The sequence below is a fragment of the Nicotiana tabacum genome, chromosome 3, assembly GCF_000715075.1.
Source record: "Nicotiana tabacum cultivar K326 chromosome 3, ASM71507v2, whole genome shotgun sequence".
Taxonomy (NCBI): domain Eukaryota; kingdom Viridiplantae; phylum Streptophyta; class Magnoliopsida; order Solanales; family Solanaceae; genus Nicotiana; species Nicotiana tabacum.
Genome location: NC_134082.1, coordinates 165,545,631 through 165,617,551, shown reverse-complemented (window position 1 = coordinate 165,617,551; position 71,921 = coordinate 165,545,631). Strand labels below are relative to the sequence as shown.

Genomic DNA, 71,921 nt, shown 5'->3' with positions numbered 1-71,921 from the left:
TTTGTAACAGGATTTTTGAGGGAATATTTCATTGAATTTTCTCTATTTATACTTTTAGGGCTAATTGGGGGCTATGTCCCTTATAAATAGAAAGAGAGATCAGGTGATAAACATGTAGTATTCTCTGATAAGAACACTATATGAAAAGCAAATATTCTCTCTAGATAGAATACAAATATTACCTTTCTAAAGAGATTTGATCTTCTATTATTCTACACCTTTTCTACCAGATCCGAGAAGGGTCCTAACATTCTGACCATTATCTATCATTCATCATTCTCACAGGGAGGAATCATCCACCTTGTTCAATATTGGGTTAAACATTCCCTTTATTTACTTCACTGTCATTTATTGTCATTTATTGCTTTTTATTTACTCCTCATTAATGGTCGAAAAACATTAAATTCTCCTTGCATTTGATCTTCTGATAGCGTTGCTCTACGTTATTCTCATTAATCATTATAGGTCATAGGTTATTATTATTAACTAAGATTAACCCCTCATCATAAAAATTTAATCAGTTTAATCAAAATTTATATTTTTGGTCAAACAATAGTAATGGGTCCACGTGCAATGCACGTGTCAAAAAACTAGTTCTTAATATAAGGACATTCAAAAATGGCAAACGACATTTCTCTAACTCAATCCTATTACATATTCCAAATCACCCATTAAGGCATTGTTTACCTCGAAAATACGAGTAACAATTAAGTTTGATTTGTGGCTTTAAAGATATGTGATTTAGTTCAATACCGATTAATAATTAAGAAATATAAAATAGAAATGAAAGAAACAAGTGAATCAAACCAATGTTACTCAGTAGTAGTGACCTCGAGCTTAATGACCTCGAGATGGATTAAGAGCAATAAAGTAAGAACAATAAATGTAAAGGACAATTCTGATGAACAGTAGGCAAAAAGTAGAGAGTATATTCTTTTTTCAATAATTAGATCATGTTACAAAATGATTGGGGTCCTCTTTATATAATAGGGGAACCCTAAATAAGGTATATTTCTATTTATAGTAAGGAATATTCTTGATACAGCTGTCTAACTGCCTGGTACGGAATCGTACAATTCTATTCCGAGATTTGTGCCATGATCTTGGCGACATGTTAGAAATCTAGCTCATTCTGTTACAAATCCATAATGGTACAATTTCGGGGTCGAGCATACTTAACTTCGGTATACCTTGCACTCCTATCTTGGGGCATTGCATTCCATCCTCGGGCTCGGTCTAATCTGTCTAGCTCAAACCCGATCTTACCTGAATTCGGGCTTTGGACAACCTCTCGAGCCTATATATCGAAGGCATACAATCTCGACCGTACATAGATAGTCACCCGCGTTTCTTAGAGTTAGATGATAAGAAACGATTTGAACCTCGATCCCCCGGAGTCTATAATGATGATGTCATCCCCGTGATGCAGGCATTCGAAGTGACTGAAACATCCCGTCGGTCTACTTCCCCAAAACATTAAATGCATGCTAGTACTGGTCAACCACTAGTGCCACCGAACCGTCGTCGCCCTTCTATAAATACAAGGCTACTCCTTTGAATAAAGAATTTACTTTTTCATCATGTTTACTCTAATTCTTTCTCTTCTTCATATCTTTCTCTGATCATCTGATTCCACCGCCCCTTTAATCGCCGGAAAACGTCAAGTTCCCATAAAACACCATTCTCCGCTACCGTCTGTACTTCTTTAGCTTAAAATTATGGCTAAAACTTCCAAAACGGTTCCCAAAAAAGAAAAAGCATCATCTTCTTCCACCTCCCGTCTGGCCAAATGGTGGTGCCGCCGACTCTTCAAGAAATCACTCCCGGCCCTTGCGTGATTAAAAAGGAATTCAATATCGAGAATCCCCATGATATCCCAGGCCGATGTGAGCATGCATCTTGATATCTTAGTTTGATATTGGAGAAGTACCTCAAAGCTATGAAGAGGGACTGTGGCTGGGGGAAGGAGGTCGTGGTTTAGATCCTGGGCCCCGAGGAGAGCATCACTGCCCAGGTGGAGGGATTATTAAGTGTTTACACTTATTCCTTCACACTGGGTCCCCTCGACCCGGTAGTGATCGACTTCTGTAAAACATACAAGGTCACCCTCGGTCAGATCCATCCCTCCTTTTGGCGTATCATGATCATGCTGTGCTACTTTTTCGGAAAGGCTAAGGGGTTGGAATTCACCCTCAACCATCTTATTCGGTTGTATCAGCCCCAGCTATTCCGAGGGCCCATCAAGATGCAACGTCGGACAAAGAAAGCCTTCTTTATTAGCAACGATGAAGACAAAGATCAAGGATGGATGAGTCGCTTAACCAGAATAAGGACTTTGGATGTCATCCCCGGGACAAAATGTCGTTCCCGGAGAGATGGAATTTTAATCATAAGTGGAGTCCTTCTTCCTAATATCTATATATACTCAGCTTCCGCGTCTCATAATATTTTTATCTTTTCTATAGCTGTTGCTTGGACACCTCACGATGTCCCCGACCTCAAGGGCTAGGTCCAAAAGTTTCCTGCGACTTCCTCGTATGATGAGCACAAATGGCGTGATTTATTGAGGGGCAAATGGGAGGCCAAGCATCATGGTAAGTGATTTTTCCAGGTTTAGGATATTTTTTATTTATTGGTGGCGTCAACTCATTCATATTTACTTGTGCAGGCATCGGAGACGTCTCTAAAATGAGGCCGACCCTGCCTGGGGAGAAGACTGCATCCTCGATCCTGAAATCGGGGAAGGACATCAAAATAAAAAGGGCTTCAAAGCCCGAATATTCACAGGATGAGGGGACACTTACTTGAAAGCCGAGGCGGAAACTTGTACATGCGGATTTGGATTCCGCCACTCACTGCCTAGAAGATGAAGAGAACGAGGGTGAAGAAAAGACATTGGTACCCCGAACTAGGAAACCAGTCGAGGCCACCAAGCCCTCTGAACCTGAGACTTCATCTTATGGTGGAGAAGCTTCAGAAAAGGACTTGGGCAAAGCCCTTGAGTCCCTTGAGATTGAGATCATTCCCTCTCCTTCAATAAGTTCACCTGAGGGGATAAATGCTGAGAAGGCTGCAGTTAATCAGAGCTCCCCAAGTGAGGAGATCGGGGCCGTGACAATAGCTCACTCTCCATCTCTATCAGCTTACTTCGACGAGACCATAAAGAACGCTCGGGCTTTGCGAACACCTGGACCAAGCAATGTCTTCGAGGAAGACCCTTTTCGGGGCTGTTTCACTAGAGTCGACGATGCTGTTGACCTTAATGATGCTTCCACCCTCTTCAAAGAGGCTCAACGTCTCCTCCTTTGGGTAAATGTTAGCTTTCATTGTTGTAACATTTTCTTTCCTTCATTTCCTTTGACTGACATATCTTTATTTAATGTATAGGCCATCACTAAGTTTAGAGTTGAGCGAGCCAATGTGAGGCCTAGCTTAGGAGGGTTTCCGGTAAAGAGAAAGCCTTGAGGATCCTATTTGGCCAAAAGGAGGAAGAGCTTAAGGACCTTTGGGCTGAATTAGCCAAAGCTCGAAAAAATGAGACCGAGCTAGATGAGCAGGTAACTATAATTTTAACAGAGTATGGCCTTCTTGGCCATACTTCGGAGGCTAATACTTCGATGTCTCAGCTGCAGTAGAAGTTGTATATGATTGGGCAGCTTCGGGGCGAGGTTAATCAAGTTAGGGCTGACTGCCATAGATGGAAAAAGAACATGGATCAGCTCGCTGCCGATAAGGAAGCTGTTACAGCCCAACTGACCTCGGCTGAAACTCAACTCCGAGGCCTTAAAGTGAAGGGTTTGGCCCAGGCCAAGAAAATTGAGGAGTTAGAGGTAGAGCTTGCTAGAGCTCGGGCTGAAGCTTCACAGGCTAAGGCTGAAGTTGAGAAGACGAAGGTCATGGCTAATAAGACCATCGCCGTGTACTTAAGAGATTCTGAGGATGTTCAAGCGGAGCTGAGGGAGGCCTCCGACCGGGAAAACGGAGTAATGATTTGGCCAAATTCCAAGCCCTGAGGGAGACTCTCGAAGAAATCCATGCCCGAGGATTCGACCTTGCTGAAGAGATAGCCGAAGCAAAGGCACGGGAAATCGATACCAGGTTTCTTGTCTCTTCTGATGACGATGATGCTGTGAGTGGCTCTAGGGATGGGGAAGGTGAAGAAGGTGCCTCCGAGGAAGAGGGGGTTCCCGAAGATAAAGCTGCCTAAGTGCAGTTCCTGAGGACGTCGCTTCCGGGGATGTATCCCCGAAATAGATTAGGTTCTCTTTTCTTTTATGCAAGGGCCCTTCGTGGGCATTGCAAATGTACTTTGTAAATTATCTTTTGTGAATATAAATAACCCCTTTGCTTTATCTTCAGTTTGTGTTGAATTTCTTTCCGTCTTTATTTGTGGAAAATTTTGTTGTATAACTCTAATGATCAGTCCGAATACTGGACTCAGAACATAGTAAAGCCTTAGGTTTTTTATTGATTAACATAATACCTCCTATAGCTAAGCTTAAATCAATTCGGTGCGAGCTCGGAATAATGTGACTCTTAAGTCCGCGGTCTCGAATTATATATATTTTGGCCCTTAAGCTCTTTTAAATTGGCCCTTAGGCTCTTATATATCGGCCCTTAATCTCTTTAGGTTGGCCCTTAGGCTCTTATATATAGGCCCTTAGGCTCTTTAAGTTGGGCCAATTCGGCCTCCAAAGTGGCTATAATTTTTCCCTCTTTTCGGCTAAAAGACTTAGTAAAATTTTTTGTATGCCTTAGCATGTGTTTTTTGTACCCGTTGGGTTTTTCGAGGGTTCGACGTATCAGAACTTATTAGTAACTTGTTTGTGTAATGATAATTGAATACCTCTTGAGGCTTTTTCGAAGGCTGATATTATCGAAGCCTTTAAATCATTCGAGGGTTGATTTTATCGAAGCCCTTTATTTTTTGCTTTTCCAAGGGTAGCCTAGTTTAACTGATTTTTTCAAAGTGTTTGAAGGCCTTTAATTTATGGCGGAAGTCGGACATCTCTGAGCCGCATTATTTTGACCGTAGCCTTTTTATATGACCGTAGTCTTTAATATGGCCGTAGCCTTCGAGTATGTCACTTGGACTTGTTTCCCGATAACTTTTCGAACTTGTCCGAAAAGTTAGTACCCGAGTATATTGGCCTTGGCCTTTGTTTCGAGGGGATGCCTCTTTGAGGTCTTATGAGTCTGAGTTTTTGATGACTCGGATGTGCTGACTGTCGATGACAGTCCCCGAGTATTCGTGTGTATATTTGCGTTTTGGCTCTTGAGCCGTTTCCCGTAGGATTATAAGTGTAGAGCTTCGTATAATAGTAGACATCTTTTTAAAACACAAAGTGGTTTTGATATAAACAAAATGCTTCTTCAAATAATTGTGACATGTGTATATGTTTTGCCGTCGAGGCTCGACCATTCTATATGGACACAGTTCATCTGACCATTTGGACCATTACAAAGTTCTCCTATCGAGGTCCTCTTTGGCATGAAGTAAAGTATTTTCCTAAAAATATAACCTCCGAGGGTTATTCCCCCCAGTATTCTAGGTTGATTGAAAAGAAGCCTTGGATACTGTTGAGTTCTCCTTAGGTAGAACATAGTTGTTGCCTCATTAAAAACCTTGCCGATAAAACCCGTTTGCGACAAAATCCGATCTAAGGAAAAAAGAGTGCAACGCATGATTTAAAACCTAAGGCCTTCGTGTAAAAATGTGCCTTCGATAGCTTCAATCGAACACCTGCAATGAGTTAGTTTCAAATTCAAGAAAGATACATTCATACCTTAGTAATAGTATCGTTTGAGTAACGATATGTTCCAATTGTTTGGCAGTTGTTCGCTTTCCATTGTGCTTAGTTTGTGTGATCCCTTACCGACAACTCCGAAGACTCGGTATGGTACTTCCCAATTCGGTCCTAGTTTCCTTTCATTCAGGTCTCGAGTATTGAGGGTGACCTTTCGTAGAACTAAGTCCCTGATTCCAAAATATCAAAGGTTGGTTATTCTATTGTAGTATCTTTCGATCCTTTGCTTCTGCGCGGCCATCCGAACAAGCGCTGTTTCTTGCTTTTCATCTAATAATTTGAGGCTAAAATTCATGGCCTCGTGATTTGTCTCCTCCGATGCATGTCGAAACCTGGCACTGGGTTCTCCGACCTCAACGGGGATGAGGGTCTCGGAGCCATATACTAAAGAAAAGGGGGTGGCGCCTGTGCTAGACTTTGATGTTGTCCGATATGCCCATAGGACCTCGGGTAAAACTTCTCTCCATTTTCCCTTTGCATCATCTAACCTTTTCTTTAGGTTTCGAATGATCGTTTTGTTTGTTGACTTAGCCTGTCCATTACAATTAGGTGGTATGGTGTTGATAATATCCTCTTTATTTTATGTGCCTTGAGGAGCTCTGTCACCTTACTGCCGATGAATTATTTTCCATTGTCACATACAATCTCGGCAGGTATCTTGAACCGGCATATGATGTGGTCCCAGATAAAGTCAATAACTTCTTTTTCTCTAACCTTCTCGAAGGCTTGTGCTTCCACCCACTTAGAAAAATAATTAGTCATAAACAAAATAAATTTAGTTTTACCTGGGGCCGTTGGTAGAGGGCTGACTATATCCATTCCCCATTTCATGAAAGGCCACGGAGATAGGACCGAGTGGAGTTGTTCTCTTGGTTGATGGATCATCGGTGCAAATCATTGGCACTTATCACATTTTTTGACAAATTCCTTAGTATATTTTTCCATGCTATCCCAGTAATACCCTACTCTAATAATTTTGCGAACCAAAGACTCGGCACCGGAATGATTTCCACAAGTACCTTTGTGGACCTCTCATAGAATATAATCGGTGTCTTCCGGCCCTAAACATACAACCAATGGCCCATCAAACGTTCTTCGGTACAACGTTCCATCTTCATCTAATGTAAACCTAGCAGCCTTGGTTCGCAGGGGTCTCGATTCTTTGTGGTCCGATGGGATTTTGCCATTCTTCAAATAATCGATGTACTTATTCCTCCATTCCGAAGTCAAACTTGTTGAATTTATCTCGGCATGACCCTCTTTAACCACAAACCTCGATAACTAGACGATAGTCCCCTGGACAATATCATCTTCTTCAACCGAGGATCCCAAATTGGCAAGTGCATCGGCCTCACTGTTTTGCTCTCGAGGCACATGGTCCAGGGTCCATTCCTTGAAGCGATGCAACGTTACCTGTAGTTTGTCTAAGTATCGATGCATCCTATCCTCACAAACTTCAAAACTTTTGTTTACTTGGTTTACCACCAACAGTGAATCACACTTGGATTCAATGACTTCTGCTCTCAATCTCTTGGCTAGTTCGAGACCTGCAATCATGGCCTCATACTAGGCCTCATTATTAGACAACCTAGAAGTTTTGATAGATTATCTAATAATACTACCCGTAGGTGGTTTTAAGACAATGCCAAGCTCAGACCCCTTCACATTTGAAGCATCGTTCGTGAAAAAAGTTCATACCCCCGATGATGTTCCCGAACTCAGTAGGAGTTCTTTTTCCACTTCGGGTACAAGGGTCGGTGTAAAATCGGCCACGAAGTTAGCTAGAATTTGAGACTTGATGGCCATTCGGGGTTGATATTCGATATCGTACCCGCTAAGTTCAACGACCCATTTGGCCAGCCGGACCAATAGCTCGGGCTTATGCGAAACATTTCAAAGGGGGAATGTGGTTAATACACATATGGGATGACATTGAAAATATGTCTTTAGTTTTCTAGATGCGTTTTGTCAATGCAAGTTCTAATTTTTCTAAGTGAGGGTATCTGGTTTCAGTATCTCCTAGAGTTTGGCTTACATAATAAACAGGAAATTGCGTACCTTGCTCTTTTTGAACTAGTACCCCACTTACCGCTATCTTGGATGCTGCCAGATACAGGTAAAGTTTTTCATCTACCTATGGGGTGTGAAGCAAATGCGGGCTCAATAAGTATCGCTTTAATTCTTCTAAGGCTTGCTGGCATTCCGGGGTCCATGCGAAATCCTTTTTCTTTTTGAGCAAGGAAAAGAACCTGTGACTTCGATCTGATGACCTCGAAATGAATCGACCCAAAGCAGTTATTCACCCTGTTAGCCTTTGCACGACCTTCACACTATCCATGATCGTGATATCCTCGATGGCCTTGATCTTATCGGGGTTAATTTCGATGCCTCAATTTGATACCATGAAGCCGAGGAACTTACCCGAGCCGACTCCGAAGGCTCATTTTTCTGGGTTAAGCTTCATGTTGTATTTCTTCAAAATTTTGAATTTTTCCTGCAAATGAGCTAAATGGTCCTTTGCACGCAGGGACTTAACTAACATATCATCAATGTAAACTTTCATTGTTTTACCTATTTTTTCTTCAAACATTTTGTTAACTAGGTGTTGGTATGTAGCTCCTGCATTTTTTAGCCCAAAGGGCATTACTTTGTAACAATAAGTTCCAAATTTAGTGATAAACGAAGTCTTTTCCTGGTCCTCTGGGTTCATCTGAATCTGATTGTACCCGGAGTAGGCATCGAGAAAAGTTAGAATCTCGTGGCCGGCAGTGGCATCGATCATACGATCGATGTTGGGCAGTGGGAAAGAGTCTTTTGGGCACGCTTTGTTCAAATCTTTGTAATCTACGCACATTCTAAGTTTATTTCCCTTATTAGTAACTACAACTATGTTGGCTAACCATTCGGGGTACTTTACCTCCCGAATATACCCTATTTTAAGCAGTTAGGTTACCTCGTCCTTTATGAATGCGTGCTTCACCTTGATCTGGGGCCTCCTTTTTTGCTTTATCGGTTTGAACCTAGGGTCGAGGCTTAGCCGGTTTGTCGTTATTTCCGGTGGAATCCCTGTTATATCTAAATGGGACCAAGCAAAGCAATCCATATTATCAATAAGAAATTGAATGAGTTTTTCCTAAGTTCGGGGGTTAATCCCGTTCCCAGGTATACCTTTCTCTCGGGCATGTATTCGATCAGTATGACTTGCTCCAGTTCCTCGATCGTTAACTTAGTTGCATCGGAATCCTCGGGAATGATGAAGGTTTGAGGAGTGAAAAAATCCTTTTCTTCGTCTTTGATTACCTGCTGCTCCAATTCTATCGAGGCTGGAGGCGGTGATTGCTATTTGGCTGCTTGCTTAGCTTTGGCATTCGACTTTCCCGAGGTCAACGACTCTGGTATCGGTGTTACTTCATCGACTGCAAAATATCTCATTTGTGGTGTGTTACTCTCCGTAGACCGTTTTTACTCCATCCTCTATTGGGAACTTCATCATCTGATGAAGAGTTAAAGGCACTGCCTTCATGTTGTGTATCCATGGTATTCCGATAAGTGCATTATACCTCATGTCACTTTCGATGACATGAAACTTTGTATCTTGTATGGTCCCGGCTACGTTTACTGGTAGGATAATCTCACCCTTTTTTGTTTCGCTTGCCATGTTGAAGCCATTTAGGACCCGGGATGCAGGTACAATCTGATCTCGCAGGCCGAGTTATTCTACGACCCTCGATCTGATTATGTTTGCTGAGCTACCTGGATCCACTAAAACACGTTTAACTTGAATTTTATTTAAAAGGATAGAAATTACCAGGACATCGCTGTGTGGCTGAGGTACGCCTTCTGCTTCTTCATCATAGAACAATAAGGCATCCTCGGGCACATAGCTCTGAGTCCGTTTTTCCCTAATGATTGACACCTTGGTACATTTGAACACAAGTCTTTGTAGGATATCGACTCCGCCAACGATCATATGGATTACATGTTGTGGCTCTTCCTGCTCATTTTTTCTTGTATCTTTCTCTCTCTGAAGTGGTTCTTAGCTCAATCACTAAGAAATTCTCGAATATGACCTTCGTCGAACAATCGAGTTACTTCCTCCCTTAGCTGCCTGCAATCTTCGGTTCTATGACCATGTGTTCCATGATACTTGCACATCAAGTTCGGATTCCTTTGAGAAGGATCGGTTTGTATGGGCCTCGGCCACTTGGTGTCTTTGATTCTCCCAATAGCCGACACAATCCCAGATGCATCTATGCTGAAGTTATACTCTGATAGTCGAGGTGCCTCTGCAGGGTTGGTATGTTTATCGAACCCGTTCTTACTCATGAGTACTCGAGAACTTTGACCTCGACTGTTTCTCCGATCATTCCGAGGAGCGTTACGGCTCGGGCCGTGTTCCTCCGATCGACATATGGCTGATACCATTCTTTGTTGAATCTTGATTCCCAGTCTGTATCCCTCAGGGGCTTGGCTGCCAACCTGCTAGGATGAACTAAACCCGAGGGGCTCCCAACTGGTCGTCCTCAACCCTGACTTTTTATTGGTAATAATTGTGCACATCTGACCATGTCACAGCTGGATATTCGATCAAGTTCTACTTTAATTGTCAAGATGCAATCGAACTCCATTCGTTCAATCCCTGCATAAAGGCCTGTACTGCCCAGTCATCAGAGACCGGCGGTAATTCCATTCTTTCCATCTAAAACCTAGACACGATCTCCCTTAACATCTCGTCGTTCCTTTGTTTTATCTTGAAAACGTCTGATTTCCTCATAGCCACCTTTATGGCCCCGGCGTGTACTTTCACGAAGGCGTCTACTAACATAGCAAATGAATCAATAGAGTTAGGATGTAAGTTATGGTACCAAATCATGGCTCCTTTTGACAATGTTTCTCCAAACTTTTTCAACAAAACTGATTCGATTTCATCGTCATTCAAGTCATTTCCTTTGATCCCGCAAGTATATGAAGTAATATGCTCGTTGGGGTCGGTTGTCCCGTTATATTTGGGTATATCGGGCATGCAAAATTTTTTGGGAATGGGCATCGGAGCTGTGCTCTGAGGGAATGGATTTTGTATGAACTTTTTGGCATCTAAAACTTTCAAAACTGGAGGTTCCCCGGTATTTGGTCTACACGGGAGTTATAAGTCTCCATCTTTTTATCATTGTCCTCAATCTTCTTTTCCCCGGACTCGATCCTCTTAGTGAGCTCTTCGAGCATCCTCATGATAGTAGGGTCAGTCCCCGAGTCATTTTTGTTTGACCTCTCTAGCGCTGGTTCAGCACGTTGAGCGTTTCATGTTCAACTACACTCAGAGTCTTATTCTGACTTTGAAGTTGGGCGATGTCGATTTACTGAGCTTGCATCATCTCGAATATCACCTAGAGGATGATTCCCCCATCTCCCATTCCTTGCGCTCCTTGGCTACTAGATCGGGCTTCCCTGCATACATTCCCCCCGGGGTATGTGCCTAAGTCCGTGTTTAGAGCAATGTGTGAACTAACATCAACTGGTTCCATATTTGGCACTTCCCCTAGGTTTATCGGTGGTACACCGACCCCTGCATTGTTGTTTTCTCCAAGACCTTCGTTGTCATGAATAGGTGCATTTTGTGAGTTGGACATGTTTCAGCGTGAGAATAAAAAAAAATTGACAAGAAAAAGTGTAAAAACAACGTGTGTAATGAGAATCAGTAAGGAAATAATCACTATTATCTTTAGCCCCACTGTGAGCGCCAAACTGTTTACCTCGAAAATACGAGTAACAATTAAATTTGATTTGTGATTTTAAAGATATGTGATTTAGTTCAATACCAATTAATAATCAAGAAATATTGAAGTAGAAATGAAAGAAACAAGTGAATCAAACCAATGTTACTCAGCAGTAGTGACTTCGAACTTAGTGACCTCAAGATGGATTAAGAGCAATAAAGTAAGAACAATAAATGCAAAGGACAATTCTAATGAATAGTAGGCAAAAAGTAGAGAGTATATTTTTTTTCAATGATTAGATCATATTACAAAATGATTGGGGTTCCCTTTATATAACAGAGGAACCCTAAATAAGGTATATTTCTATTTACAGTAAGGAATATTCTTGATACAGCTGTCTAACCGCCTGGTACAGAATCGTACAATTCTATTCCGGGATTTGTGCCATGATCTTGGGGACGTGGCAGGAACCTAGCTCATTCTGTTACAATTTCATAACGGTACAATTTCGGGGTCGAGTATACTCAACTGCGGTATACCTTGCACTCCTATCTTGGGGCACCGTCCTCGGGCTTAGATCTAATCTGTCGAGCTCGAACCCGATCTTACCTGAACTCAAGCTTTGGACAATCTCTCGAGCCTATAGGTCGAAGGCATACGATCTCGACCGTATACAGGTATAAACTCTTGTAATTCTACATATGTGTGTGTCTATAACAAGGGGGATAAAGAGATATATTCCAAGAGCATAATGCTAGTTTCTTTTAGGTCATTCAGCGCAAAATAGAATCAGATTCTTTTGTAAGCAGATGTTTAGGAATTAGAATAGACCAACGACGTCCACTATTCAAAGCATAGGTTCCTTGTTGCTAGACTATTTTTTAGCAAGGGTAGCTGTACTTTTTAAAGCACAAAATAACACTTGCCTCTTTTAGCGCAAACTATAAAAATTACGAACACTCCCTCTATCCTTTTCAATTTGTCGTTTAAGTTTTATGTCCCCTATCTAGAAAAACATTTAACGACATCAATTACTAAAGTTGTATTGATAGACCAAGTTAAAAAATTGACAGTTCTGATCCGAAGGAGAAGTCTCCCTCCCTCCACCACACCACCCTTACATTAGGAAATTATCTCTCATTTCTTTCACAGTAGATTTGTACCTTCCATTACTTAAAAGATGATGAGTGCAAAAGTATATATATATCCAATTCCCTCTGTTATGTGTGCATATAGTGTGAAGGAGAGTCTTGACCTAATTAGTAAAGTTTTTATCATGTGACTAGGAGGTTACGAGTTCGAGCCGTAGATACTGTTTCTTGTAAAATTGTAGGATAAGTCTGTGTACAATAGCCTCGCGCATAGCAGAAGCTTAGTGCACCAGGCTGAATTTACTGTGGAAGAACCCTTCCCCAAACAAATTCACTGGAATCCGATGCCATTCACAAATATAAAAAGCAAAAGTGACCGCCCAAACCACCTCAAGTCTCATTTTTCTATGCCTTGGGAGGAGTGTTTCTTCTCTTTTATGAAGGCTGGTCTCTCAAGTGTCGCCTCTCATATTATATGTACACCTAATTAAGAGATCTTACAAGAAAAAGAAGTGCACAAATGAACACATATTGGTCCTTCAGAAAAATGTCCATGGAAAGAAACCATTCTTTTCAGCACCATCCCAAGGCATTCCATGTATTGGGACCTCGCCATATTTCTTCTCCTGGTTGGAGAGAACTCATCAGCTCCAGTTGGTTAGTTACCATTTTTCCTTGATTTCTTCGTTCCGCTCTGAATTCCTTGTACTACTAATAATGATGTCTTTATTAAACTAACGTGCAGGAAAGATGAAAGCTACAAAAGAATAGTGATGGCCTGCTTTGTACAAGCAGTATACTTGCTTGAACTTGACAGGCAAGAAAATAGGAACATAGAAACTGCTCTTGCATCACAGTGGTGGACACCTTTTAAGTACAAACTAGTTGAAGTCCTTGTAGATGAAAGAGATGGCTCCATATTTGCTGCAGTTTTGGAGTGGGATCAAGCGGCAGCGTTGGCTGATTTTATACCTATAAGACCAACCGGTGCACCAAAGTCTGTATTAGCCATCAGAGGAACACTTTTGAGAAACCCCACAATAAGGAGAGATATCGAGGATGATCTACGTTACCTAACATGGGAAAGTCTCAAAGGATCCTTGAGGTTTGACAGGGTTTTAACCGGTATAAAATCAATCATCAATATTCAAGGAAGCAAGAATGTGGCCATCACAGGGCACTCGTTAGGAGCTGGCTTTGCTCTCGAGGTATAGAAGGCGTTAGCTGCAGATGGAACTTATATAGAGGCACATCTTTTCAATCCACCATCTGTTTCATTGGCCATGAGTTTGAGAATCTTGGGTGGGAAAGCTGGATTTGTATGGAAAAGGTTCAAATCAATGCTTCTTTCTAATTCACAGAATCTAGAAGCTACAGAATCAAGAATAACTTCAGAACTTAAGCAAATGCTGCCTATGCCTTATTTATATGTTAATACAAGTGACTACATCTGCTACTACTATAATTACCCGGATGGAGGACAGAACAATATGTTCAATGGTAACAAGGAGAAAGAAGCAAAACATGGAAACAGGCAAACTGGAGTAAAGGTTTTTGTGGTGTCAAAAGGAAAGCAGAGGTTTCTTGAGGCACATAGGCTGCAGCAATGGTGGTCTGATGACTTGGAACTCCAAATGGCTCTGAATAATAGCATGCTGATAAGTAGACAGCTCAACTCCTTGTTCGCCATTAATTCAAGCTCCTAAACAAACTCAAGGCTAGAGTCTTTAAATGGAATTCTCAGCCCTTGACAGTTTTTCTTCAAATTATCTTCCAAAAGTGGATAGAGGACAACAAATGTATTTCTACCATTAGGTTCATAGTGATATGGCTTGTGTACTTGCATTTGGACTGGTAAAGACTGAAATGTTAAATTACAAGACTGTAAGGCTTGAGATTCTGCGTTGACTTATGAATGAATTGATTAACCACCTATACATTTTGACTTGCTAAACCATATCTGAAAACTTTAGAAAATTTAACAGCATAGCAATTTCTTCTTGTTTATCATCACCCAAAAAACAGCAGGTGTCTTTTTTTGATTAAGTACATGATGGGGCCAAGCATATTTGCACCAAATGACATTAAAAATAGATGTTTTGCACATTCAACTACTAAGCAAGTATTTGTAAAAAGAAAAAATGGAGAAATGCAGTGTCAAGTCAAAACCAGGTTAAAACATGCACAGATGACAGAACAATCAATCTGATTCAGCAATCTGTTTGGCCTGTCAAGATAAGAGCACTACTCGTTGCGGCTTAGTTTAACATAATGTGGGTGTTTCTGTATTAAAGTTTAGGAAATTCATCTTTCACTTCAGCAGAACAAGCTATCAGCTACTTGAGGCTTTCTCTACCATTGGATATTTTTTCTAGGAAATAATTTTTACTTATTCCAGAACCTAAAGAAAATAGAGAATATAATAAAGTAAATTCACTCAATTGATCCTCTTTTCCTCTTAAACGTGTTCGAAGAGATGTACTAGTACAAGATTTCCCTCTGTCTTCTTGATCATATTGCCCTTATTTCTCAATCTAATTGGTGTACGATAAACTCAACTAATCAAAGCCTAGATAAAAGCACCAATAATTACTTAATTTGCAACAATACTTAAATCCTTGCATCTCTTGTGTGTTTTAAAAAAATAAATAAATCATGAAACCCTTTTTGTAACAATTTTCAAAAGAAAGAAGAGTAGAGATATCTTATAACTCCAAAAACATTGAGAAAATAGCAGAAACAAATAACATTGCTCTACTTCCAAATCAAATTGGTCTGTCTACTATACTAGAAAAAATCACTCAATTCCTTCATTTCGAATACTACAATGTAAACCAACATAGTAGTTACTTTTAGTTTATATGCAGAAGGGTAGGGATTAAATAAGCGAAAGGGTTAATCACTATTCTTGTCATGGCCCAAGCTTAGCCTCTCGAAGCGAACCCATTTAAGATAAATTTTAGAAAGGAAAACCATATTCAAATAATAATGGAGTATTTAATTAAAGAAGCTTTGTGTTGTTCTTAAAATTACTTTTAGAAAGGAAAAATAGATATCCAAACTAATAGCTTGTTTGGTCAAGCTTTTTTTTTTTTGCAAAAAATATATATATTTTTTTTGCCAAAAGCACTTTTGACAAAAATTTGAGGTGTTTGGCCAAGCTTTTGGAAGGAAAAAAGTGTTTTTGAGGATAAGCAGAAACAGTTTTGGAGAAGCAAAAAAAAGTAACTTCTTTTCAAAAATACTTTTTTGAGATGCACTTTTGAGAAAAATATACTTAGAAACATTTTTTTAAAACTTGACCAAACACTAATTGCTGCTCAGAAGTATTTTTCAAACTAATTAGCCAAACATAAATTATTTTTTGTCAAAAGTACTTTTAAAAAAAAAATAATTCTCAGAAGATTAAACGGGTTATAAGGCGTATAATTTTAAAAAAAAATTCAGAGTTGGTATTGGACGACTTGCCGTGTCCTTAATTCCGGACACAGAAGACAATTTGGTCGTACAAAAATGCAGAGTACTCTATTTTTCCTCAAATCGAGACAAAGATTGCAGATATTGCATTAATTTAGGTACTTTCGACTATTACATTCTTAAACAAACATTAACTGGAATATCCCAATATAATCCAGACAAGTGTTCTTGATTTTTTTTAAGCCCTCAAAACCCTACTAGGCTGTTGGTCGTACGTCCATTTCACAAAAGCATTCATCGTTTTCAACCTCCGGCCACTTCCCAGCTGAGATGCCGCCAGCTAAAGGCAAAGGAAATGGGAAGAAGAAAGGGAAAGGGAAAGGGAATTCTAAGAAAACAAAGAGCAGAGCTCCAGACCCAACATGCAACTGCATTTTCCCAAGAGAAATCATCTCTAATATCCTTTCTCGTCTCCCTGTAAATTCCCTTTTACGGTTCAGGTGCGTTTGCAAGCCATGGCGGAACCTCATTTCTAAACCAAACTTCATCGCCGCCCATTCCAGCCACTCCTCTGCTTTACAGCGCAGCGGTTCATCCATTCTTCTACACACCCGCCATTACGAGACCTCTGATCATGTAGTCTCATTATACAACCCACTTGAAGAATCAGTTGTGGAACTGGACAGCCCGCATCCTTGCTTCTTTCCTCATACGGTCGTTTTGGGTCCTATCAATGGCATTGTCTGCCTTTTTCAGAAAGCTTCGGGTGATGTTATTACCCTTTGGAACCCAGCTATGAGGCAGTCCAAGATGGTGCCCCTTTTGGGGAACAAGCCCGATAAGAGAATGAACTGTTGGGTATCCATTGGATTGGCCTTTGATCCCCAAGAGAATGATATCTTGATATTGAGAATCTTTTGTGTCGCGCCATCATCTACAGTCCCCAACCATGTGGAAATGTATTCAACCAAGAGTTTCAGATGGAAGAAACTGAAATGTGACCTGGTTTGTAATATTATTTCCTATACTTGCCTCGCGATAGTTAAAGGGGTTCCTTATTGGTTGGCTCTTATAACTGATGAATTTGGGTTGCGTACGGTGTTGGTGCGCTTTGATGTGGGTAAAAAAGTATTAGAGAAGTTACCTATGCCAGGAATCGGAGAGGTGGTGCATCAACGTTTTGTGGCCATAGATGATTCTATTGGTTTGTTAACTCGGGAGGAAAGAGACGAATGTTATATTAGTGTTTGGGTAATGGATGAAGAAGATGGTTGGAGTAAGAAATGCAAGGTTGGACCGATATTCGGGTTTGACAGAATTGTGGGCTGTTTGAGGAATGGTGACATTGTTGTTGAGAATGAAAATGGACTGTTGTTATTTGATCCAGTGACTAGTTCAGTTAAAGCCAAACTGAGTGTTGATAATGCTGAGAAGGGTTCATATGAGATTTCCAACTATTTGGAGAGCCTACTTCTGATCGGAGGGATGCTACCAGTTAAGAAGCAAGCTAAAGATAAATTGGCACGCCAAAACCTCATAAGGTTCGGTGATTGCGTTATAACTACTATATCTTGCTCTGTGTTGATTGTCCACATGTTGTCATTGCTTCAGACGTTTTCTTATCTTATGTGCACATGTATGTGTTATACAGGCACTTGGTGAACTAAGCACATTGACTCTGATGCATTAATTTACTATGAGAACTTACTCTATTGATTACTTTAGTTAATTCTGTATTTCTATTTCTATGCAATTGGTTGAGATGCTTGTGCGTTGCTGCTGTTTCTAGCTTCTTTCCATAGCATTAGTTCATCATATGTACCTGTGGGTTGTAACAAACTGCTCTGTTGACTAGTTGAGATACACACAAGCTTGACCGGATATCACCTTTATTAAGAAAACATTGGTCCAAAGAGTTCTATTGATCTTGTGGAAGATTCTTGGTTTTAAAAATAAAAGGATAAACATATATTGAGAATTGTATTCCCTGGTCTTAAGTTGAACCTGGAAGCCAACAGTAGGTCTTTTTGTCACAGAAAATTAGTGATACCATATTGATTTCCAGAAACTGTAGAGCTATGATACCTTTTAAAAATTTTAGCGAGGGAAACTTAGAAAATCTCTAATCTTTTAGTCTTCTTGTTTTTGGAAGTGTTCACCATTATTTGATCCTTGACAGAGTGAGTAGTAAGACGAGACAATTGTTTTTCCAGTTATTCAATAGCAAGATACTTGCAGTTATTCATTTGACAACATCAAGACTATATGGAATAGCTACTCTCCTTGAATGCCCCTTTTTTCCCTCCCTCTTTACCGATGAAAGTATTAGAAGTTTCATTGTAATTATACAACTCTTGGTTTCCTCCTTGGTTAATTTCTGTAGCAATATTTGATCAATGAATTGAATTGTCATGATTTTAGCATCTGTTGACATATATATACTGTATAGTGTGGAGTATATTAAGTGATGCCAGGGACTGTACGAAAGGTGCTTCTAGGATGAAAATGATTAAGAGAAGGAGAGCATGGAAGTAGCTCCTTTAGTACGATGGGCCAATATGGAAAGAGAGATAGAGATGTTTGATGGAGTGCAAATTTTTTTTGTACAGATTAGTGGAACATTTTTGTTCTTCCTATATTCTTGGAGTACTTCTAGTATTCTAGTTAGCGTTGATGACTGGATGCTGCTATTCGTAAAGAAACATGCTTTCTTGTAGGAGTTTTAGTAACTATTTTTGTTCTTCAGATATTCTTGGAGTATTTCTAATATTCCAGTTAGTGTTGATGCTATCAGTGAAGAAATATGCTTTCTTTTAGGATTTCTACCTTTTTCATACATCTTCTATGTTGGATTTTCCCCCTAAATCAATAAAATTTAACTCATTAAGGATATTATAAGAAACTTACAAACATTTTTTCTATGCAGGGATTGCCTTGACTTTGTAGAGACAAGCCTCTCGTGAACTTGGCTATCTGGTTTGCACGAAGATGCCTTGTTTTCCCCCTTTTTGCTAACCTGAGAGATGGCACGAAAAAACTTTTGACGTCTTTTTAGTTGGGAGATAGCATGTATGCAGTTTCTGGTCTGTTTTACAACCCCTTGATGTTTACAGTAGAAGGGTCTAATTCTGATAATCTAACTAGTTGATCAGATTGTTAACCAATTTCTGTCGCTCATTGCACTTATCAACTGTTACTTTTTTAATCTATGGTGTATTCATGTTTGTGGTGTAATACTTTTGGAGTTTTCTTTCCCTTCATAACATCTCTCTTTATGTTCCCTTTTGATTTTTTCACTCAATTTCTGTCCTTCCCTTAGGCAGTTCTTTTTGGTTAGAAGTTTTAATGGCTCTCAATAATAGCATGCTGATAGGTAGGCAGCTCAGCTCACATCTTTCTGCAAAAGGTTCAGTGTGCATTTCTATTGAACAGATTATGTTAATGAAATATATATATATACTACAAACTCTTGCGTTTACCTGGAAGTTGGCACCAATCCCATACAAGATTTATTTGATCTACCCTTGCTACCTGAACCTACAAGTAGGATAAATCACAATTCAAGCTCAAATATTCGGGGTTAAAATAGTATATTCTAATCATCGGTCACAAATTACTGCAATTACTGTCCTAATTGGTCTAATCTCTCATTATTCAATCTAAACACATAGTACTTTATTTCTCTTTTCCAAGCTCAATTCGAGATTATACAGGCAATTCTAATTGGAAGTCACCCAATTAAAATCAATGAAGCACAAGATTGAATAAGTAATTAAAAATCCAATCACAAATAAGCAAAGAGCTTAATTAACCTCTCTAAGCTATGGGATGTGATAGGCACTGCAAGAGCTTAATTAACCTCTCTAAGCTAACCCATTCAACACTCAATATCACTATCACTCTACCTAATCATGTAAACTAAAATTCCAGTATGCACTCTAATTTCATATAAGCGTACATTCCACAAAACTTTGAATGGCCAATCACTTATGAAAAGACTTTTGGAAAGGAAAACCTTATTCAAAGGGTGCTTATTTATTTAACGGAAAAGGTCCAAAAATATCCTTAAACTATTCGAAATAGCTTAAAAATATCCTCCGTTTATTTTTTGTGCCAAAAATATCCTTGCCGTCTATGTTTTGGCCCCAAAAAGCCCCTAAACTATTAGTTTTGCCATTGAAACTGACATGGCAGTCCAACTGGATTAGAATTGCTTACATGGTCGTCCACCTAAGTAATCCATATGTGAAAATTATTTTTTCGGAATTTTTTTTCAGAAATTTTTAATAAAATACAAAATCAACATTTATTTTGGAAAAAGTAAAAAATTTCGAAAAAAAATATTTATTTCGGAATTTTTTAATTAAAATACAAAATCAACACTTATTCCGAAAAAAGTAAAAAATTACGAAAAAATTATTCTTGATTGGGGTTTATGATTTGATTAAAAAACTCCATTATTCTCTTTTGTGAATTTATGATTATAGATATCTAGAATTCATATAACCGACCCCAACTTGTTTAGGATTAAGAAATTGACGTCTTTGTTGTTGTACAAATAAAGTTTTAATTTTTTTTTCTTGTAAACGTTGTGTGTTATATTTTTTTTTTGGAGCTAAAGAATGGAGTTGAAATTATATAGGGATAATGTTCCAAGACATAACTACTCTATTACTGGATTCAAAAGCATTCAAAGACATAACTCTGAAATTCATAAAAGAGAACAATGGAGTTTTTTTAATCAAATCATAAACCCCAATCAAGAATAATTTTTTCGTAATTTTTTTACTTTTTTGGAATATGTGTTGATTTTGTATTTTAATTAAAAAAATTCCGAAATAAATATTTTTTCCGAGATTTTTGACTTTTTTCAAAATAAATGTTGATTTTATATTTTATTAAAAAGTTCTGGAAAAATAAAAAAAATTGAAAAAATAATTTTCACATATGGATTGCTTAGGTGGACGACCATGTAAGCAATTCTAACCGAGTTGGACTGTCATGTCAGTTTTATGTCAAAATTAACGGTTGAGGGACATTTTTGGGCCAAAACATAAACGACAGGGACATTTTTGGTACAAAAAACAAACGGAGAATATTTTTGAGCTATTTCGAATAGTTCAAGGATATTTTTGGACCTTTTCCGTTTATTTAAAGAAGCTTTGTGTTGTTTTTAAAATTACTTAAGAGCCCATTTAGACATAAGAAATTTTTCATTTTTTTTTGAATTTTTTTTCATTTGGTCATAAAAATTTTAATTTTTACTTGAAGATACACTTTAGGATTTTTCGAAAAACTACAAAAAAACTATTTTTCAAAATTTTCACTCAGATCACTCACAAAACTTCAAAAAATAACCCAAAATTATATTCATATCCAAACACAACTCTACTTTTCAAATACTTTTTTCATTTCTTTTTTTTGAAATTTTATAATTCTTATGTCCAAACACCCACTTAGAAAGAAAAAGAAGATATCCGGACTACGTCTTACAAAAAAATCCAAAATTGGTTTTAAAACCTTTTTTCCGAGCTGATGCCGAAATGGATGCCGCGTCCCAAATTCTGGGCACAAAAGTCAAATTGGTGGAAGAGAATGTACTATTTGTCCTCAAATCGAGACAAGGTACAGAAGCAGTTTTGGAGAAGCAGAAAAAAATAATTTCTCTCCAAAAGCATTTTTGAAAAAAATATACTTAGAAATAATTTTTAAAAGTTTTGCCAAACACTAACTGCTGCTCAGAAGTGTTTTTCAAACTAATTAGTCACACACAAACTGTTTCTCACCAAAAAACACTTTTGAAAGAAAGTCCTTTGCAAAATAAGCTGATTTTTGCGGCTAGACCAAACCGGGTATAAGTGTATATGATCCGAAAATGTTATTTTGACTTTAAACCCTCAAAACCCACCGAATTTGGCTCTTCTTTGTCGATTTCACTAAACTTCATCGTCTTCAACCTCCGGCGACTTCCAAGCAAAGAGATGGCGCCAGCTAAAGGCAAAGGAAATGTGAAGAAGAAAGGAAAAGGGAGCTCCAAAATTACAAAGAGCAGAGCTCCAGAATCAACATCCGACTCGTATTTCCCAAGAGAAATCATCTCTAACATCCTTTCCCGTCTCCCTGTTAATATCCTTTTACGATTCAGGTGCGTCTGCAAGCAATGGCGAAATCTCATTTGGAAACCCAACTTTATCGCCGCCCATTTCAGCCACTACTCTGCTCTGCAGCGCAGCGGTTCATCCATTCTTATAGGCACCCGCCATTACGAGTCCTCTCATCATGTACTCTCACTATATACTCCCCCGCCTGAGCCTGAATCATCATCATCAATTGTCGAACTAGACAGCCCTTTTCCTTGCTTCTTTCCCCATATGTACATTGTGGGTCCTTGCAATGGCATTGTGTGCCTTTTTCAGCCACCTTGGGGTGACTTGATTACCCTTTGGAATCCAGCTATGAGGCAGTCTAGGATGGTGAAGCTTTCTGAAAGCGAACCTATTATGGGAGTGCACTGTTGGGCATCCATTGGATTGGCTTTTGATCCCCAAGAAAATGATTTTTTGGTCTTGAGAATCTTTACTGCCGTGCCAACATCTACAGTCCCGAACCATGTGGAAATGTGGTCAACCAAGAGTTTTGGATGGAAGAAACTGAAAAGTGAGGTGGTTTTCCATATTCCTGGGCATACTAGTAACGTGAACGTTAAAGGGGTGCCTTATTGGTTTGCTACTGTCACTGATGAATTTGGGTGGCGGCCGGTGTTGGTGCGCTTTGATGTGGGTAAAAAAGTATTTGAGAAGTTACCAATGCTAGGAACCGGAGAAAGAAATAAGAAGCATCAACAACTTGTGGTCTTGGGCGATTCTCTTGGTAAGTTTACCTTTGATGAAAGAGACGAATCCCATTTTGATGTTTGGGTAATGGATGATGAAGATGGCTGGACTAAAAAATACAATGTTGGACCGATACACGGGTTAGAGAGAACTATGGGCTGTTTGAGGAATGGTGACATTGTAGCTAAGAACAAAGAAGAAGAAGTGTTCTTGTTTGATCCCGTGACTTGTTCAGTTAAGGCAAACTTGAGCATTGATAGTTCTAAGAATGGTGCATATATGATTTTCGACTATTCAGAGAGCCTAATGCTGATCGGAGGGATGCTACCAGTTAAGAAGCAAAATGCTCGAGATAAATTGGCACGAAAAAAACTCACAAGGTTTGGATATCAAGTTATCATTATACTATAGTTTATGTTACTATATTCTTGCTTTGTACTGATTGTCAACTTCCACTGTTAGATGTTGTCATTTCTTCAGAGGTTTTCTTATCTTATGTGCACATGCATGTATGTGGTGTACAGGCACTTGGTGAACTAAGCACATTTACTTTGAGGTGTTGATATACTATGTGAACTAACTCTATTGTTTACTTTAGTTAATTCTGCGCAATTGGTTGAGATGCTTGTGCGTTGCTGCTATTTATAGCTTCTTTCCATAGCATAGGTCCAAAGTCCCACCACATGTAATTGTGGGTTTTAATAATCGAGATGCGTACAAGTTTGGATGAATGCACAAGTTAAGAAAACATTGGTCCAAATTGTTCTATTTATCTTGCGGAAGAGTCTTGATGTTTAATAAAAGGATAAACATATATTGAGAAGTGCATTCCCTGGTCTTGGCGCCTTTTGCTTTTGAGCTGGGATCTATAATGACAAACTGAAGTATTAAAGAAGAATAAATGGAACCTTGAATTCAACAATAGATCTTTTGTCAAGTAGTGATAGCATATCAATCTGCAGCAACTGTCTTTTACATTTTTAGTGAGGGAAACGTAGAAAATCTCTAATCTTTGATACCTGAACCGTGTCTGCTTATCTTCTTGTTTTTGGAAGCAGTTCTGGTTACTTTTCGGAGTGAGTGGAAAGGGGACACAATTCTTTTCCCCTTTATTTAATAGCAAGATACTCGCTGATATCCATTTGAAGACATCATGAATATTTGGAAGAGCTACTCTCCTTGAATGCCCCCTTTTTTACCTCCCTCTTTTCTGATGAAAGTATTAGAATTTTTGTTGCCTTTGCACAAGTGCTCGTTTCCTCCTCGGTTAATTTGTCTAACAATTTTTTATCAATGAATTGAGTTGTCATGATTTTGGCATCTGTTGACATATATTACATACCGTTTAGTGTGGAGCATGTGTGAGTTGGACTGCAAGAAAGGTCCTTCTAGTGTAAGAAAGGTGCTTCTACTAAGAAATTCAGAAGAGAGATACAAAGTGTTTGATGGAGTAGAATTTTTTTTTTTGTTCGGATGGGTTGGACATTTTCTTCCCTTCAGATATCCTTGGCGTACTTATATCTAGTTAGTGTTTATGACTGGGTGCTATTCGTAAAGAAACATGCTTTCTCATAGGACTTCTAAAGAACATTTTTGTCCTTCGGATATTGTTGGAGTACTTCTTATATTCTAGTTACAATTGATGTTATTTCTAAAGAAACTTGCTTTCTTATAGGATTTCTAGTGAACATTTTAGTTCTTCGGATATTCTTAGTCTACTTCTAATTTTCCGGTTACTATTGTTGCGGAAGCCAAATGTATATAGTGTGAATAAGTCACAACTACTATACCAAAAATTATGACAGCCACCAAATAATAAATAAGAAAATAAAACAACAATAAAGGAAACACCAGAATTTACGAGGTTCGGCTAATTTTGCCTACTCCTCGGACACAACCAATATTTTATTCCACTCCAAAAATACAAGTGAAATAATACTAAAGAGAGAAGATACAAATGCCTTAAACAGATGAGAAGGCAAATGAGAGGTGTGTTTAAATCCTAAACATTAGGCCTTCTTTTATAGGGGAAAATCCCCCCAAAATTCAAGAGCCCACCGATGTGGGACAAATTTGCCAAACTTCAACAAATCTCCACCTTGGCAAAATTCCACATCTTCAATTTTCTCTCAATAACAAATTTTGATTGTGTCTTCATCTTTAATCTTCAGTTTTCAACAATGTTGATCAAATCCAAACAATGTTGAAACTTGACCGCAGTCACCACCTTTGTCAGCATATCAGCAGGATTCTCTGTAGTATGAATTTTCTTCATCGTGACTCCACCTTCTTCTATGATTTCTCGTACGAAATGATACCGAACATCAATATGTTTCGTCCTTGCATGATACACTTGGTTCTTCGCTAATTGAATAGCACTTTGACTATCACAAAAAATTGTGATACCTTTTTGTTCAACACCAAGCTCCTTTAGCAATCCTTGAAGCCAAATTGCCTCTTTCACAGCCTCTGTAATAGCCATGTACTCTGCCTCTGTTGTAGACAAAGCAACTGTTGGCTGCAAAGTAGACTTCCAACTAACTGGTGCCTTTGCAAAAGTAAACACATAATTAGTAGTTGATCTTCGTTTGTCCAGATCACCCGCAAAATCTGAGTCACAATATCCAACTACAGACTGATTGTCTTCCTGCTCAAAAACTAACCCGACATCTACAGTATTATGAATATACCGTAGAATCCACTTCACAGCTTGCCAATGCTCCTTCCTGGATTGTGCATATATCTGCTAATAACTCCAACAGCTTGTGAAATGTCAGGCCTTGTGCAAACCATTGCATACATCAAGCTACCAACAACATTTGCGTATGGTACCTTTGACATATACTCTCGTTCAGCTTCATCCATTGGCGACATAGTAATACTTAGCTTAAAATGGGGAGCAAGTGGAGTACTAACTGGCTTAGTCTTGTCATCTATGCCAAAACGTTGTAGTACTCTCTTCAAATATTCTTTCTGAGATAAACAGAGTTTCTTTGAACGTCTATCTCTAATTATCTCCATGCCAAGAATTTTCTTTGCCTCACCCAGATCTTTCATCTTGAACTCCTTCTTCAGTTGAATCTTCAACTTATCAATTTCTTCCGAATTCTTGGAAGCTATCAACATATCATCAACATATAGGAGAAAATATACAAAGGAACCATCTTTAAGCTTGTGCAAATACACACAATGATCGTATTTGCTTCTCTTGTACCCTTGCCGCAACATAAACTCGTCAAATCGCTTGTACCATTGTCTAGAAGATTGTTTCAATCCGTACAACGATTTTTCAAGTTTGCACACCATATTTTCTTTTCCAGCAACTTTGAATCCTTCTGGCTGAGTCATGTAGATTTCCTCCTCCAAGTTTCCATGTAAAAACGCAGTTTTTACATCCATCTGAACTAGTTCCAAATCCAATTGTGCTACCAAAGCCAACATAATTCTAATGGAGGAATGTTTTACAACTGGAGAAAACACTTCATTGTAATCAATTCCCTCCTTTTGAGCATATCCTTTGGCCACCAATCTTGCTTTGTAGCGAACATCTACTTGGTTAGGAAATCCTTCTTTCTTTGCAAATACCCATTTGCACCCAATTGCTTTCTTTCCCTTCGGGAGATTAGCCAATCTCCATGTATGATTCTGATGAAGGGACTGTATTTCATCATTCATGGCAATCCTCCACTTATCTTCTTCTGAACTTTGGACAGCATCTTTATAAGTGGTAGGAACATCATCAGCTACAATTGAGGTTGCACAAGCAACTGTCTCTATAAGACGAACAAGTTTCGTTATTGTTCTTTTTGGCCTGCTGGTTGCTATTGATTCAAGTTGTTGTTGAGGTTCCTGAGTTGGAATCTCCTCTACTGGCTCTCCTTCCAGAGGGTAATCTTCATTTGTTTCCTCCTCTGCTTCTTGTGTAGGAAAAATAAATTTTCCCTCAAACTCCACCTACTTAGAAACACCTTTATTTTGTTTGGTATCTTCTGTTACCTTATTTACCATAGCAGATTCATCAAAGGTAACATCCCTGCTAAATATTACTTTCTTTGTCATAGGACACCATAAGCGATATCCTTTGACTCCAGAAGTAATTCCCATAAAAATAGCCTTCTTTGCCCTTGGATCCAATTTTGACTCCGTCACATGATAATATGCAGTTGAGCCAAACACGTGCAAAGAGTTATAATCTACAACAGGTTTTCCATACCATTTTTCAAATGGTGTCTTTGTCATCAATAGCAGCAGATGGTAGACGATTAATGAGGTGGCATGCATATGTAATTGCCTCAGCCCAAAATTCTTTGCCCAAGCCAGCATTGGACAACATACACCGTACCTTCTCCAGCAAGGTCCGGTTCATACGTTCTGCCACTCCATTTTGTTATGGTGTATGTCTAACAGTGAAGTGTCGGACGATGCCATCATTTTCACAGACCTTATTGAAATGATCATTTTTGTATTCACCTCCATTGTCTGTGCGAATACACTTGATCCTCTTGCCTGTTTGATTCTCCACCATCGTCTTTCATTTGAGAAAAATTCCCAACACTTCATCTTTGCTCTTCATTGTATACACCCATACTCTTCGGGAAAAATCATCAACAAAGGTTACAAAATAGTGCTTCCCACCCAATGAAGGTGTTTTGGAAGGACCCCAAACATCTGAGTGTACATAATCCAAAATGCCTTTAGTATTATGGATCGCTGTACCATTTAACCCTTGTCTGTTTCCCTTTAACACAATGCTCACAAAACTCCAAGTTGCAAGCCTTTACTCCTTTTAACAATCCTTGATCTGATAGAGTTTTCAAGGATTTTCCTCCAGCATGTCCCAAGCGCATGTGCCATAGCTTGGTTGCTTCTGCTTCTTTGTCATCACTGGATGTCACTGTCGCTGTCCCAATAACTGTACTGCCACGATAGCGGTACATATTATTATTCTTCCGATTAGCCTTCATTACCACTAGTGCACCAGAGCATACTCTCATCACTCCATTTTCTGCAATGATTTTGAACCCTTTTGATTCTAGGGCTCCCACAAAGATGAGATTCTTCTTCAAATCCGGTACATATCGAACATCTGTTAATGTTCTGATCATTCCATCATGGTTCCTTAATCGTATTGAACCAATGCCATATGAGGTAAGAGGGCTGTTATCCGCTGTGTGGATGACTCCATATTCTCCTTCTTGAAATTCCACAAACCAGTCCTTGTTGAGACACATATGATGGCTACAAGCCGAGTCCATCAACCATATGTCTGATGATGTTAATGACTCTGTTGTAACTAATGAGAAGTCTGAATCATCACAATCAGCTACATTTGAATCCATAATGGCCTTTCGATTGTTATGTTTGGCCTTATTCTTCAACTTCGGACAGTCTTTCTTCCAGTGCCCCTTTTCTCGACAAAAGGCACATTCATCTTTGCTGGGTCTGGATCTTGACTTGGATCTTCCCTTCTTTGTCCTCATTTGACTTTGAGGACGACCCCTCACAAATAGTGCTTCTCCTTCTCCGCCCTTCTGTTTTTCTCGCTTTCTTTGTTCATAACTGTACAAAGCCGAGCAAACTTCTCTGAGAGAAATTTCGTCATTTCCATGGAGTAGAGTAGTTTCAAGGTGCTCGTACTCATCAGGAAGTGACGCCAACAACATTAAGGCCAAGTCACCATCATCATAAGTTGTATCCATATTTTGCAAATCTGTGACCAACTTATTGAAACTGGTGATATGTTCATTCATCGTGGTACCAGGAACATAAGTGAAGTGAAACAGTCTCTTCTTCATGTACAATTTATTTTGACTATTTTTCTTCAAAAATTTATCCTCCAGTGCTTTCCATAATTTACTTGCAGAAGTTTCCTTTGTGTATGGATATTTCTGCTCTCTAGCAAGGTAGGATCGAATGGTACCGCAAGCAACACGGTTGATAATTCTCCAATCTTCTTCTCCAATAACATCTGGTTTCTTTTCTTCAATGGCCAGATCTAGCCCTTGTTGAAAAAGGACATCTAGAACCTCGCCTTGCCACATCCCAAAATGTCCGGACCCGTCAAATATTTCTACCGCAAATTTCGCATTTGACACAATTCTTGTCATAAGCGAAGATGCCAATGATGACGTATTGTTGACACTTGATGTAGATTCTTCTTGTTTATTGTCTCCCATCTTTGACACAAATATTATTTAATAGCTGACGACACAAATCAAGATTATTTCCTTTCTGGTGTGGAAGATCAGACTAAGCTGCAACCACAGAGCATACTCAGACAGAACCTTGACTCAGTTACCAAGATAAATCTTTTCTGATGTGGAAGATCAGACTATGCTGCAACCACAGAGCATACTTAGACGGTACCTTGGCTCTGATACCAATTGTTGCGAAAGCCAAATGTATATAGTGTGAATAAGTCACAACTACTATACCAAAAATTATGACAGTCACCAAATAATAAATAAGACAATAAACAACAATAAAGGAAACACCAGAATTTACGAGGTTCGGCTAATTTTGCCTACTCCTCGGACACAACCAATATTTTATTCCACTCCAAAAATACAAGTGAAATAATACTAAAGAGAGAAGATACAAATGCCTTAAACAGATGAGAAGGCAAATGAGAGGTGTGTTTAAATCCTAAACATTAGGCCTTCTTTTATAGGGGGAAAATCCCCCCAAAATTCAAGAGCCCACCGATGTGGGACAAATTTGCCAAACTTCAACAAGTATTTATGCTATTACTAAAGAAACATGCTTTCTTGTAGGATTTTCTACCTTTTGCATACATCTTGTATGTTGGATTTTCTCACTACTTCAATAAAATTTAACTCGTATAAAGATATTTTGAGAAACTTGTGAACTTTTTTTTTTGGATGATGTAGGGCTTGCGTTGACTTCATGCTGTGACAACCCTCAGCATCTGAACTTGGCTATCCATCTTGCACAGAAGAGACCCTGTTTGCCCATTTTTTGCTCACCTCAGAGATGGCATGAAAAACCTTTCGACGTCTTTTTAGTTGGGAGATGGCATGTATCCAATTTCCGGTCTGTTTACAACCCTGTGATGTTTGTATTAGAAGGGTCTAATTCTGATAATCTAACTTAACTAATTTCTGTCGCTCGTTGCACTTATCAAGTGTTACTTTATTCATCTATGGTGTATTCATGTTTGTGGTGTAATACTTTTTGAGCTCCTTTCCCAACATAACATCTCTCATTGTGTTCCCTTTAAGTTGTTCTCTTTGGTTCGTAGTTATTTGCATGCATGTGAACTGGTCTGACTATGATCAAAGATTTTTGCTGCTTGTAATTTAATCGTGTCAGGCAATGTTAGCTTGCGCTTATCCTAGCATTTCTTAAGTTAATTCTACCAGTATTTCTAAACCTGGTTGAGAAGAATGGAAAAAGGGAACAGGAAATGTCTGATGAGAATGGAGCCTATCATTCAATTTTGTGATTGTGCCGCTGAGTCGCTGACGCATGATTTGAACACTGGAAACCAAATTTTGAAATGTTGCACTGAATTAAGACAATTAGACAAATTTACGTTTTAGTAATTATAAATATTGAGGCAAGTTCTACTAATATTTCCAATCTCACGGTATATAATCAATCTAAGCACATTCTTAAATTCCTTTTTCCCAAGTTCAATTCAAGGAAATATATATATATATATATATATATATATATATATATATATATATATATATATATATATATATATATATATATATATATATATATATATATATATATATATATATATATATATATATATATATATATATATATATATATGAGGGTCATTGACCCGGTGACGTGGCAGGCCTTGATGAATAGGGATTGTTTTTGTCTTTTTTCACAATTTTTTGGAGTTTTCTCTAATTTATTCTCATTTACCTAAGACAAAAACCACGGTTAATTTATTAGTAAAATCCAAATGTTTCCTCTTCTTTTCACTGCCAGTCGTAACCCTACAATTTTTAACAAGGCCTTTCTTCTAAGGATAATTCAAAATGTTGATCCCTCTTCTCTCTCTATTATGAAGAAAAAAAGGTTGTTTCTATTTTGTTTCATATATTTCTTTCTTCTAAGTTCGAACGATCCTTTTCTTTTGACTCCAATCTTTGGAAATCCATCTACCCCACTGTCAGAATTGCAGCACCCGTCATCTGAATCGGAATTCAAAAGTTCCCATTTAAGTTGGTAAATTAAGAAGAAGAAGAAGAAGAAGAAAAGCCTGATAGCTTTTTTGTTTTTTTAAAATCTATCAAATACAAAAAGTTAATTTCTTCTAAAATTTCTGACCCGAAATGTCTCTTTCAAACCTGATATTCTTTTACTTTCTTCTCTCTTGATATTGGATTGTGTTTCCGGTATATGTCCTCTCCAAAGGTTCAAAATTTGGGTAACTTGGCTTCACTTTCTTGCTGATTCGACCACAAAGTGAAAGAGACTCGTCCTATTCCAGGAAAAGATCAACCACTATTATCATTTGTTGGTAATGTCTTCCTTCTCCCTTTCTCTTCTAAGTTACTTTTTATATCAAGATCTACTTCTACTTAATTACTGTGCCTACTATCTGAATCTTTTCACTGAGACACTAACATAAACTTACAAATTTGGTAAGTTTCTAGACCAATATTAGCTATCTTAATGATAAATATTTTATTGTTAAAATATATTCACACCCGACGTTTGTACCATCTCAGTAAATTTATAATATGTTTCTTTACATAATCGTTAGCACTTAATTATATCCAATCAATACGGTTTTTTAGATGGAAAATAGACAAAACACATTAATTTGCTGATTCTTTTGCCCATTTCTTTTATTTTCCTTAGTGGTAAATGAGAAATGATATTGATTTGTGTCAAAGTTTTACAACGAAAGCAACAAGGTAGACTGGTGCCCTGCTCTTTTCATTGAGTTTGCCCTTCATTTGGTTAATTCCATAAAAGTTGATATAGTTTTTTTGGTTTGGATTATATTAGTATCATGTAGCTAATCATACGTATTAGTCAATTAGGAAACCCAAAATAAGTGTTTTAACTTTTTTCGTGGCTGAATTTTGACAATTATGATTGAAAAGCTTGAAACTTTACTCGCCAAATTTGATAACTTTTTCTAACAGTTTATATGTTGGTTGTATATACAAATTTATATGCTCTTCAAACGAAAATACGTTATGTGCTTATTTTTCAACTTTTGAAGTCTTTCCCATCTCTGTTTCCCATCTCTCTCATATATATATATAGATAGAGAGAGAGGTGACGTGACACCTCTTCTAAGCCAGGATCTCTATTTATTTTATTCTCAAATATTTGCCTTTGTTCTATTTTTAGGATGTATTAATTTATTATTTAAAAGAAGAAAAACTAATTTGATATGACTTCTCTAAATAGTTTTGTCCAATCTAAATAAGTAATATACGTACATTCTTCCTCCCCTTAAACTCATTCATAACATAATTACTTCCATATTTATTCGTTTTTATTTCCCATTATTTTGGTTAGTTTTTAATGTGTTCTTTTGTAGTTCAAGTCTATTGCTTGACTTTTGAGGTTTTGGTTGTAATATATAGGAATTTTAGAAGTTTCAATTTTTCATCACTTCCCAACATGATCAAAGGGGCATGAGAGTCTGGTAAAGGGCACTTGGTAATAGCTTTTTGTTTTCTCTATTGGTTGGTATATATTTTTTGCTTCTTCTTACATTTCTTTGTTAGCATTAAAATATTTATACCTGTCAATCATTACATATTTGTGAATGGATCTTTCCTAAGATATCTTTACAGAGTTTCTTGCTTTTTTAGGTATTCTAATTACGAGTTTATGTTTTGAAAAAGAACAATATTCTAGCTTCCATCTTTGGTATGATTCTGCGTTTTCCGAACTTTCTTTGGTCTGGTGTCACTCTAATATTTGTTTTTTCTCTTTGATTATTTATTCTTTGTATTTATAGTTCAAGTTGTGTTACTTTATAGGAATGTGGTTTATACGTATTAGAATTTGACACGATCATTATTATGCTATTCAGATTGGTACAACTTTTTCATACTTGATTGGTGTTTATTTCATGTGTCTCTGTATTAATATTTTTTTTTTACTTTTTATATCAGGTTTTGGCAGAGTAAAGAGTCCAAGCATGTGGACTCCGGTGAAAACTTTGAGCATTGCATTTTTTCGTTCTATCTGATTTCACAGTGTTTATTTTGAGAGTGGAATTAGCTTTTGGCACAGTATGAGTTCAACCATATAGATTCAGGTGAAACTTTTATATCTTCTTCTTCCTTCCCATTTGAATTTCCAATATTTTCTTGACAGTGTTATTTGCAAGAGACAGACTGAAAAAAGAAAAACTTAGATAATCAAATTACTATATATAATTGTTGAATAGATTGAAAGCACCACCAGTTAAGAATTATAGTCCTCTTTCCCTTTCTTTCTTAAGGCAAAAATTCAAGTAGTGACTAATTATAGAGAAGTTGGATAAATAAAGAAAAAATTGAAAGAAAGAGACGAAGTGGCGGGGAGGGGAGAGGGGTGGGTGAGAAAGGACCCAAATCGGGTTTAAAAGATAATTGATCAGATACTTAGAATGGGAGAAGGAATTGGTTTCTTATGATCTGCAGAAGCAGTATAGAAGCCTTTGTAGACACGTAGCAAAATATATTTTTCAGTCTATTTCTCAAGTTATGTCACCATCATCAAATAACCAACCATTTTATTTATTTATTTATCTCTTTTGGATTTCCTCTGGACATGATTTTGTTCTAATCTATGTTTGTTTCCTCACTTTGTTAAAGGTGTTTCGAGTTTGTTTTGGCAGTAGTAGTGACATTGTTAATATGTCTACATTTAGTCATCTATTTAATGGCATGGAAGCTTTCTCTCTAATCATACATCTCATAGGTTTTATGTTAGTTTACTTGGCATAGTTTTAGACCTCTGTCGAACTTGTGCTCTGTTCATAGCGAGTGAGAAAAATTATTAGTAGCTCCATTTTATATATAAGACTTATATTAGTTCCATGTTAAAAATGAGTTGAACCTAAAAGTTGAGGATTTCAAAGGAAAAAACCCCGAGTATGATATCTTTTAGCTTCATGATTCCTTTGCTTGCTTTAATTTTTTATCCAATTTGTACAGTCTTGATAAGTTTATTCAAGTACAAAAGGTACACCTTTAATATTCTGATAAGGTTTTTCCTAAATTGGATATGCTGATTGAGAACTCCTTCCTGCTAATTTTTCTCTATCTTATTAATTTGGAGTTGAATGTTCTGCACTCAATATTGATGTATAGAAGATCTCTTGGTTTTCTACTTGATATTTCGAGATGGATATAAAGCATATCTATATTGCAATCTTGCATGTATGATGCTACTGCAACTTACTAATGATACAACTATTATTTTTATGCAGGGTTACATCTGAACATTCAAATAATAACCCTCCAAAGCAACAATAATAGTTGCTAATGTGACAACAACAACAACAACAACCCAATATAATCTTACAAGTGGGGTCTGGGGAGAGTAATATGTACGCAGACCTTTCCCCTCCCCTGAGGGGCAGAGAGGCTATTTTCAGGAGACCCTCGGCTCAAGAAAGCGACAAGAGACGATATATTAGTACTATAAATAGACTCATAATAAAATAACATAAAATAACATAACATAACATAAAATAAAAATAACAGCAATATAAGAAATATAGGAAGTACGAAAAAGATGGAAGATATAATAATATCCAGCAGATAAAGCCCTGCATCAGTAGCTGACCAGTAGCATCCTAAGACTAACTCCTAACTGGCTAGTCTCACTCTAGTGCGCTGTAGAAATACTCACAACTTCCCCTAGCCTACAACCTTAATGTTCGACCTTCACAATTATCGTGAAAATGGTAATAACAATTAAATTTGTTGATACGACTCTAAAAATACGTGATCTATTTTTATGCTAGTTGTTAAGCAGACCACAGCCAGTCGTTCACACCTCCTCATCGGTGTCTCAGTGCTCCTCCTCTGAATGTGCCCGAACCATCTGAGTCTTGCTTCCCGCATCTTGTCCTCCATGGGGGTCACGCCCACCTTCTCTCGAATATCTTCATTCCTAATCTTATCCATCCTTATATGCCCGCACAACAGTTACTAAGGTGAGACATGACCAAATGAGGAATAGTCCTGTAGACTATAAAGAATTTATAAAAAGTTTGACAAGAAAACGATAAAGTCTTGTATAACTTTTGTTAAAGAAAATTCATATATATTGCAATTGAAACAAACTCGAATTATATTGAAGTGAGGAAGATGTTGTGAAAAGCTTATAATCATCCCACGATCCAAACAAAGGGGTACCATCTTTTTTTTTTTTAAAAATCAATTTAGTATATCATTCTTTAATTAACACTCTCAAAAAGAATATGTAATTTTTATGATTTCTATTTGTGATAAACGTTCAACTCATTGAGCAAGAGGAAAAAATTTGTCGCTCTTATATTCGTTGCAAGTGCATTACCTCCTTTTGTCACTTTTATTAGAGAGATGTTTGAGAGATTATACAACAAGCACTAAGATTTCATTTGTGCTATACTTGATTGTTCAGTGTATACTTCCTCAAATGATCATGGTATGATAGTGACTTAATTAATTCTCTCAGTCAAAATTTTAGTTGTCTTTCAAGTGGTTGCTTCCATTTCAAGTGTATGTTTCAATTAGTTTAACTATAGATATCTTTTACCAAGTCTATCATATAGAAGATGATTAAGCCTCGATTTTTTATTTATCATTTTACTTAAAACTTATATGTTCTATCTCCACTTTATTATCAAAATGATATATTTCATAAATTTAAATGTCTGTTACAATCGCGCGAAGCGCAAGTAAATTAACTAGTTAAATATATAATTGAATGATCGTGATATTTAGACGGAGTTAAGTATATTGATGCAATAAAGTTAAAATTTAGTAACAACCAGTGAAATTATCCCCTATAAAACAATATTTCAATATAATCTAAAATTTCATATAAATATACAAGTTTGCAAAAGTTTAATGGCTAAATACTCGTGAGAAAAGTTTTAAAAAGGAAAGAACTAATTAAATACTTATCCAACTATCCTGTCTTATGAAAATGATGAAGTCCTAAAACGATCTAATAACCGTTCAAAGCAAAACAAAAAAACTTGCAATTTTCATCCGAGATGATGCCATACAGGCAGGTGATTGCCGTGTCAACAATTTTGGGCCCAAAACACAAATAGGTGGAAGAGAATGTACTACTTGTCCGCAAATTTAAGGCAAATATTGCAGGTGTAACATTAATGTAACGACTTCCTTATCATAATCTTTTCTTTGGCTATCGTATAGATACATACCTATTTATATTTTTTTTCACCTCTAGCATCCACAAATTATTTTCACAATATAATTATCTGGTCTAATTTTTATTTTTAAATCTATTAAACAAGTTTTCAACATGCGAAAAAGCAACAACGAGCGAATAATTATGTAGTAATCTATATTATATTAAAAGCATGCAATCCTTAACTTAAAAGTTAAATTACTAAAATGTCCTTCTAAATTATTCAAATACCTTACTTTATAAACAATAAAAAAACTGATGCATAAAAGGTGGTGTCGATTCGAATTACTTTAAGTCTAACTAATCTCTAAAAGGTGTGTTGAACGGTTGGCATCCTTTAGAAGTTGAAGCATCTTTTCTTTTAAGTCTGCTTGGTCCAATTGAGTCATAATGAATTAATGATTGGGAAGGTCTATAGAGTAACGCTGATTTGGACACGATAGGCAAACCATTCAAATAGCTTACAAACTGATGAATATACTTACTAATTTTATTTTTCCAAGAGGTAAGTCTTTCATTTCCTTTTAGTTTCTTAGTTCTCTTTTATGCATAATTTTGGTCATTCTCCTATTTTTTTCATCACTAGCTGAATGACAGTTTTGGTTTTTAAAACTTCTGTTAGAATTTATAGCAAATTTGTCTGTATCTTGCTTTTAATCTTGCATGACTATACGTGTTAACAATTTCTTCTATGTTCGTATTTTTTTTCCACATTTTTGATTAAATTACTATTATTTCTAAGGGCATTTATAGTGGTTGGCTAATCATTCAAAGTTTAAAATCCAATATATATCGGCCATTCGTTCTATGAGATTACTATTCTAATTGTTGTTCAGCCAATTCATGAAGTCATTCGTTCTATGAGATTACTATTCTAATTGTTGTTCAGCCAATTCATAAAATTTTCAAGTCACCATCAAGAATTTGATTTAACTTTATTTGTTTCTTTATTACTCTGATTTCATTCTAGAGTTAATTTCTTGTAATAATCAAATGCTACAACATTTGTTTTCAATTTGTGAAGTTTATAACTAAACCAAGCCTTATAATTATGAACTGAATTTGTCTAAATGCTACTCTAGGATTTCTATGTAGTTTGAATATTATAATATTGCTATATTTCTAGAGATAACAAATTCGTTAGCAGAAGGACGTTCTTGTGCTTTTTTTTCTCTAGAAGACATTTCTCCGCAAGGTTGCATACTATTTCTATGGGTTGCACCTATTGATATCCATTTTTTAGTGTATGCGGGAGAATTTCATACTTTTCACATCTCTACCATATTTATTATATTATGCAAAGAAGATCCTTAGGCAAGTCTGTTTTATTATTTCATGTAACCCCATGTATCCTTTGTATATTTAGTACTCTACTGATTTATAAGAGAGACAAGGTTCCTATTGATGTAGAGCTCTCCCCGTCAAATGGCTAAAATACTGCACCTGTCCAACAACTTTGCCAGAGTGCACTCACAGACTACGCATTCTATAAAGAGCAAATAAAGAGAATTTATGCGTCTTCCTATTTGGCCCAATCAGGATTGAAACGGATTGACATCATGTAACATGAGTACTATTTGTTAGAATAGTCATAGCTTTATGTTGCAACATGCAACCAATTATACAGTCACAAGAAATAACTTTCTATTTGAAAAAAATATATTTTTTATGGTAATTAATACTGGTGCATCATATATATATCTCAACGAAATTTGCGTAGGAGCAGCCTTTCAACTATAAAAATTGCCTTGCCAGGTCAATGTCAGCTAGGAATTTACTCAAGGATGTTTAAATTTTAAAAAAAAGTGAAAAATATTCTCCGAGAAAGAGCGTTCAATATATGTTATATACCTCTATAATTTAATATTTTACATATATATTTTCTGACGACTGACCACCCTTTATAACATGTAGCTTCGCTCATGTGCCAGATAAAGCCAGGATTTGAAACTTATGAGTTCGATAGTTTAATTCATTTAAGTTATTGAGTTCTAAATTAATAATTTTTTTATACTCAATAAATTTGTAAAAACAAATACAGAGTTTAAATCAAAGCTATTGCGTGCTAGCTCCGCTCATGCTTGCCAAGACTCATGATGTTGATGCAACCGCTTTTGAGGAAGAAAGAAAATTTGCAAAGATACGAAGGAAAGATGACAAAAAAGAAAAAATTAGTTATCTTTCTTGATACTAAAATAAATTATAAACTAAATTGATATCTAAAGTTGTATTTGTCTGAAGAATATTATTGTTGGTGTGTCAATCTACAGGAGTCTTGTTGTGATGACCCGTCATCAATTGTAATAACAAATGTAGGAATAGAAAAAAGACAGGAATATTACATGACTAAAAAGGATATCACCACCTCTCAAAACTTGCCAATATTAGGCTGTCTGTCTGTCGATTTCATTTTATCGTCTTCTACCTACAGCGACTTCCGACCTAAGATGCCGCCAGCTAAAGGCAATGGGAAGAAGAAAGGGAAAGGGAGCTCCAAAACTACAAAGAGCAGAGCTCCAGCTGACCCAACGAAGTCCGACCTCTATTTCCCAAGAGAAATCATTTCTAACATCATTTCCCGTCTCCCTGTTAAGATCCTTTTACGGTTCAGGTGCGTATGCAAGCAATTGCGAAACCTCATTTCTAAGCCCAGCTTCATCGCCGCCCATTTCCGCCACTCCTCTGCTTTGCAGCGCAGCGGTTCATATCCATTCTTATACACACCCGCCAGTACGAGACCTCTGACCATGCACTCGCACTGTACAACCGGCGTGATGAATCAGTTGTCGAGCTGGACAACCCTTATCCTTGCTTCTTTCCCAATATGTTCATTGCGGGTCCTGTCAATGGCATTGTGTGCCTTTCTCAGCCACCTTGGGTTGATGTCATTACTCTTTGGAACCCAGCAATGAGTCAGTCTAGGATGGTGCCTCTTTCGGGGAACCAACCCGATAAGAGAGTGCACTGCTGGGTATCTATTGGATTGGCTTTTGATCCCCTAGAGAATGATTTCTTGATCTTGAGAATCTTTTGTGAGAGTGTCGCATTTACTAGGCCGAACCATGTCGAAATATGTTCAACCAAGCGTTTCAGATGGAAGAAGTTTTAAAATGAGCTGATTTTTGATATTGTTAGCTATACTTCCTTTGCAATCGTTAAAAGGGTGCCTTACTGGTTGGCTTTTATAACTGATGAATTTGGGATGCTTACAGTGTTGGTGCGCTTTGATGTGGGTAGAAAAGTTTTCCAGATTATACCATATCTAGAAACTGGTAAAAGGACTAAGCTAGATGTTGTGGTTGTGGAAAATTCTATTGGTATGTTAACCTGGGAGGAAAAAGACAAATCCTATATTGATGTTTGGGTAATGGATGAAGAAGATGGTTGGAGCAAGAAATGCAATGTTGGAATAACATTTGGTTTTGACAGAACATTGGGCTGTTTGAGGAATGGTGACATTGTAGTCGAGGATGAAAACGGGGTGCTGTTGTTTGATCCAGTGACTAGTTCAGTAAAGGCAAAATTCAGCATTGAGAATGCTAAGAAGGGTTCTTATGTGATTTTTGACTATTCGGAGAGCCTAGTTCTGATAGGAGGGATGCTACCAGTGAAGAAGCAAGATCCTAGAGATAAATTTGCACGCAAAAACCTCTTAAGGTTGGTAATTAAGACATCATTATACTATAGTTTAAGTTACTGTGTTCTTGCTTTGTGTTGATTGTCAACTCTGTTAGCATATGGGGGTTAAAGTGCACAAAATACAACTAGGAGTGTGCAAGCTAGCATAAAAAAGATAGTTAATTGACAGCTGTACATATGCTGTCATCTAAGTAGTGGAGAAGCTGTATATACAGCCTTGTATGTAACGAGAAAACTCAGATTTTAGAATACAATTTCAATTTCTCTTCTTCCTTCTCAATTCTCTCTCACAATCGAACATGGTATCGGAGCGGGCTTTAACTCCGATCTAGCTCCGGCGAGATTCAACTTTACGGCAGGAACACAGAGGCAAAATACAGAGCAAAGGAATACTGAAATTCTGAGCTCAATTTTCAGGGCAGCCATGGCAGAAAATGAAATCAGCTCACTCGATCATAATCATCCATTGTTTTTGCAAGCTTCAGATGCTCCTGGATTAGTCTTAATTCCGCTCAAGCTCACATGCCCAGAAAATTACGCACTGTGGAGCAGGGCGATGAAATTGGCACTCCGTGGAAAGGGCAAGCTTGGATTTGTGGATGGATCGTGTGTAAAAAGTATGTATAAAGGTGCATTAGCAGAGCAATGAGAAAAATGTAATGCAATTGTTCTATCGTGGATTGGTAGCACTGTTTCAAATGAGTTAATGCCTAGTATTGTCTATGCATCGAATGCAAAGAAGGTATGGGCTGACTTCCAGGAAAGGTTTGATAGGTCAAATTTAACTAGGATATATCATCTTTGAATTGCTATTGCGACCTTGAGACAAGGAACAGACTCGGTCACTAGCTATTACTCGAAGATGAAGGATCTATGGGATGAACTGGACGTCATAGCACCTTTGGCTTCATGTGACTGTGAGGAGTCTAGGCCTTCAGTGGAACTTCTGAAAAACATTCGTTTATTACAGTTTCTTATGGGATTGAACGAGAGCTATGGTAACATTCGAAGTAATGTCTTGGAAAAAAGGCCTGTAATTACAATGAATGAAGCCTATGCTATAGTTACACAAGAAGAAAGTCAAAGGACTCTTGGGTCACAGATACATTGAAAGATCCTCTTACAATGTTGGCAGGTAAAGGTCATGAATTCAAACCAAAAAGGTCAGGATTAATCTGTGATCACTGTGGTTACAAGGGCCATCTAAAGGAAAACTGCTACAAGATAGTGGGATATCCACCAGATTTCAAAAGCAAGAAGAAAGGGCAAAACTTAGGAGGCAAAACTTATGTGAACAGTGCAACTAGTGAAGAGAAACATGTGCCAATGCTCCCGACACAAGGAAATTTCTTCATTGAGGAGCAGTACAAACAACTGGTAAATCTATTGCAGAAGACTACCACAGATGAATGTTCCACTAATACTGTAGGTATCTTTACTTTAATGTCAAATGCAAGTGTTAGTGATCAAGTTTGGATAGTGGATTCAGGTGCTACTCACCATGTGACACATTGTAATGATGCCTTAAATAACCTTAGAAAATCAGATCATAAAGCAGATGGAGTATAGTTGCCTACAGGCAGTAGAGCAGAAATTACACATACAGAAAATGCAGTAGTTTTAGGGAATAAAACTATTGAGGGAGTACTGTATGTGCCGGACTTCAAATTCAACCTACTGTCAGTGTCTAAGCTCACTAGGCAATTATGTTGCTCAGTTGGATTTTATCCTGATTTTTGTATATTTTAGGATTTCTACAATGGCAAGGTGATGGGGATTGGTAGAGAGAATAATGGGTTGTACCTAATAAGAGAAAATTTGCCAACAGCAGCAATCAGTTTTTTGAAGGAACATGGAGAAACGACACTATGGCATCTAAGGCTTGGTCATGCATCAACCAAGGCAATGCAGCATATTTCAGAACTAAAGAATAAAATATAGACAAGAAGAGAAAACAACTGTGAAGTATGTCCCTTAGCAAGACAATGTCGATTACAATTTCCAACTAGTAGCACTAGATCAAGTAGTTGTTTTCAACTCGTACACATGGATGTTTGGGGACCTCATAAGGTACCTACATATGATAGAAAGCTTTATTTTGTCACAATAGTAGATGATTACAGCAGGTTTACTTGGGTATGCTTAATACAGTCTAAATGTGAAGTGGTTACTGTGATTAAAAACTTTCTTGCAATGATAAAGACTCAATTTGAAGCTGCTGTGAAAATTGTTAGATCAGATAATGGTACAGAGTTTTTCAACTCTCAATGTAATACTTTATTTGCTTCTCTGGGAATTATACACCACAGTAGTTGTCCATACACCCCACAACAAAATGGGGTGGCTGAACGAAAGCATAGGCATATATTGGAGGTTGCAAGGGCCTTGAAATTTCAAAGCTCAATTCCTAAGAGATTTTGGGGTAACTGTGTAAGAACAACAATATATTTGATAAATAAGCTACCTACCAGTATCTTGCAAGGAAAATCTCCTTATGAGCTATTGTTTGGAAAGTCAGCTAGAATAGATCACTTAAGGGTGTTTGGTTGCTTATGTTATGCAAGCAACTTACCTAAAGGTGATAAGTTTACAGCTAGAGCTAAGAAGGCTGTTCTCATTGGATCCTCAGAAACACAAAAAGGTTATAGGTTGTATGATTTAGAGAATAGAAATATTTTTGTTAGCAGAGATGTGATCTTTAGGGAGCAGAGTTTTCCTTTTGCAAGGATTGCTGATTCAGACTGTACAGAGGATCTATTTGCTTCACAACCTCCAGTTGTGGAATCACAAGCTCCTATAATTACAACTCCATCTCAGAACATACAAGTGCCAGTTAATGCAAATGGCACCACAGAGGTGGAGACTGCTGATATGGAGTTGGTCACAGACCATGCAGAATGTAGTGATAATTATGAAATATCAGATAATCTGGATTCAACCACAGTTCATGCAGAGTCCCATATACACCATGAGATCCCAGCAGATGTTTCAGCAAATGAGAATCCCTCTCCTATCATTTTGGAACCAGAAGCCCAGACAAGCATAGAAGAAGCAGGGTCAGAAGATGTTCACTCACAGCCACCATCTATAGTGGCACCTCCTAGGAAATCTGATCAACAAGGAAAGGGAAAACCTCCTATATGGCTTAAGGACTTCATCACTGAGGCCAAGACACATACAAATACTGTGTACTCTATCTCTAATGTCCTTTCATATGATCATCTATCTCCTACCTACCAGTCATTCCTCAATGTTTTTTCAGTTTTAACTGAACCACAATCCTACAAAGAAGCTGCAAATGATCCAAGGTGGATAGAAGCCATGGTTCAAGAAATCAGGGCACTTGAAGAGAACCATACCTTGGAAGTAGTTGATTTACCAGAAGGAAAGAAACCTATTGGTTCCAAATGAGTGTTTAAGATCAAGTATAAGTCATATGGTGAGATTGACAAGTTTAAGGCACGGTTGGTAGCTAAAGGATACACACAACAAGAAGGGCTAGACTATCATGAGACTTTTTCACCAGTTGCCAAAATGGTAACTGTGAGAACTGTCTTAAGTATAGCAGCCTCAAAGGGATGTAGCCTCTATCAAATGGATGTCAATAATGCATTCCTCCAAGGGGACCTTTATGAAGAAGTCTACATGGTTTTGCCACAGGGTTTTAAACGACAGGGGGAGAACAAAGTTTGCAGGTTGTTGAAGTCACTCTATGGGCTGAAACAGGCTTCAAGGCAATGGAATATTAAACTCACAGATGCCTTAGTGGGAGCAGGGTATCAACAAAGTGCATATGATCATTCTCTATTCCCCAAACAAACGGCACATGACATTGTGATTATATTGGTATATGTTGATGATCTCTTGATTACAGGCAATAATATCTCCTTAGTAGAAGAGGCCAAACACACATTGCATAACAGTTTTAAGGTCAAGGATTTGGGTGAGCTCAGATATTTTTTGGGGATTGAGGTGATGAGATCAAACCAGGGAGGGGATATTATTGAACCAACAAAAATATGCACTGGAACTAATCTCTTCCACAAGCTTGGCTGTTGCTAAACCTGCATCTACCCCTATTGAGCTAAATCAGAAATTGACCACTACAGAATATGACAAGCATGTTGGGCACAATGGTGATGAAGAGTTGCAAGATGTGGGGAGCTATCAAAGACTAGTAGGCCAGTTACTCTATTTAACCATTACACGGCCTGATATTTGTTTTGCTGTGCAAGTTCTTAGCCAATTCATGCAGCACCCCAAACAATCACATTTAACTGCAACACTTCGAGTGGTTAGGTACATTAAGGGGTTACCTGGACTTGGGATTTTCCTCAAGAAAGGTCCTATCACCCACCTTTATGCCTTCTGTGATTCAGATTGGGCAGCTTGCCCAAACACCCGAAGATCGATCACTGGATATGCTGTCAAGCTTGGAGATTCCTTATTGTCGTGGAAGTCAAAGAAGCAGCAGACAGTGAGTCGTAGCTCAACTGAAGCTGAATATAGAAGCCTTGCTGCAGTAACAACTGAAGTTACTTGGCTTGTTGGATTGCTGCAAGAATTGAGTATTGAAATACATCGGCCTATTGATGTCTATTGTGATAGTAAAACTGCACTTCAAATAGCAGCAAATCCCATTTTTCATGAACGAACAAAGCACATTGAGATAGATTGTCACTTTGTTCGAGAAAAAATCAAGTCTGGCTTGCTTGCTCCTCATCACATTTCGACCAAACTTCAGTTGGCTGATCTCTTGACAAAGGGACTTGGTGTTGCTCAACATTCCTTCCTTCTTTCCAAGTTTGGAGTGTTCGATGCTTTCCACCCTCTAGCTTGAGGGGGAGTATTAGCATATGGGGTTTAGATGCACAAAATACAACTAGTAGTGTGCAAGATAGGGAAAAAAAGAAAGTTAATTGACAGCTGTACATATGCTGTCATCTAAGTAGTAGAGAAGCTGTATATACAGCCTTGTATGTAACGAGAAAACTCAAATTTTAGAATACAATTTCAATTTCTCTTCTTCCTTCTCAATTCTCTCTCACAATCGAACAAACGCCCCACTTTTAGATGTTGTCGAATTGTCATTGCTTCAGAAGATTTCATATCTTATGTGCACATGTATATGTTGTACAGGCAGTTGGTGGACTAAGCACTCTGATTCTGATGTCTTATTTACTATATAAACAACTCTATTTTAATTTTGTGCAATTGGTTGAGATGCTTCTGCACTGCAGCTAATTTTAGCTTCTTTCAATAGCATTGGTAAGCCCCAACACATCTACTTGTGGGTTGTAATAAAACTGCTTTGTGAACTAGTCGAGATGCACACAAACTTGGATGAATACCACAAATATTATGAAAAAATTGGTCCAAGGAGTTCTATTGATCTCAGCCCGAATACCCAATCTTGTAACTGATAATTAGAATTCTTGGTTGCCTGACCCAAATTACCCTTTCTTGGACAAATAGTAATCTTCATAGGTCTGAAACTGCACCAGCAATGGCTGCTATAAATGATATTGATCATTCACCAGTTTCTAGTCACTCGAGTTGGAAAAGTTAAATTGTAGGACAAGGTATTGTAGGTATTGTGTTTTTGATTCTTTAGTGTATTGCATTGTTAATATATATACTATTGGTTAAGGTGATATAACTCCTGATAGTAAACTTACCAAGTTGTTTTCTATCTTGTTTGTGCTTGTGGGTTTTGGGGTTTATCGATATTTTTCTTACTAGGATGGTTAGTTATGTGCTTGGGTTGCAAGTAAATTATCTGTTGAAGATTATTAAAAGTGAGAGTTCACATGATCCTTGTTCTTATATTTCGCGATGTTAAGAAGTGGAGAATGATGATAAGAATGAAGGTGATGCTTGTCGCGGAAGCCAAATGTATATAGTGTGAATGAGTCACAATTACTATACCAAAAATTATGGCAACCACCGAATAATAAATAAGACAATAAAACAACAATAAAAGGAACACCAGAATTTACGAGGTTCGGCCAATTTTGCCTACTTCTTCTGACACAACCAATATTTTATTCCACTCCAAAAATATAAGTGAAATAATACTAAAGAGAGAAGATACAAATGCCTTAAGAAGATAAGAAGACAAATGAGAGGTGTGTTTAAATCCTAAACATTAGACCTTCTTTTATAAGGAGAAATTCTTCCCAAATTAAGTCTCCCACCGATGTGGGAGTTTGCCATTTTCAACAAATCTCCACCTTGGCAAATTTTCACATCTTCAATTTTCTCTCGGTAACAAATTTTGGTTGTGTCTTCATCTTCAGTCTTCAGTGTTCAACGTTGTTGATCAAATCCAAACAATATTGAAACTTGACCGCAGTCACCACTTTTGTCAGCATATCAGCAGGATTCTTTGTAATATGAATTTTCTTCACCGTGACTCCACCTTCTTCTATGATTTCTCGTACGAAATGATACCGAACATCAATGTGCTTCGTCCTTGCATGATAAACTTGGTTCTTCGCTAATTGAATAACACTTTGACTATCACAAAAAATTGTGATACTTTTTTGTTCAACACCAAACCTTTTTGCAACCCCTGAAGCCAAATTGCCTCTTTCACAGCCTCTGTAATAGCCATGTACTCCGCCTCTGTTGTAGACAAAGCAACTGTTGACTGAAAAGTAGACTTCCAACTAACTGGTGCCTTTGCAAAAGTAAACACATAACCAGTAGTTGATCTTCATTTGTCTAGATCACCCGCAAAATCTGAGTCACAATATTCAACTACAGACTGATTGCCTTCCTGCTCAAAAACTAACCCAACATCTACAGTATAGTGAATATACCGTAGAATCCACTTCACAGCTTGCCAATGCTCCATTCCTGGATTATGCATATATTTGCTAATAACTCCAACAACTTGTGAAATGTCAGGTCTCGTACAGACCATTGCATACATCAAGCTACCAACAACATTTGCATATGGTACCCTTGACATATACTCCTGTTCAGCTTCATCTTTTGGCGACATAGTAGTACTTAGCTTAAAATGGGGAGCAAGTGGAGTGATAACCGGCTTAGTCTTCTTATCTATGCCAAAACACTGCAGTACTCTCTTCAAATAGTCTTTCTGAGATAAACAGAGTTTCTTTGAACGTCTATCTCTTATTATCTCCATGCCAAGAAGTTTCTTTGCCTCACCTAGATCCTTCATCTCGAACTCCTTCTTCAGTTGAATCTTCAACTTATCAATTTCTTCCAAATTCTCGGAAGCTACCAACATATCATCAACATATAGGAGAAGATATACAAAAGAACCATCTTTAAGCTTGCACAAATACACACAATAATCGTATTTGCTTCTCTTGTACCTTTGCCGCAACATAAACTCGTCAAATCGCTTGTACCATTGTCTAGAAGATTGTTTCAATCTGTACAATAATTTTTCAAGTTTGCACACCATATTTTCTTTTCCAGCAACTTTGAATCCTTCTGGCCGAGTCATGTAGATTTCCTCCTCCAAGTTTCCATGTAAAATCGCAGTTTTTACATCCATTTGAACTAGTTCCAAATCCAACTGTGCTACCAAAGCCAACATAATTCTAATGGAGGAATGTTTTACAACTGAAGAAAACACTTCATTATAATCAATTCGCTCCTTTTGATCATATCCTTTGGCCACCAATCTTTCTTTGTAGCGAACATCTTCTTGGTTAGGAAATTCTTCTTTCTTTGCAAATACCCATTTGCACCCAATTGCTTTCTTTCCCTTCGGGAGATTGGCCAATCTCCATGTATGATTCTGATGAAGGGACTATATTTCATCATTCATGAAAATCCTCCACTTATCTTCTTCTAAACTTTGGACTGCGTCTTTATAAGTGGTAGGAACATCATCAGCTACAATTGAGGCGGCACAAGCAACCGTCTCTATAAGACGAATATGTTTTGTTATTGTCCTTTTTGGCCTGCTAGTTGCAATTGATTCAAGTTGTTGTTGAGGTTCTTGAGTTGGAATCTCCCTCTTTACTGGCTCTTATTCCAGAGGATAATCTTCATTTGTTTCCTCCTCTGCTTCTTGTGTAGGAAAAATAAATTTTTCCTCAAACTCCACCTGTTTAGAATCACCCTCATTTTGTTTTGTATCTTTTGTTACCTTATTTACCATAGCAGATTCATCAAAGGTAACATCCCTGCTGAATATTACTTTCTTTGTCATAGGACACCATAAGCGATATACTTTGACTCCAGAAGTAATCCCCATAAAAATAGCCTTCTTTGCCCTTGGATCCAATTTTGACTCTATCACATGATAATATGCAGTTGAGCCAAATATGTGCAAAGAGTCATAATCTACAGTAGGCTTTCCATACCATTTTCAAATGGTGTTTTGCCATCAATAGCAGCAGATGGTAGACGATTAATGAGGTGACATGCATATATAACTGCCTCAGCCCAAAATTCTTTGCCCAAACTAGCATTGGACAACATACACCGTATCTTCTCCATCAAGGTCCGGTTCATACGTTCTGCCACTCCATTCTGTTGTGGTGTATGTCTAACAGTGAAGTATCGGACGATGCCATCATTTTCACAAATCTTATTGAAATGATCATTTTTTTATTCACCTCCATTGTCCGTGCGAATACACTTGATCCTCCTGCCTGTTTTATTCTCCACCATCGTCTTCCATTTGAGAAAAATTCCCAACACTTCATCTTTGCTCTTCATTGTATACACCCACACTCTTCAGGGAAAATCATCAACAAAGGTTACAAAATAGTGCTTCCTACCCAATGAAGGTGTTTTGGAAGGACCCCAAACATCAGAGTGTACATATCCAAAATGCCTTTAGTATTATGGATCGCTGTACCAAATTTAACCCTTGTCTGTTTTCCTTTGACACAATGCTCGCAAAATTCCAAGTTGCAAGCCTTTACTCCTTTTAACAATTCTTGATCTGATAAAGTTTTCAAGGATTTTCCTCCAGCATGTCCCAAGCGCATGTGCCATAGCCTGGTTGCTTCTGTCTCTTTTTCGTCACTGGATGTTACTGTCGCTGTCCCAATAATTGTACTACCGTGATAACGGTACATGTTATTGTTCTTCCGATTGGCCTTCATTACCACTAATGCACCAGAGCATACTCTTATCACTCCATTTTCTGCAATAATTTTGAACCCTTTTGATTCTAGGGCTCCCACAGAGATGAGATTTTTCTTCAAACCCTGTACATATCGAACATCTATTAATGTTCTAATCATTCCATCATGGTTCCTTAATCGTATTGAACCAATTCCATATGAGGTAAGATGACTGTTATCCGCTGTATGGACGACTCCATATTCTCCTTCTTGAAAATCCACAAACTAGTCCCTGTTGGGACACATATGATAGCTACGAGTCGAGTCCATCAACCATATGTCTGATAATGTTGATGGCTCTGTTGTAACTAATGAGAAGTCTGAATCATCACCATCAGCTACATTTGAATCCATAATGGCTTTTCTATTATTATGTTTGGCCTTATTCTTCAACTTCGGACAGTCTTTCTTCTAGTGCCCCTTTTCTCGACAAAAGGCACATTCATCTTTGCTGGGTCTAGATCTCGACTTGGATCTTCCCTTCTTAGTCCTCGTTTGATTTTGAGGACGACCCCTCACAATTAGTGCTTCTCCTTCTCCGCCCTTCTGTTTTTCTCCCTTTCTTTGTTCATAGCTGTACAAAGCCGAACAAACTTCTCTGAGAGAAATTTCGTCATTTCCATGGAGTAGAGTAGTTTCAAGGTGCTCGTACTCATTAGGAAGTGACCCCAACAACATCAAGGCCAAGTCACCATCATCAAAAGTTGCATCCATATTTTGTAAATCTGTGACCAACTTATTGAAACTGGTGATATGTTCATTCATTGTGGTACCAGGAACATAGGTGAAGCGAAACAGTCTCTTCTTCATGTACAATTTATTTTGACTATTTTTCTTCAAAAATTTATCCTCCAGTGCTTTCCATAATTTACTTGCAGAAGTTTTCTTTGTGTATGGATATTTCTGCTCTCTAGCAAGGTAGGATCGAATGGCACCGCAAGCAACACGGTTGATAATTCTCCAATCTTCTTCTCCAATAAAATTTGGTCTTTTTTCTTCAATAGCAAGATCTAGCCCTTATTGAAAAAGGACATCTAGAACCTCGCCTTGCCACATCCCAAAATGTCCTGACCCATCAAAAATTTCTACCGCAAATTTCGCATTTGACACAATTCTTGTCATAAGCGAAGATGCCAATGATGACGTATTACTGACACTTGATGTAGATTCTTCTTGTTTATTGTCTCTCTTCTTTGACACAAATATTATTTAATAGCTGACGACACAAATCATGATTATTTCCTTTCTGGTGTGGAAGATCAGACTAAGCTGCAACCACAGAGCATACTCAGACAGAACCTTGACTCAGTTACCAAGATAAATCTTTTCTGATGTGGAAAATCAGACTATGCTGCAACCACATAGCATACTTAGACAGTACCTTGGCTCTGATACCAATTGTTGCGGAAGCCAAATGTATATAGTGTGAATGAGTCACAATTACTATACCAAAAATTATGGCAGCCACCAAATAATAAATAAGACAATAAAGCAACAATAAAAGGAACACCAGAATTTACGAGGTTCGGCCAATTTTGCCTACTTCCTCGGACACAACCAATATTTTATTCCACTCCAAAAATACAAGTGAAATAATACTAAAGAGAGAAGATACAAATACCTTAAGAAGATAAGAAGGCAAATGAGAGGTGTGTTTAAATCCTAAACATTAGACCTTCTTTTATAGGGAGAAATTCTTCCCAAATTAAGAATGTGGGAGTTTGCCATTTTCAACGGTGCTGGCATTGGGTTTGTGGTTCTTTGTATTGGAATTGGGGTTTCTGTTATGCATTTTGTTTAGAAGCTTTGGTGGTTAAATGCATTTTATTTGTCTGTTATAATAGTTACAACAGTCGGGTATGGTGAAGGAGTTTTTTTTTTGAATAAGGTGGTGATAGAGCATTCATATCAATAGACGGTCGTATCTTTGCATCGATTTGGTTGCTTGTGTCTACACTTGCAGTTGCTCGAGCCTTCCTTGACTTGGCTGCGGCCAGAGTAGATAAAAGTATATCTAGAATTGTATTCCCTGGTCTTGGCGCCTTTTGGCTTTTGAGCTGGAGTATGAATCAATAATGACAAATGTGAAATACTAAAAGAAGAATAAATGGAACCTAGAAGTCAACAGTAGGTCATTTTTGTCATAGAGAAGTAGTAATAACATATCGATCTCCAGCAACCATAGAGCTATGATATCTTTTACATTCTTAGCAAGGGAAATCTCTAATCCTTGATACTTGAGCTATGGTTATTTGACGAAGTGAGTAGTAGATGAGACAATTGTTTTTTCATTTAATAGCAAGATATTTGCAGTTATTTGAAAACATCATGAATATGTGGAAAACGTACTCTCCTATTGAACTCCTCTTTTTTTACCTCCCTCTTTACTGGTGAAAGTATTAGGATTTATGTTGCCTGCAGTGGTTGTATCCTCCTTGCCTAATTTGTCTAGCATGTTGATCGATGAATTGACTTGCCATGATTTTGGCATCTCTAGACCATATATTATATACTGTATAGTATGGAGCATGTAAGAGAGAGAGAGGTGTAAAAAATTTGTTTGTACATATCAGTGGAACATTTTTGTTCTTCGGATATTCTTTGAGTACTCTAATACTCCATTTAGCGTTGACGAGTGGATGCTATTCACAAAGAAACATGCTTTCTTCTAGAAATCCTACAACAAATGTTACACGACGCCTTCCTGAGATTCCTTGGAAGGGTGATGTACGGCGAGGCAACTGATGTCAGTGTAGTTACTATCCACCAACTGAGGTCCCCTCCGTACGCTAGACGAGATTGTCAGTGCCGTACAGAAAACCAATGTCAAGAGCAATTGAGAGAACATAAATGAGAATTGAGAATGAAAGAAAGCTCGATTGCATTAATAAAAGCTATTACAGAAAAGCAACGCGGTGTCGAGAGGGAGAGACACCAGTACAGAGAATTGTTTGCTTGCTAGCAAGTTTGATTGCTTGATCCCCCCTAATAGTGCTTAAAAAAAATCAAAGTTACAAGACTAGACTTAACTAAGCTAGAGAAACATAATGGTAGTACATGAAATAAAACTACTCTATATTTACAATGAAAATGACTTAGTTTTCTACAAGGCAGAAACAGGTCCGTTGTCAGCAACATTGTCTTTGGCATCACAGTCTGCGCGCGCGCGTTGTCTGCACGCGCGATGCTGTGGCATCTGCCTGCGGCTGGGCGCGGGCGAGGGATATTGGTGGGGCGACAGAGGCACATGCGCACTTGTCACTTGGCGCAGCCAAGACCACGTGGCCGTCCGTGGAGATAGGCATTGGGAGTCTTTCTAGGATGCCACGGGGCGTGCCCAAGGGGGCATGGGGCATGGATGGAAAGCCGCCCATGACATTCTCTCCCACCTGAGTTGGCAATGTCCTCGATGCCTTACTTGCAAGATAATCATCAATTAGGCTTTTGTAGGCTTTGAGGTTTGTTCCCCTCTCCCAAGTATTCTCCTCTGCATCACAACCCTGCCATTTCACCAAGAACTCTTAGTGATCTTTCCTTGAGGCGTGAATCACTCGACCATCAAGGATAGATTCAACACGCCTTTTTCCGGTTGAATTGGGGCCTCGAATACTGGGTATTGTGAGCTGGCTCCGTGAAGGATCCTCCGTGTCTTCCCGAAAAGGTTTCAGAAGGTTGACATGGAAGACGGGCTGAATCCACCAAGCTGGGGTATCCACCCGGTATGCAACTTTCCCAATGCGCCTTTCAATGGACAAAGGTCCAATGTATTTTTGCAATAGGCGAGGGTCATGGACCCCCGCAAACAAGTACCGCTTTGGGATTTTGACCATCACTTTGTCTCCTACTTGGTATTCAACAAAGCGATGATTTTGATCAGCATGCCTCTTCATCCGCTTTTGGGCTTTGACAAGATAGCTCCGCACTATCTCCAAATTTTGCTTTCATTCTTTTGAGAAGCTAGCAGCTCGAGGAGATTTAGACATGTTTGGTGCATTCACAGTGTGTGGGAGTAGCGGTTATTGTCCGGTAACAATTTCAAAAGCGTTTTTTTGTACTAGAGCTCTTTTGTGAATTGAACACAGTTGAGTTACATCTAGAAGCTTCACCCAATTCTTCTGCTATACAGTTACAAAGTGGTGGAGATATTCCTCAACATACCATTGAACGGCCTCGTCTGGCCATCATATTGCGCATGAAAACTTGAGCTGTGACTCAATTTTGACCCGAGGCACTTACAGAGCTGGGTCCAAAAGTTGCTAGTGAAGCATGAGTCACGATCACTAACAATGTCTTTGGGCAGGCCCCAATATTTGACGACATGAGAGAAGAAGAGTCGAGCTGTATCTTCTGCTGATATATATTGTGGGGCTGCTATAAAGGTAGCATACTTGGAAAACCGATCCACCACAACCAAGATAGTTTTGAGATCTCCGACCTTGGGCAATGCAGTGATGAAATCCAGGGAAACGCTTTCCCAAGGTCTCTTTGGGACAGCTAGTGGTTCCAAGAGTCCCGCTTGTGTCAAGCAGTCCAACTTGTCCTCCTGACATACTAGACAAGTCTTCACATACTGAGTGACATCATCGGCCATTTGAGTCCAATAATATGCACAGCGAAGTAACGCCATAGTGCGTTCTTCACCGGGATGGCCTGCCTATAGAGTATCATGAATTCTGCCAGAAGAGTCCTTCGCAAATCTCCTCCTTTAGGAACATAAAGTTGGTTCCCTTTCACTTTTAGGAAATCATCTTCCATATAGAACTGGCGAGTCTTGCTCTGTCCAACCAAATCAACCAAATACTATGCAGCAGGATCCTTGATGAGTAGATCCTGTATCTGGTCCTTGATGGCGGTGGCTACTTCGCTCCCCCTTAGGGTGGCGAGTAGGCACACCGATGCTAGATCAGCTCTCCGACTGAGTGCATTACCAACATGATTGGTCTTCCCACTTTGGTACTCCAGGTTGAAGTAGAACTCAACTAGGAGTTCCTGCCACCTACCCTATCGACCATTCGGCTTCGGCAGGGTCATGAAATGGCTAATTGTGACGACCAGACCCATCGTCTCGTGAGTTACCACCCTGTTTTCCCCATTTCCTATTTATTTATGCTTCATTATCAGTATTGGGTGTGAACGAGTTGATTCGGAAAGGTTTTGAAAGGAATTGAGACACTTAGTCTCTTTTAAGAAGGCTTAAGTTGAAAAAGTCAACCAGACATTGACTTATGAGTTAGAAGGCTCGGATGTGAATTTCGACGGTTCGGTTAGCTCCGGGATATAATTTGTGACTTAGGAGTGTGATCGGAAGTAATTTTGGAGGTCCGGTGTAGAATTAGGATTGAATTGGCGAAGTTAGTATTTTGGCGAATTCTGGTTGATAGGTGAGATTTTAATCCGAGGGTCGAAATGGAATTCTGAGAGTTTTTGTAGCTTCGTTATGTCATTTGTGATGTGTGTGCAAAATTTCAGGTCATTTGAACGTGGTTTGGTTGGGTTTTTGATCGAATGCGTGTTTTGGAAGTTTTAAAAGAACTTAGGCTTGAATTCGATGTAATTCGATGATTTTAGTGTTAGTTGAGGTGTTTTGATGATTGGAGCAAGTTTGGATGATGTTTTAAGACATGTTGGCATATTTGGTTAGAGTCCCGAGGGACTCGGGTGAGTTTCAGAATGGTTTCGGGCCATTTTTAGGCCAATTTAACTTGCTGGATTTTGACAGCAAGGTTCAAAATTTTTGGTGCGAGGAGCATAATTTGGAAGCTTATATCTCGTAATCTATAAGGAATCGGAAAATGTATAAAACATAAAAGTTGTAGCCCTTGTATTCTAGTTTCCAGAAATTTAAACCATTTGACTTTGGACATTTGTACAGAAAGTTATGATCGATTGAATATGGCTGGTAAAGCTGTCTCTGGTAGACTTTTAGTGACGAAATTGGACTTTTAGTGATGGGCGGACAGAAACTTAAAGACCAAAAATGCTGATTTCTTCATTTTCGTTTTGGGATTTTTGGAGCTCGGTTCTTGGGCGATTTTGAGGTGTTATTCACGATTTCAACTCAAGTAAGTGTCCTATACTTGAAAGTGTTTATATTACATATATCCATGGTTATTTTCATCGTTTAATTCAGATTTAAATGGAAGAAATCAGGATTTTTGCAAAATCTTCCAAAAATGAAAAATTAAGATTTGGAGGTCGAGTTGTTGTCGGAATTTGATAATTTTGGTATGGTTGAACTCGTATCGGAATGGGTTGTCGGATTTTATAAGTTTCGCCGGATTCCGAGACACGGGCCCCACGGGCGAATTTTGAGTGCAATTTCGGATTTTTAATGGAAAGTGTAGAATTCCATATAGAATTAATTTCTGTAATATTTATTGATTGAATCGAATTATTGTGGCTAGATTCGAGACATTCGGAGGTCGATTTGAGAGGACCTTGTGGAGTAGTATTTTGCTCAGGTTTTTGCTAATTTCGAGAATTTTGGTATTTTTCGATTGTTTTGATTGGGATTTGTTTCCTTATCATATTATGACATATTCGTTCTGATTTTGGATAGATTCGACGCACGTGGAGGCCAATTCGAGGGGCAAAGACGTCGCGAGCTAAAGAAGTAGCCGGTTCGAGGTGAGTAATTGATGTAAATGATGTCCTGAGGGTTTGAAACCCCGGAATTTCACATCGTAACGCTATATTAAGGTGACTTGCATACCGGATAACGGGCGTGGGGTAGAGCACCATTGGGGATTGTGACTTGGTCCGTCCCGAGAGATGTTTTTACCGTGTTTTCTACTTGAACTAAATTGAGAATCATCCTTACTTGGATTTAACTGTTACATTTGGGCTTCTTGCCAATTATTTGAATCCTTCAGGGATTGACATCACTGTTTTCGCATACATGCATATCATTTGATCTTAGTCCAAGGTTTTTAAATACTGTTTTGCAAACTCAACCATCTTTCTAAGATTTGAAAACTTAAATGGTATTTTTAAATGATATTTTGGGCTGAGAACTACTGTTTTACAAATGCCCAAGGGGATTATGATGGTTTCTGTACTGAGCATGAATCGAGCTGCGCGGCGCAACAGTATTACATTAATATTGAGGCCGAGAGCCTAGTTGAGTACATTGATATTGAGGCCGAGAGCCTGGTTGATTATACAGAGATTGATACGAGGACGAGGGCCTAGATTTGATGCCATGAGATGGCTTGATATTGCGCTGGGCTGTAGTAGCCCCTCCGGAGTCTGCACACACCCCTCAGTGAGCGCCGTCGATGATAAATAAATGGATGGCTCGGGCTGCACGCTGCGGTGGGTACTAGAGTGTACCATCATATGCATTGCATTGCACTCATGCATTTGTTTTTATCTGTTATACCTGTCTCAGTATTTGGTACTCTGACTTAATTGACTTGTTGCTTCACTATTTGTTGTTCTAAACTTCCAGTTATAGTTTACTTTGTATTTTTCCATGATTTCTTATTCTCAGCCTTTATTTATGTTTATTACTCACTGGGTCGGAGTACTCACATTACTCCCTGCACCTTGTGTGCAGATCCAGGTACACCACATGCTAAGTGAGGAATTGTTTAGCTGAGCAGGCAGTATCCAGGAGTATTGAGGTAGCTGCATGACGTTCGCAGCCTTGATCTCTTCCCTCTATCTCTATCTTTTATTCCGTATTTTTTTCCTAGACAGACTTGTAATAGGTGGATATTCTGTATTAGAGGCTCATATTCGTGACACCAGATTCTGTTGGGCTATGGTATGGTATTTTAATTGAACTTCCGCAGATTTTATTATTAATTATACACTTGAATGAAATGACTTAGTAAATTCTCCATGATATTTATCTATAATCTGAATAAGAATTTGGGATAATGTTGTTGAATGTTCGGGCTAGCAGTGTGTTGGGTGACATCATGACCGGGGTTGGGGTCGTGACAAGTTGGTATCAGAGCCTAGGTTACTTGGTTTCGCGAGTCATGAGCCGGTTTAGTAGAGTCTCGCGGATCGGTATGGAGACGTCTGTATTTATCCTCGAGAGGCTACAGAACCTTTAGGAAAACTTCACATTCTTGAATTCTTATCGTGCATCCTTGATTCATCTTGAAAAGAAACTTTTGAAATTCCTTCCACGTGTTCGTATGCGCGCATGGGCGCTCAGTATTAGATATGCCTCGATGGCTTGTGATTCCCCTATCAAGGGGCGAGGTGTTATCTCTTTGAGTTTATGGTTGGCCAGTCTGGAGGACTTGAGGTTAGATATTTGCCTATGGAGGGAGCGCCGAGGTGCTGATTGTGTAAACAAGTATTTTTGAACTTATATGTTCGGTAGTGTCCCTGTTAGTGGAAATGATGGTTGTGGCTATATGATGAGTATGTTAGTACTGCGAGGCGTATCTATATGATTTGGAAGCGACGAGAAGGGTCTGCTGAATGATGGAAGAACTAATAGATGCTTGAAGTCCATCGTGATTCAAGTTATAGCCCGAGTTATGGGCGTGTGAAGAATCTTTTCATGTCTCCTAGTTGGGAGTGAAGTAAATTTCATGTTGCGGTATGAGTACAGACTCAGGAAGATCAAGTGACTACGTAATGCTTATGGCGGTGGAAGGTATGCAGAAATGTTAGTTGGGGGCAAAACAGGTGGGTCATCTCCTGCGGGGTGTTCTAAAGTTGTGTTATCCATATGTTATCTATTAGAAGACCTCAATTACAAGTGAATAAAATGTGTTGAAATCTAAATTGGATCGCCTAGAGAGTGGGCTTAACTGTTGTGTGAGTGAATGCGAGATTTGCAGAAGAGTTAAAAATTCTAAATGATATGTGTTTCCACAAGCTTATGAAGGATCGAGTTTAATCTCACTATGGTATTGAGGAGACAATGGAGTATATGCATTATGAGTATAGTATGTTGTGATCTATGTCTTCGAGCCAAGTTGGGGAGCTTGCTATTGGTTAGCGGATTGTGCGGTTATGTACTATGTTAGTTCCAATTTGATGCATGCTGGTGAATTAGTTCTGGTTGTGGAAATTGGGCCGAGAATGGCACGAGTGAAGGAAATTTTTTGACAAGATGTCATGAGCTCGGATGAGCAGGAGATAAGTTTTGATATTTACGGTAAATTGGTATTGTCTTCAGCGTCACCTAAAATCGGTGTTTTGTAAAAAGGGTTTTGCGTCCTGGTTAATGATTCTTGATCGCTCTTTAGAGTTAGTGCGACCGGTGGTTTGGAGGTACACTCTAGATATTGTTGTGGTAGGTTATGGGAGTGTGTCCCACGGGAAGATTATATAAGTGTGGCATGTGATCACTTGATTGATTAAAGATGTAAACCAAGTATGAAGTTTGTGACAGTGTCGTTAAATTGAAGATTCATGCCTGGAGGGCACTTGTCATATTGGGTTGTGAACTGGGGAGGATTACTCCGATTGTGATGGTTGTTCTTGTGTGTTATGAGAAAAATGGGAGTTATTATGGACCTTTAAAAGGTTATCAGACTAGTTCAGTGTGATCAGAATTAGCTTAAAGTCGGTGGATAGATTTAATGTGAATAATGGCTCTATATCAGACCAGATGTGTGCATTTTAGTAACGCGGTCCTCATGAAAGAGTAGTTAGGTTGATGTTTCGTTGTCAGATATTTCGCGTAGTGATGCATTGCGCCATGTGAGTTATGAGACGGCTTGAGAAATTGTTATGTGTTGAGAATCCGTGTAGGAATGACGTTATATGAGCATCTTGGCTCTTGAAATTCAGACTATACATCGCACCTCAGTTGTGTTTGAGTTTTGTAGCTTATAACGCTATATGTCCCTCAGAGATATTATTATGCACTTAACATGCTTACGACCGATACTCGGTATTTTGTTGTAATAAGCAAATTTGGCTCGATGTGCATCTCCTTATGTGAGATCTATGTGTGGATCGGGTGGCACGCCACCATGGGTATGTTATCTGTATCGGGTTGCACGTCGCAACAGTGTGGTGTTGATTATAGTTTTCTATATGCTATTTTGTATGCCTTGTTTCCTGTTTTCTAAGGAAAGTCTGTATTAGTGCGTGGGATTGGTAATTCTTTCCAGAGTTCGTTTTCTTTTTTTGTATTTCATTCGAATTGGTAGCCTATTGGCATATTAGGGCATCATATGCGGCTTTTGATTATGTCTGGGGTGGCTTATTGCCTGAGCAGTTCGTAATGGGTGAGACGAGATCATAGAATTTGAGATTAGTGCAGTCTAAGTATATGAAGTAAATTAAGGGGTTAAGACCGTTGTTTGGTTCAGAATGAGGTGATAGTTCTTGCCAGAAGTATAGACCCAATGAATTGTTGATTCGGCGGTGTTATGAATTTATACAGATCTCATTCGTCGTATCAGTATTGTAAGAATTTGAACAAGACCTATGTATGTCATGCAGAGCATGGGATGTGTCATGATTTTTCTTCTAGATGGGATCAATGAAAGTTCTTGACTAGTTGAGTACGTGAACGTTCATGGTTCGGAAAGGAGGTGAAGTCCTCATGTTACCTTAGGATGGTATGGTATATGTGATATGTTGTGAAGGGTTAAGATTTGCATGTGTAAGGTTACAGTTCAGTTCTGAATGGAAATTCATAACATTCTTAGGCGGTATGGGCAACTTTAGGTGATTAGAGAAATGAGCTTCAGATGATTAGGGTGAATGATCTTCAGATGATTAAGGAAATGGTATTGCTAATTGGAAGTGATTTGATGTAGTATATGTCTCAGAAAAAGGTAATGTGATTAAACTGATGATATTTCGGTAGTATTGCGGCATGTTCTTAGTGGGTCCACTGGTGGTATTCGGGTTTGCTTGGTAGCACAGGGAAATTTTGAGTATCTGTCATGGAATGATTGGGTATCAAAGGTGTGCATGTATTTACACGGTGGAAACTGGAATCAGGTATGATAATTTGTGTGCCATATGGAGTTGGAGGCTGGGAGTTCTCATGTACAGGCTAGGTTGTGGTGGTGGATCGTGTGTATTCGGCACCGTTTAGCGGCAATCGGGATTTGGAGGCTCGAGTGGATCTTTGTTTGCTAGTATGTTAGATTTTTGATGTGATGTCGGAATTCAGACTGGTTGTCTTAGTGTTGAGTGATTCTGAATTATTGCGCTACGGGCAATACCGAAAATGCCACGGGTTGAGTGATGAAGTGCATTGGATTATGTTCTAGCAGAGTGGTTTATATTTCAAAGGACCAGCAGACGGTTGGGAAGTATTGCTTTCTTAATTGGGCATTCGTGATGGATGTCATTTCAAAGGTTGCTATCATTAATTCAGTTCCAGTGTTGGGGGACTTTTCAGATGAGTTTCATATGGCTAGGCATGTCGCCGAGTGAGGTTGTTGATTTCGGTATTAATTTGGTGCCGGGCACCGGATCATTTGGCTCCGATAGGAGTTGTAGTAGTGGAAGTCAAGCGGGATGAGTAATTGGGTGTTGCTCGGTGAATAACATAACGGTTATTTTCCATCAGGTTTGCGTGGTGTGTGTTATTTGTTTCACCATGGGTATAATGATGTGCTTTGGCTCCAGACATCAATTGAGCATGGTTGTTGATTTCAAGCATAGTGACTTGAGGTGTTTCCTGTGGAGTAGTATTTGGATAGGAACGCGCGTTGCAGCAAAGCTGTGTGGAAACATGACATTGTGGGTCAAATTTGTGTGTCTTATTTCTATGATGTGAGATAGGGTCTCAGCCTTGTGTTGTGGCAGTATTGGTGAGTTTGAGGTACAACTCTCTCAATTGAGTCATTTTCATGAATTGAGTATGTTCGGACCGTTTCTTATTGGTGCAGGTATTATGCAAGTTGTGGCTTAGGCATGTATTGATGTGTCATGTCACCTGAGTAGTGTCTTTGGTCAGAAGAGATCGTTGAAATCATTAATGAATGCGAACAGATTCGATTTCAGCATGTGTGATGGGTAAATATTGAGGTTCAGTTCAAAATTTGCTATGGTAATTACCAGGAGAGAAATGACTTCATGAATGGTTGACATAGGAAATGGTTATGATTTATTGCGTGTTTCCTTTATCATTGGAAGTATGTGCAAGTGTTGGAATGAGGCTTTAGTTGTTAAGAGGTTTTCTATCGATATTCGATTATTATGTGCAGCTACTATGAATAGAGATTATCGTTTTGAGTGTTTGAGTTATGTGGTATATCAGATAATTGCACCTGATGTTGCAGGTATGGGTTATTACAGCTGGTTCGGGCTTATTCTGAGTATGGATGTGAAGTTCTAATCTTGTGTATGATTTCGGAAGGTGCAGTGTGGTTCTATGGTTTATGGACTAGATGGATTGTGAAATTTCAGCTATGTTGTGTTATCGGACCTATGCGAGATAGGGTAGTGTGGGATCACCCACGGGTATATTCTTGGTAAAGTCGTTCAGCTATTGGTTGGCTTCTAGGACAACTCTGGGTACGCTCGAGGCAGCTCCTAATAAGTTGGGAAGATGTGACGACCTGACCCGTCGTCTCGTGAGTTACCGCCCCGTTTTCCCCATTTCCTATTTCTTTATGCTTCATTATCAGTGTTGGGTGTGAACGAGTTGATTCGGAAAGGTTTTGAAAGGTTTGAGACACTTAGTCTCTTTTAAGAAGGCTTAAGTTGAAAAAGTCAACCGGACATTGACTTATGAGTTAGAGGGATCAGATGTGAATTCCGGTGGTTCGGTTAGCTCCGGGAGATGATTTGTGACTTAGGAGTGTGGTCGGAAGTAATTTTGGAGGTCCGGTGTAGAATTAGGCTTGAATTGGCGAAGTTAGTATTTTGGCGAATTCCGGTTGATAGGTGAGATTTTGATCCGAGGGTCGGAATGGAATTCCGAGAGTTGTTGTAGCTTCGTTATGTTATTTGTGATGTGTGCAAAATTTCAGGTCATTCGGACGTGGTTTGGTTGGGTTTTTGACCGAATGCGTGTTTTGGAAGTTTTAAAAGAACTTAGGCTTGAATTCGATGTAATTCAATGATTTTAGTGTTAGTTGAGGTGTTTTGATGCTTGGAGCAAGTTTGGATGATGTTTTAAGACATGTTGGCATATTTGGTTAGAGTCCCGAGGGGCTCGGGTGAGTTTCGGAATGGTTTCGGGCCATTTTTAGGCCAATTTAACTTGCTGGATTTTTGACAACAAGGTTCAAAAATTTTGATGCGAGGAGCATAATTTGGAAGCTTATATCTCGTAATCTATAAGGAATCGGAAAATGTATAAAACATGAAAGTTGTAGCCCTTGTATTCCAGTTTCCAGAAATTTAAACCATTTGGCATTCAGACATTTGTACAGAAAGTTATGATCGATTGAATATGGCTGGTAAAGCTGTCTCTGGTGGACTTTTAGTGAGGAAACTGGACTTTTAGTGACAGGCGGACAGAAACTTAAGGACCAAAAATGCTGATTTCTTCATTCTCGTTTTGGGATTTTTGGAGCTCGGTTCTTGGGCAATTTTGAGGTGTTCTTCACGATTTCAACTCAAGTAAGTGTCTTATACTTGAAAGTGTTTATATTACATAAATCCATGGTTATTTTCATCGTTTAATCGGATTTAAATGGAAGAAATCAAGATTTTTGCAAAATCTTCAAAAAATGAAAAATTAAGATTTGGAGGTCGAGTTGTTGTCGGAATTTGATAATTTTGGTATGGTTGAACTCATATCGGAATGGGTTGTCGGATTTTATAAGTTTCGCCGGATTCTGAGACGCGGGCCCCACGGACGAATTTTGAGTGCAATTTCGGATTTTTAATGGAAAGTGTAGAATTCCATATGGAATTAATTTCTATAATTTTTATTGATTGAATCGAATTATTGTGGCTAGATTCGAGGCATTCGGAGGTCGATTTGAGAGGAAAAGACATTGTGGAGTAGTATTTTGCTCGGGTTTTTGCTAATTTCGAGAATATTGATATTTTTCGATTGTTTTGATTGGGCTTTGTTCCCTTATCATATTATGACATATTCGTTCTGATTTTGGATAGATTCGACATATGTGGAGGCCAATTCGAGGGGCAAAGGCGTCGCGAGCTAAAGAAGTAGCCAGTTCGAGGTAAGTAATTGATGTAAATGATATCCTGAGGGTTTGAAACCCCAAAATTTCACATCGTAACGCTATATTGAGGTGACTTGCACGTCGGATAACGGGCGTGGGGTATAGCACCATTGGGGATTGTGACTTGGTCCGTCCCGAGAGATGTTTTTTCCGTGTTTTCTACATGAACTAAATTGAGAATCATCCTTACTTGGATTTAACTGTTACATTTGGGCTTCTTGCCAATTATTTGAATCCTTCAGGGATTGACATCACTGTTTTCGTATACATACATATCATTTGATCTCAGTCCAAGGTTTTTAAATACTGTTTTGCAAACTCAGCCATCTAAGATTTGAAAACTTAAATGGTATTTTTAAATAATATTTCGGGCTGAGAACTACTGTTTTACAAATGCCCAAGGGGATTATGATGGTTTCTGGACTGAGCATGGATCGGGCTGCGCGCCGCAGCAGTATTACATTGATATTGAGACCGAGAGCCTGGTTGAGTACATTGATATTGAGACCGAGAGCCTGGTTGATTATACTGGGATTGATATAAGGCCGAGGGCCTAGATTTGATGCCACGAGATGGCTTGATATTGCGTTTGGGCTGTAGGAGCCCCTTCGGAGTCTGCACACACCCCCATTGAGCGTCGTCGACGAATGAATGGATGGCTCGGGCTGCACGCCGTAGTGGGTACTAGAGTGTACCATCATATGCATTGCATTGCACTCATGCATTTGTTTTTATCTGTTATACATGTCTCAGTATTTGGTACTCTGACTTAATTGACTTGTTGCTTCACTATTTGTTGTTCTAAACTGCCAATTATAGTTTACTTTGTATTTTTCCATGATTTCTTATTCTCATCCTTTATTTATGTTTATTACTCACTGGGTCGGAGTACTCACATTACTCCCTGCACTTTGCGTGCAGATCCAGGTACACCACAGGCTAAGTGAGGAATTGTTTATCTGAGCAGGCAGTATCCGGGAGTATTGAGGTAGCTGCATGGCGTTTACAGCCTTGATCTCTCCCCTCTATCTCTATCTTTTATTCCGTATTTTTTTCCTAGACAGACTTGTAATAGGTGGATATTCTGTATTAGAGGCTCATATTCGTGACACCGGATTCTGTTGGGCTATGGTGTAGTATTTTAATTGAACTTCCGCAGATTTTATTATTAATTATACACTTAAATGAAATGACTTAGTAAATTCTCTGTGATATTTATCTATAATCTGAATAAGAATTTAGGATAATATTGTTGAATGGTCGGGCTTGCCTAGCAGTGTGTTGGGTGCCATCATGACCGGGGTTGGGGTCGTGACACTAATAGCTGTGTTGTCTGTCTTGATCACGAACGGGTTCCCTAGTAGATAGTGCCTCCAAAGGCACAAGCAATGGAAGACAACCAATAATTCTTTCTCATGGGCAACATAACGCCGCTATACATCTTTTAGCTTCTGGCTCTTGTACGCTACAGGACGCCCTTTTTGTAGCAAGATTCCGCCGAGAGCATAGTTGGATGCATCAGTTTGTACCTCGAATTGCTTGTCCAAATCAGGGAGGGCCAAGACGGGGCTACTAGACATAGCCGCTTTCAATGTGTTGAAGGCCTCCGCTCGCCTGGGTCCCCAATCCCAGGGCATGACCTTCTTGAGGAGTTCTGTCAATGGCACTGCGATGACGGAGTAGTTTTTCACAAATCACCCATAGAAGTTGCATAGTCCAAGAAACGACCTCAAGGCATGGATATCTTTAGGTGGCGGCCAATCTATGTTTGCTTGAATCTTCTGTTGGTCCATCTTGATCCGCCCTTCCTCGATGACATGTACGAGGAAGTCAATCTGCTTTTGAGAAAAGGAGCACTTGGATAGCTTCGTATATGATTCGTGCTCCCACAATCGGGCTAGGACCTTCCGCAAGTGCTCCAGGTGTTCTTCCAGTGTTTGGATATATACCACAATATCATCAAAGTAGACCACCATGAATTCATCAATGTACTCTCGGAAGACTTGGTTCATCAGAGTGCAAAATGTGGCTGGGGCGTTAGTTAAGCCGAACGACATAACCAGGAAGTTATACGACCCATATCTTGTCACACAGGTCATCTTGTGTTCATCACCCTCTGCAATCCGAACTTTCCAATAACCTGTCTTCAGGTCTATCTTGGTGAACACCGTCGCACCACCCAGGTCTATCTTTGCGAAAACTACAAAGAGCAGAGCTCCAGCTGACCCAACAACGTCTGACTTCTATTTCCCAAGAGAAATCATCTCTAACATTCTCTCCCGTCTCCCCAGTGTTTAGAAAAGAGATAGCTTCGTCGCTTTAAGCGCGAAGCGAAGCGACGCGACCCAGTATCGCCTCTAGCTGCCTGAGGCGACTCGAACGAGGGAAGCACACACTTCAATGGACGAAGCGACGAAGCGAGGAAAATGATGTAGCGATCGCTTCTGTTAAAAAACGCAGAGGGCTCTTTTTAAAAAAAACAAAAACTTTGGGTCTGTTTTTTTATTATACAAAACAGACCCCTATATCGACAAAACATACCCCTTCGACGAAACAGACCCCTTCGACAAAACAGAGACATTGACAAAACCTAGGGTTCTCGCCATTGCTGACCCCTTCTCTCTCGCTCGAGCTCGACCCCTTCTCCCTTCTCGCTCGCGGCTCAACCATTGCTAGCCATTTCTCCAGTCCAGGTAGTTTCTTCTTCTCATTCTTCAGTTCTTCTCATTTTTTTCTTTTTTCTTTTTTCTTCTTCTTCTTCTTCTTCTTCTTCTTCTTTTTCTTCTTCTTCTTCTTCTTTCTTTCTTTCTCTAGTCTAGATTCTCCTATTTTTTCTTTCTTTTTCCTTCTCATTTTAGTGAATATTTCAGTATATAAAATTAATTATTATATAAGTTATATTTTCAATTTATTTGATTAATTTTATATGTATTTCATTTTAGAAAATTAATTATTATATATATATGTTATATATGTTATATTTTAGTTTATTTGATTTTTTTTAATGTGTATTTTAGTTTCTAAAATTAATTATTATATATATTATATGTATTTTCAGAATTGCGCTTCACTTTAATAAAGTGTGCGCTTCGCTTTTGAAGCGAGGCGAGCCCTTGTCGCTTTTTTGCGCTTCTCGCTCTTAAAAACACTGCGTCTCCCTGTTAAGATACTTTTACGGTTCAGGTGCTTTTGCAAGCATTGGCGAATTCTAAGCCCAACTTCATCGCCGCCCATTTCCGCCACTCCTCTGCTTTGCAGTCCAGTACAGGTTCTTCACCTGTTCTCATATACACCCACCATAACGAGACATCTGATCATGTAGTTTCACTATACAACCCGCTTGAACAATTAGTTGTGGAACTTGACATCCCTCATCCTTCCTTCTTTCCTCATACGGTCGCTTTGGGTCCTATCAATGGCATTGTGTGCCTTTTTTAGAAAGCTTCAGGTGATGTTTTTTTCCTTTGGAACCTAGCTATGAGGCAGTATAGGATGGTGCCACTTTCAGGGAACAAACCCAATGAGGGAGTGGTGCATTAGTGGACATCCATCGGGTTGGCGTTTGATCCCCAAGAGAATGATTTGTTGATCTTGAGAATCTTTTGTGTTGTGCCAGGATCTACAGTCCGAACCATGTGGAAATGTATTCAACCAATAGTTTCGGATGGAAGAAACTAAAATGTGACCTGGTTTGTAACTGATGATTTTGGGTTGCGTACAGTGTTGGTGCACTTGTGGGTAAAAAAGTATTAGAGAAGTTACCTATATGTCAGGAATCGGAGAGGTGGCTCAACAACGTCTTGTGGCCATAGAGGATTCTATTGATTTGTTAACTCGGGAGGAAAGAGACGAATGCTATATTAGTGTTTGGGTAATGGATGAAGAAGATGGTTGGAGTAATAAATGCAAGGTAGGACCATTATTCGGTTTTGACAGAATTGTGGGCTGTTTGAGGAATGGTGACATTGTTGTTGAGAATGAAAATGGACTGTTGTTCTTTGATCCAGTGACTAGTTCAGTTAAGCAAAACTGAGTGTTGATAATGAAAAGAAGGGTTCATATGAGATTTCCAACTATTCAGAGAGCCTACTTCTGATTGAATGGATGCTACCAGTTAAGAAGCAAGCTAAAGATAATTGGCACGTCAAAACCTCGTAAGATTCGGTGATTGCACTATAATTATACTATAATTTATGTGTAATACCCTATATTTTTAATAAGGGTGTATTGGTCATTAGCAAAATAATAATAATAATAATAATAATAATAATAATAAGAAACTAACAAAAAAAAGAATAAGTATCCAATAAAGGGTCGAAGCCCATTCTGTGGAAACAACAAATAAACAAAGAAAGGAAAGTGAAATAACGGGGAATGAAATAGAAACAAAACAAAAATAACCAAATGAAAGAAAGAAAAGGGGAAAACATGTCTACTTCAGAAAACGCAGAAAGGGATTTCAAAGGGAGAGGAAGAAGAATAAGAAGAAAAAAGGCTGGAACCAAACCTTGAGAAATCTTAAATGCGCATTGATTCTTACGGGTAATACTCTAATTTTTCATCTGGGTTCTTTTCTTCTGGTAATTCTTTTATCTCGGTTCATATATTTGAAGGGTTTCACAAGGTATAAGAAATATAATACCAATAAGAGTTATTCTGGGCAAATTATGCAATTGAAAGTTAGCCGATATTACTGTATGATAGATTCACTTGGAAAAGAGAAGGGTATTGATGTATTTGTATGTGACGATCCGGCCGGTCGTCTTAAAAATTAACACTCCGATCCCCTATTAATTGCTTTTTCGAGTTTATTTCTGCTATTTTGATTTGCCGGGATGTTTGGTTTTAAGTTTCGGGGAGTTTTGGGACACTTAGTCCCAGAATGAGAGCTTAATTGTTGAAATGTTGACCATAATCGGAACAGTGTGAAGACGGCCTCAGAATAAAAATTTGACGGTTCCTTTAGCTCCGTTGAGTGATTTCGGGCTTAAGAGGCGTGATCGAATTATGTTTTGGAGGTCCGTAGCTAATTTAAGCTTGAAATGGCGAGAGTCGAATTTTTGAAGTTTCCGGTCTGATAGTGAGATTTTTATCTAAGGGTTGGAATTGAATTCCAAAAATTGAGTAGCTCTGTAGTGTTGAATGTGACATGCTTACAAAATTTCAGGTCATTCGGACGAGATTTGATAGACTTTTTGATCGAAAGCATAAGTTAAGAGTTCTTGGAGTTCTTAGGTTTGAATCCTATGTTAAATTGGTGATTTGGTGTTGTTGTGAGCGTCCTGAAGTTTTGAACAAGTTTGAACGATGTCACGGGATATGTTGGTACAATTGGTTTGAAGTCTCAGGGATTCGGGTGAGTTCCGGGTGGGTTCGGGGATGTTTTAGGCCAAAAATCATAGTTGTTGCAGGTCCAGAAGAGTTGCATGCCTCAGAACCCACAAGTACGGTCCGCACAAAGTCCAATGCGTCCGCGGTTGGGGCTGTGCGGTCCGCGGTGAGGAAAATATCCCTGGTCCTATTTCGGAATCCCATATCGTTTGATCTACAAGGAATTTTGGGATGATTCAAAAACAAAAGTTATAGTCCTTCGTGTATAGTTTCCAGAAAGGTAAAGAAATCACAATTTGGAGATTTGTAGAGAAAGTTATGGCCAAAATACTAAATCTTGTCACTACAGTCAAAACCTGTGCGGACAACACTCGTTTTTATACGGACCACACTGGTTTTGTGCGGACATCACTCATTTTTGTGGGGTCCGAAGTGGTGGAAATCCGGGGTGGGGGGGCCTATAAATACGAGGTTTTGGGTTTTATTTCATATTTTGACCTAGAGAGCTCGGATTTTGGCGATTTTTTGAAGGTTTTCAAGGAATTCATCGAGGTAAGTGATTCTAACTCAGATTTGGCTAGAGTACATGAATTCATCATTTAATTCGTGATTTGGGATGGAATTTGGGAAGAAAATTTGAGAAATGTTTCAAAAATGTAAAACGATGATTTGAAGGACCAAATGGTATCGGAATTGGATAATTTTGGTATGGTTAGACTCATGAGGGTATGAGGATTCTGAAAATGTAAATTTTACCCGATTCCGAGACGTGGGTCCGAGGGGCATTTTGGTCATTTTACATAACTTCGCGTATTAGCTTGGACTTTAATTGTAAAATCAGTTATTTAAAGTGTTATTTACATTATGAAATTGAATTAAATAGATTTGGGCCATTTGGAGTCGATTACTCGTGGCAAAGGCGTGGTGTTGGGTTGATTTTGAGCTGGTTCGAGGTAAGTGGCTTGTCTAACCTTGTGTGGGGGACCTTCCCCTTAGGATTGGTATATTTGGTAATTGAAATGCCTTGTACGTGAGGTGACGAGTATGTACTTGTGTTAATTGCTGGAAATCCGATTTTCTTTAAGTACTTATTAGTATGTTTCCTTTCATGTTTCTATTACTTACACTATTAAGCCTGTTGTTAGCTTAGGAAAGCATGTCTAAGTGACTTAATTGCTTCATTTAAATTAACCTGCCTTACTTGAATTATGTGCGACATGCTAGGCTAGAATCACTTATTGCCTTAATATGAATTTTGCTATTTCTGTTTATCTTCTTGCTGCTGCTGTATATTTATTTTGGGACTACGGATATGGGATTCCGGTAGCTCCCCCTTGTCTGTTTACTTTGGGACTACTAGTTAGATTCCCGGTAGATCCCCCTGCACATTTACTTTGGGACTACAGGTTAGATTCCCGGTAGATCCCCCTGCACATTTACTTTGGGTCTACGGGTTAGATTCCCGATAGATCCCCCTGCACAGTTATATGGAACTATGGGAATGCACCCGGTAGATTCCCCCAGTACTGGGTATTTACATTTGGGACTACGGATTGGTATTCCGGTAGATCCCCTACGCACTAAGAGTTGGACTACAGGATGGGATTCAGGGAGATCCTTCGGACATATATATGATGGACTACGGGACGGTATCCCGAGAGATCCACTGGACAGTTGTAATTGGGACTACATAATGGTATCCTAGAACGTGCCCCGGTTATTATCTCTGTGTTGAGCTGTATTTCTTTCCGTGGCTTGTTTTGTCTCTGTTCTAGTTGTGGTTGTTCTGTCAATTCTATGTTATTTCTTACTATTGCACTTATTTATACTGTTTTATTTCACACTGTTAACCCTTATATTGTGTTTAACCTCAGTAGGGCCCTGACCTTCCTCGTCACTACCCAACCGAGGTTAGGCTTGGCACTTACTAAGTACCGTTGTGGTGTACTCATGCCTCTTCTGCACATGTTTTGCATGTGCAGATCCAGGTACTTCTACTCAGGCCTACCATCCTTGAGGGAGGCGACTACTTAAAGACTTCGAGGTACATCTGCCGCGTCCACAAATCGAGAAGTCCCTTTCTATTCCTGCCTTTTAGTATTTAGTCCTTTTGTACTTTCTGTTCTTAGTAGACAAATTCCGGAGTTAGAGCTATGTAGTATTTCTTTTTTTCTTAGCTTGTGATTCGTGGGTTTCTGGGTATTGGATTTGGATTTTGGTTTTGAGATTTATATATGGTGTATGCCGAGCGGCACATTTAAACACTGTTACTACTTTATTTCTATTTGAAATTGTTTACTTCCGCAAATTTTGGTTTTTCTTCTACAAATTAGGCTTACCTAGTTGTAGAGACTAGGTGTCGTCACGACGGTTCACAGAGGGCGAACCGGGGTTGTAACAAGTTGGTATCAGAGCTCTAGGTTCATAGGAGTCATGGATCACAAGCTGGTTTATTAGAGTCTCGCTGATCGGTACGGAGATGTCTGTACTTATCTACGAGAGGCTATCTAACCGTTAGGAAAATTCCACTTCATTTGAATTCCTTGTCGTGCAAGATTTTTGATGTCACAATTCTAAACTTCTATCTTCTATTCTCTCACCGATGATGAGGACACATGCTATCAGAGATGATCAGGCACTTGCGCACATGCGAGAGTCGCTAGAAGTCAAGGCCGAGGATGCGCATGCAGTGCAGCCAGAGTACCCGCGCGAGCTGCCACTGTGGAGCCACCCGTAGTTCCAGCCAGAGCCCAGGTATCGGATACGCCTACTTCTACTACTACTCCAGCACTTTAGGAGACATTAGCACAGTTCCTGAGCATATTTGATACATTAGTTAAGGTGGCATTAATTCAGGTTGTACCAACTACTTCACATATCGGGGAAGGGACCCAGACTTCCACCACCCCCACTCTAGAGTAGCGGTTCTCATTGTACAGGTTCCAGGTGTCATGGCGACACAGCATGTGGTCCCAGTTCAGTGAGTGGTAATGACCTCTTGCCGAGTAGAAGACAGGTGGGTCCAGGAGAGAGAGGACAAACGAGATCAGGAGAGAGAGTATAGGGAAGTGAGGAGACCTCGTAGACTGGAGAGAACCACTGGTACTTATTCTGGAGGAAGAGTACGACATGGTAGAGGTTTTGTGGGTCAGCCAGCTCAATTTGCATCTTAGATTTTGCACAATGTTTTAGGTGTTCAGGGGTCTTGGAGTACCCGTATTGCATAGTTTCCACTGCCACGTCCTCCCCAAGCTTGTTTTGAGTGTGGTGACACCCGTCATATGGTGGATTGCCCCAGACTTGGGAGGGGTTCACCTCCACAGGCTTCTCATCTACAACGTGCCCCACAGAGTTCTCAGGCTATGGTTACAGCTCCAATTGCTACCCCACCTGCTTAGCCAGCTAGAGGTGGAGGTCGCCCTAGAGGGGGAGGCTAGGCCAGATACTATGCCCTTCCTGCTCGTACCAAGGCCGTTTTCTCCGATTCTATCATCATAAGTATTATATTG

At 38.7% G+C, this 71,921-nt stretch overlaps 5 protein-coding genes and 2 pseudogenes across 5 annotated transcripts; all 7 read left to right on the top strand.

Annotated features, from left to right (window-relative positions):
• Positions 1–13,003: 13,003 nt before the first annotated feature.
• On the top strand, positions 13,004–14,463 carry LOC107769741 (GDSL esterase/lipase At4g10955-like). The gene is made up of 2 exons (XM_075241820.1): positions 13,004–13,269; positions 13,358–14,463. Exons 1-2 carry the CDS (start codon positions 13,133–13,135, stop codon positions 13,824–13,826), a joined length of 606 nt encoding a protein of 201 aa, XP_075097921.1. The 5' UTR covers positions 13,004–13,132; the 3' UTR covers positions 13,827–14,463.
• On the top strand, positions 13,896–14,318 carry LOC142177936 (uncharacterized). Its single transcript, XM_075247007.1, has one exon. The coding sequence runs from the start codon at positions 13,896–13,898 to the stop codon at positions 14,316–14,318; it is 423 nt and encodes a 140-aa protein (XP_075103108.1).
• Positions 14,464–16,161: 1,698 nt separating the features above from the next.
• LOC107769740 (putative F-box protein At3g10240) lies at positions 16,162–19,263 on the top strand. The gene is made up of 2 exons (XM_016588980.2): positions 16,162–17,570; positions 18,956–19,263. The coding sequence occupies exons 1-2, from the start codon at positions 16,360–16,362 to the stop codon at positions 18,990–18,992; spliced, it is 1,248 nt and encodes a 415-aa protein (XP_016444466.1). The 5' UTR covers positions 16,162–16,359; the 3' UTR covers positions 18,993–19,263.
• A 2,625-nt stretch (positions 19,264–21,888) lies between these two features.
• LOC107769739 (putative F-box/LRR-repeat/kelch-repeat protein At1g11620) lies at positions 21,889–29,946 on the top strand. Its single transcript, XM_016588979.2, has 2 exons — positions 21,889–23,242; positions 29,753–29,946. The coding sequence occupies exons 1-2, from the start codon at positions 21,894–21,896 to the stop codon at positions 29,775–29,777; spliced, it is 1,374 nt and encodes a 457-aa protein (XP_016444465.2). The 5' UTR covers positions 21,889–21,893; the 3' UTR covers positions 29,778–29,946.
• An 8,595-nt stretch (positions 29,947–38,541) lies between these two features.
• On the top strand, positions 38,542–40,071 carry LOC142175232 (F-box protein CPR1-like; annotated as a pseudogene).
• A 666-nt stretch (positions 40,072–40,737) lies between these two features.
• On the top strand, positions 40,738–41,816 carry LOC142177932 (uncharacterized). The gene is made up of 3 exons (XM_075247006.1): positions 40,738–40,885; positions 41,011–41,438; positions 41,625–41,816. Exons 1-3 carry the CDS (start codon positions 40,738–40,740, stop codon positions 41,814–41,816), a joined length of 768 nt encoding a protein of 255 aa, XP_075103107.1.
• A 23,239-nt stretch (positions 41,817–65,055) lies between these two features.
• Positions 65,056–67,239, top strand: LOC142177929 (uncharacterized; annotated as a pseudogene).
• The last annotated feature ends 4,682 nt before the right edge of the window (positions 67,240–71,921 follow it).

What these genes read in the sequence shown, in the direction of transcription:
- LOC107769739 (XM_016588979.2), top strand. Translation starts at nt 21,894, where the DNA reads ATGATCCGAAAATGTTATTTTGACTTTAAACCCTCAAAACCCACCGAA. An exon ending in GCACGAAAAAAACTCACAAG is followed by an intron (nt 23,243 to 29,752) that starts GTTTGGATATCA and finishes TGGATGATGTAG; the next exon opens with GGCTTGCGTTGACTTCATGC.
- LOC142177936 (XM_075247007.1), top strand. Translation starts at nt 13,896, where the DNA reads ATGAGTTTGAGAATCTTGGGTGGGAAAGCTGGATTTGTATGGAAAAGG.
- LOC107769741 (XM_075241820.1), top strand. Translation starts at nt 13,133, where the DNA reads ATGAACACATATTGGTCCTTCAGAAAAATGTCCATGGAAAGAAACCAT. An exon ending in GAACTCATCAGCTCCAGTTG is followed by an intron (nt 13,270 to 13,357) that starts GTTAGTTACCAT and finishes ACTAACGTGCAG; the next exon opens with GAAAGATGAAAGCTACAAAA.
- LOC142177932 (XM_075247006.1), top strand. Translation starts at nt 40,738, where the DNA reads ATGAAGGATCTATGGGATGAACTGGACGTCATAGCACCTTTGGCTTCA. An exon ending in GAGCTATGGTAACATTCGAA is followed by an intron (nt 40,886 to 41,010) that starts GTAATGTCTTGG and finishes CAATGTTGGCAG; the next exon opens with GTAAAGGTCATGAATTCAAA. An exon ending in CAGATCATAAAGCAGATGGA is followed by an intron (nt 41,439 to 41,624) that starts GTATAGTTGCCT and finishes TGTATATTTTAG; the next exon opens with GATTTCTACAATGGCAAGGT.
- LOC107769740 (XM_016588980.2), top strand. Translation starts at nt 16,360, where the DNA reads ATGCCGCCAGCTAAAGGCAAAGGAAATGGGAAGAAGAAAGGGAAAGGG. An exon ending in GCACGCCAAAACCTCATAAG is followed by an intron (nt 17,571 to 18,955) that starts GTTCGGTGATTG and finishes TTTTCTATGCAG; the next exon opens with GGATTGCCTTGACTTTGTAG.